This window comes from Lycium barbarum, chromosome 7 (genome assembly GCF_019175385.1).
Source record: "Lycium barbarum isolate Lr01 chromosome 7, ASM1917538v2, whole genome shotgun sequence".
In the NCBI taxonomy this organism is placed as follows: domain Eukaryota; kingdom Viridiplantae; phylum Streptophyta; class Magnoliopsida; order Solanales; family Solanaceae; genus Lycium; species Lycium barbarum.
Window position 1 is genome coordinate 116,628,346 of NC_083343.1, and position 72,089 is coordinate 116,700,434.

Genomic DNA, 72,089 nt, shown 5'->3' on the forward strand with positions numbered 1-72,089 from the left:
CCTCCAAACCAGAAGATGATAAGGACGGTGAATTCGTAGTCCGAACAATGGATGAAGAGATGCCTTAGTTTGGATTTCATAATGGACTTATGTTAAAACTATGTAGAACTAGTTAATGGTACTCTTAGTGGAATTATTTGAATATTTTGAACTTTGATGGTCTTTTTAGATCGTATTTGATGTGTTTAGATAGTGTTTGATTGTTACTTATGGTGATTTTATGTGTTGTAGCTCTTTTATAATTGATTTGGAAGGATTTTAGTGTTGGATTTGAGCTGGTTTTGTGCTGGTGTGGCTGCAGAAAATGCAGCAATTTACTGTTGGTTTTTTTCCAGAAAATTGACGGACAAATCGACACAGTCCGTCGAGTTTCTGGAAATTATTTCTGTATAATTTCCAGAAAACCGAAGGACTGCGTCGTTTTTCTAAATATATATATATATATATAAATTAAATATATAACCGACGCAATCCGTCGATTTTTAATAAAATTTATATTATTTCTTTTTACATATAAAATATTGAAGGAAAATAAATAAATAAAATAGGAAATTGACGTTGTCCGTCGGTTTTTGAAAAGCGACGTAATGTAAACCGACAGACCGTGCTGCGTCGATTTTAAAACTAACGGGGGCCGTTGGTTTTTGACTATTTTTTAGTTGTGTCAATTATACCTTAGAACGCTATATTACTTATTGTTACTTTGACTCATCCCAAGTTTCAGTTGAGGGTCGGTATAATAATTTCGAAAGGAAACAATCGAGTAAATATTTAGTTGAAAAATTAATATTGGTAATTCAAATTTATATAAAACATAATTTTGCATTGTATAAGAATTATAATATAGAATAGTCAAAGTGATCTTATACTAATCTTCGATACAAGTCTTTGCTCAAGTCTTTATAATTAAGAGCACTTCTCCCGAACTTTAAATGGAAGGTAAAACTACCTCATTTCGAATAGTTCAAGGGTAAAATTGGCTCATTTGCCCTTGGTTTAAGTATCCGTTAGTAAGAAGGGTATTTTTGAGCTATTTTATTAGTTGAAGGGCATTTTTGAGCCAAAACAGTAACTGCGAGGGCATTTTTTGAGCTCAAAACGTAATGGAGAACAAAATTGACTTATTTCAAATAGATCAGAGGTATTTTTTACCCTTTTCCATTTTTATGACATTATTGTCTTTTTTCTAATTTTATATGTTAGCGTCTTTGATCATCAGTACCAAATTTATTACAGGGCTCGGAATCATGGCATGAAATAAACGCGTAAAGACAAATATATATATATCTTTCGCTACAAAATAGTACACAGATCGCAATCACCTCTATCACAAAAAAAAAAAAAAAAAAAAAAAAAAAAAAAAAAAAAAAACTTCCTAGCTGATATGACAATATTTACCACTACAACCATAAAAATGTATCAAAGTAAAATGGCACGCCTAATTTGAAATGATATGAGTATTTCTTACACGATAAACGAAGAGAACATATAGTAAATGAAAATGAATATTAATTTACCACTTGAACAAAAAACATCTCTTGGTCTCAATGAACCATCAGATTAAGAATCCACTGGCATCCAAAAAAAGGGAGTGAGTAACATATTTGGTGGTAGCACGGATACAAGTTTTTTCATAGGGATGTGGATGGCGCCTAAATGGCACGTTTTTGGGCCAAAAATATCAGAAGGGATTGTGGGATCTGTAATAGACCAAAAGAGATTAACCGTGCAGCCCTACATGATTTACCGCTAAATCATTAACGTCCACAAATTCCAAATAATAGGGTGTCTATGATTGCACAAGTATCCAAATAACAGGGTGTCTATGATTGCAACTCTATTCAATTGCACAATTTTTCGAAGATGTTAAAGAAAATTAGGAAGAACAGATGTTACGGGTCAGAAAATGACATCAAAAGCTTCCACTCGGTCATCAATAGCGGTGGGGTTCACGGTGGAAAGATGCCTCTAGAAACCATTTAACATTATTCAAATATTTCGAGATAATTTTTCACATTTTGTATTTCAATGTTAATTTCAGCAAGTTGCTGGAAAATATCGAGAATTTGAGCAGGGAGGGCCATGGCTTCTCAACATACACTGGTAGAAAACTTTTTTCAATTTCGTTTTTCTTGAGGAGCATGAAGACTTATCGACCTCTTTTATAGATTGTACCAATTCTGCCAATCCAATACGAGTTGTAAAAAAAATAAAAAAAAAATAATAGTTCCTGTGCAAAATTGGAGTAGACTCCAATTTGTTGAGTCAAGTCAGTACAAAAACACTCATAAGATTTTCACAAATATGATCATTTGAAACTACTGTTTATAGTTTGTCCCATTTAAGAAAGTTTTGCAAAAATAATTCTTGGTGCTACATAATTGGAAGAATAAAGACCTGGAGGAAAATTGGACAGCGCATTTGCGCACAAGGCACCGCGATTGCTGTTATCAGACCTACAAAGACTTATAATCAATGGTTATCAGACTTAAACACCTACTAATTACACTAATCGAGTATTTTCCTCTGAGAAGTGATTGTGATTATTAACGGCGATAAAAATGTAAAATTGAATAACTTATACTAACAAATGGTCAAGAACTAGAGTGCAAAGCTTATGATTTAACATATAGAGATGAATATTTCAAGGTTGTGGTTGGTTCACCAATCCTATTGAGTTATCAAACCATTTATATTTATATTAGTAAAAAAAGAGGATAGTTTGCCACAGGATTGTGACAAGTGGCTTAAGTAGATCTTGACACATGTATAATTTTAGGAAAAAAACCAACTCTACTATCTAATTTTTAAAAAATCCAAGTGGCATCTCAAATAGAAGGCAAGTGTGATATATTTGGACAAAGCTAACTTCCTTTGTAATTAATATAACTTTTGAATTTTAAAATTTTGTATTTGATTTAAATTTCACTGGAATAATTTTAAATTGAATTGTGGTAACTGGTAACCGTGCATAATCCAAGGCACGTTGTACTTTCTTTTTTGGAGGTTTTCAGGTGAATAACCATTCATTCACATTTCAATAATAACAACTATATTTTATTCTTTAAATAGAAGGGAGTGTGGCCTAGGATTATGCTAATTTATTTATTTATTCATTTGAATTGACATATAAAAAACTATAAAAACTTACGTTTGGGTCATCACAATTCACAGCTTTACATAAATTTAAGATGAAATTTTGCTGAAAGGATTGCACATCTGTTATTTTAAAAAACAAAACCAAAAAAAAAAAAAAAAGGATAACGAAGAAAAAGACCAAAAGAAATTAACCCAAACCAACAACCTCACCCATGTGTACCTAACTTCTCATTTCCCTAACTTCCCAATCACCTTTATCGCTTATAGTTTCACTGTTTCTGTTTTCATGTACTAAAATAAGAAATAGGGTCGAGATACATAATATGTAGACCATGTTAAAAGTTACGCATAAATAATTTTGGAAGGTATATATTGTGTTATTACTTTAATTTTTCTTTATATCTTTTTCTGTTTCATTCAATTGAATTTTTAGTTCTGAAATTCTCTTTTGCATAGATCAAATTCTACAGCATGAAGATCAGTGTATGTTGCCATTTTCATTGATAAGGCAGACTTATCTTTTAACAGGTAAGTCTAAATTTATTCACTTAAGTTGCCACCATATATAATTTGAGTTTTATGTATGTGTTGTTTTGTTGCAGGTATCATGGAAGCAATTACCTTAAACAAAAAAATAGAAAATTACATCAGAAGCTAGATAAAAGTTCACGATGTATCTATACTGAAAGTTCTTTGCATATAAATTATTTGCATATCTAGATAATACTAGTTTTTTTTATAGATTTAAGTTGAACTATAAAATATATTGAATTGAAAGAAAAAAAAGTTGATGTTGTTAGTTTGATTTGAAATAAAAATGTCGCTATGCTCTAATCAATCTTATCTTTGGGATAAAACATACTTTCAACTGAAAAATTAAATTTTTGAACTTGAATGATATAGAAATGCTATATAATAGGAAGAAACTAGAACCTCAGCTCTCTTCCCAATTTAATAAAATATAAATATAGATATAAACCCAAATCTTCTATAAACTAAAATACTTTGTTAATACTAGACTCTTGCTACTTCTATAAACTAAAATACTTTGTTAATACTAGACTCTTGCTACTTAGATTTGGTTCTAATTGGTTATGTTTATGTTGGTTTCATTTAACTTCTTTTCTTTTCGATTTTAAAAAGTTTTTTATTTGTAGGAATAATTTGAGCACGTATATTAATGATCTATATATTATTAAAAAGTGGATAGTTTACCATAGGATTGTGACAAGTGGCTTAAGTAGATCTTAACACGTGTATAATTTTAGGACAAAAAACCAATTCTAATAACTAATATTAAAAAAAATCCAAGTGGCATCTCAAATACAAGGCAAGTGTTATATATTTGCACAGAGCTAACAACTCTTGTAATTAATATAACTTTTCAATTTTAAAATTTTGAATTTGATTTAAATTTCATTGGAATTATTTTAAATTGAATTGTGGTAACTGGTAACCGTGCATTATCCAAGGCACGTTGGACTCTCTTTTTTGGAGGTTTTCAGGTGAATAACCATTCACATTTCAATAAGAACAACTATATTTTATTCTTTAAATAGAAGGGAGTGTGGCCTAGGATTATTACAAGTTGTTATGTTAATTTATTTATTTATTCATTTGAATTGACATATAAAAAATAAAAAAAAGTACTTTTGGGTCATCAGAATTCACATCTTTACATACTTTTAGGGTGAAAATATGTTTAAAGGACAGCACATCTGCTATTTTAAAAAATCAAACAAAAAAACAAAAGGATAAGGAAGAAAAGACCAAAAGAAATTAACCCAAACCAACCCCCTCACCCACGTATCCCTAACTTCCCATTTCCCTGACTTCCCAATCACCTTTATTGCTTATAGTTCTACTGTTTCTGTTTTCATGTACTAAAATAAGGAACATTGTTTTAAAAGGCAGTGTCAGGACTCGTCCCAGGGCTCGCCTCAGGGCAGGGCAGTGGCAAAACGCCCTGGGGCTAACGTGCGGGGCTTAGTTCCTATGAGGCTTACGCCCTAAGCGCCCAACCGTACGCCCTAATCACGCCTAACGCCCAACGCCCAGGGCTCGCCTAACAGTTCTGACACAAATTATATTTTAAACTTCTTAATTAAAATCATTCACCCTCATAATTGTTTAACAAAATAATGATACTTAATAGTTTTTCATCTATAGAAATAGAAGATTGGGTGTAACTCATATAACAAGTCGTAGTATTGGATATTTACTATTTGAGAACGTCGTGAGGGTGAATATCACTTAATTTTTTTTTAAAAAAAAAACATAACGGAATTGTACATTTTCACTTGTCATTGGTCATAAGTCCTATGTATCAGAATTATCATATAATTTTATTTTTTGTTCATCAAGAAGTTATGTTTTAATTGTAATATTGATAAATTTTATTGATTATTTGCTTATAGGGAGATAAAATGAATAGTATGATAGTAATAGTGTTTTAAGAAACTATGTTTTTTTCCGTGTTTGAAAGTTAAAATGTTAGAATTGATTTGCATTTCATAATAGCTTTTATTCCATTGTATTGTTTATACTTGTAAAATTATGTTATATATAATTACAAGTTAAAAGCGGTGTATAATGGATTGCTTTGATCATTTTTTTGTGAGGATCAAGCGCGCGCGCGCGCGCACACACACACACACACACACACACACACATATATATATATATATATATATATATATATATATATATCATTTATTTACAGTTTTCTTTTATTTTTTTTATGTGATTTTACCTATTTAAAAATATTTATTGTAATTATATTATTTTAAGAAATATCAAAAATTAAATACCCATGGAGCTTACGCCTCGTCGAGGCGTATGTAAAACGCCCCGCCTTACGCTCCCGCCTTTTAAAACACTGATAAGGAATAGAGTCGAGATACAAGATATGTAAATCATGTTAAAAGTTACACAGAAATAATTTTGGAAGGTATGTATTGTGTTATTACTTCAATTTTTCTTTATATCTTTTTCGGTTTCATTCAATTATGAAATTCTCTTTTACGTAGATCAAATTTTACAGCATGAAAATCACTATATGTTGCCATTTTCATTGATGAGGCAGACTTATCTTTTAACAGGGAAGTCTAGATTTATTCACTTAAGTTTCCACCATATATAATTTGAGTTTTATGTATGTGTTGTTTTGTTGCAGGTATCATGGAAGCAAATACCTTAAACCAAAAACAGAAAATTACATCAGAAGCTTGATAAAAGTTCACGATGTACCTATACTGAAAGTTCTTTGAATATAAATTATTTACATATCTAGATAATACTATTTTTGTTGATAGATTTAAGTTGAACTATAAAATATATTGAATTGAAAGAAAAAAAAAATGTTGGTGTTGTTAGTTTTATTTGAAATAAAAGTGTTGTTATACTCTAATCAATCTTATCTTTGTGATAAAACATACTTTGAGCTGACAAATTAAATTTTGGAACGTGAATGATATAGAAATGCTATATAATAAGAAGAAACTAGAACCGCAACTCTCCTCCCAATTTAAAAAAATATAAACATAGATATAAACCTAAATCTTCTATAAACTCAAATACTTTGTTAATACTACTCTTGCTACTTCTATAAACTATTTTTTTTTGTTTGTTAATACTAGACTCTTGCCACTTAGATTTGGTTCTAATTGGTTATGTTTATGTTGGTTTCATGTAACTTCTTTTCTTTTCGATTTTAAAAAAAGTTTTTTGTTTGTAGGAATAATCTGAGCACGTTTATTAATGATCTATATATATTATTAAAAAGAGGATAGTTTGCCATAGGATTGTGACAAGTGACTTAATTAGATCTTGACACACGTATAATTTTAGGACAGAAAACCAATTCTATTAACTAATTTAAAAAAAACCCAAGTGGCATCTCAAATAGAAGGCAATTGTTATATATTTGGACAAAGCTAACTATCTTTGTAATTAATATAACTTTTGAATTTTAAAATTTAGAATTTGATTTAAATTTCACTGGAAATTTTTTAAATTGAATTGTGGTAACTGGTAACTCTGCATAATCCAAGGCACGTTGGACTCTTTTTTTTTTTTTTTTGGAGGTTTTAAGGTGAATAACCATTCACATTTCAATAAGAACAACTATATTTTACTCTTTAAATAAAAGGGAGTGTGGCCTAGGATTATTACAACTGGTTGTGTTAATTTATTTATTTATTCATTTGAATTGACATATAAAAAAAAAAAACTTATGTTTAGGTCATCACAATTCACAGCTTTACATACATTTATGGTGAAAATTTGTTGAAAAGATAGCATATCTGTTATTTTAAAAGAGAAAAAAAAAGGGGGATAAGGAAGAAAAAGACCCAAACAAATTTACCTAAACCAACCCCCCTCACCCACGTATCTCTTACTTCCCATTTCCCTAACATCCCAATCACCTTTATAGCTTATAGTTCCACTGTTTCTGTTTTCATGTACTAAAATAAGCAATAGAGTCGAGATACAAGATATGTAAACCATGTTAAAAGTTACGCAGAAATAATTTTGGAAGGTATGCATTGTGTTATTACTTTAACTTTTCTTTAAAATCCCTTAAATTAAGTATTTCTCTTAATCTCAAATCTGTGAGTATTTAAATCGAAAAACTTGGGTCTCAATGGGAATTTTGGATTGAGATCAAAATTTATTTATTTTTTTGAATAATTTCTTTTGTTTATTACTCCCTCCGTCCATGTTTACTTGTCTATATTTGACCTGAGACACTCTTAATAAGCAATAAATAAAATGATAAATGAATTAGAGTACTTAATAATAAGTATAAAATGGTAAATTATGTCTTGATTTTCCCAACTATATAACTTACAAGTAAAAGTGGATATATATTTTTAGTATAATAGACAAATAAAAATGGACGGAGGGAGTATTATAAAAATTTATGTTATTCTATAATTGTTAAATTCAATTTAAATCACTTTACTACTTAAATTGTGATGGAAATTTCGTAGGTACTGCTTACAAAAAACATGAAATTTATGATTTATTTTTGAGAACTTTGTACTTTATCTAATTCTACATTTACTTATGGGGAGTATTTACCTATTGAAGAGTTTTTCTATTATTTTTCTTATTTTGATTGGTGTAATTCCCTTATTGAAGATGTTATTTTACTTGTGCAAAGTCATATTTTAATATACATAAGAGATGCAAGGTCCTTGATGAAAAAGTTGATTTTACTTCTGTTGTTAATGGGTATTAATGAGTGTGATTCCTTATTTAAGATGTTAATTATGTTCGTTTCTTGATTTTTAAAATGTAATTTTCATATTTGCAAATTAAAAAAAAAAAACCTATTAAGTTGACCCAAATAAACTAAAAAGAGATGGACCGACCCAAATATACGTTCCTAACAAGATGTATATTGAAGAAAATTGTGGCACCCGCCACCTTCAAATCCTAGATCCGTCTCTATTCAGACTCGACATATTTTTACATATGATTGTTTAACACAAATACAAGGTTTGAGCCAAAGTTACTAGGTTTTGCTGAACACATAACCGCCACTGTGGTTCTGCCCCTTGATTCAACCTTATAGAAAATCCAGTTCTTGGACTACAAAAAATCATCCTATTTTTTTATTTTATTTTTAATCTTGCAGGATATCGAGCGAGCTGTTTTTGAAAGCCCTTTTTGAAGGCAGGGCATTCAGAGTCATGTGGCAGTTCTTGAAATGGTTTACTCGGTACAAGATGTCACCTTGCTGTTGAACAACAACGGGAACTGTGGTCCTTTTACCTTGAATAACCTTTGGTTTTCAGATCTATTAATAATATGATCTGTAGTTCTTAATTTTTAAGTCTACCTGGTTTGCAGTTTACATAATCATTTATTAGTTAATTCACCGGCAACTTAGCTTAAATCCTCTTTTTACTTCAACTAAAGAAATTATAGGTGAGAACATATAAAAATATTGCTGGTATTCAAAGACAAATTAAAGCAAGGAACTCTCTTTTAATGACATAAGATAGAAGGTCCTGAGCCTTTTTAGAAGTCAAAGTAGGTACTTGTCTTTACTAGAAAAACTCAGATTACATGGGGATTTTCTTTTTGATTTTGAAGAAAAATTCGCAGGTAAATAAGTTTCTTGCGAATTTTTCGGCCACACAAAATCCGTTGGAAAAAAGCTCTTGGGTAATTATTACCTGAGGATTTAAAAGTCCCCAGCTAATTTACTTGGGGATTTTGATTTTGCAGTAATTTACTTGCGGAATTTCTTGCCAAAAATACTAATTGTTCGGAAAAAAAATTGGTAAAAGATCATGAAAAAAGGAATTTTCTTGCGAATTGTTTCACAAGTAAATCCGCATGAAAAAATCCTAGGTAATCCACAAGGAATTTCTTGGAAAAATTGTGGAAGAGAGGATTAATTATTTTAATTTGATTTATCCATGTCTAATTTGTCGTAGACATTATTTAATTCTTAATTTATTAACCCATCTTTAAATTTGTCATTTTAATTCATAATTTAATTTGTCCATATTTGCTTCACAAGTAAATCCGCATGAAAAAATCCTAGGTGATTCCACAAGGAATTTCTTGGCAAAATTGTGGAAGAGAGGATTAATTATTTTAATTTGATTTATCCATGTCTAATTTGTCGTAGACATTATTTAATTCTTAATTTATTAACCCATCTTTAAATTTGTCATTTTAATTCATAATTTAATTTGTCCATATTTGCTTGACTACAATGTACAGTTGACTACAATACACCCAACTGTATATAGTAAACACCATTACCCAACCTTGGTAGCAAGTTTTAACTCTTAGAAGATGTGTCATGCCAGTTATCTTCTTAGATATATCGGTAGTTGTTCCTAATAAACCGCAAGTTCTTGTTGTTTTTGCCAGATGTGGTACAAGGAAGTACCACATTATTCTCTCTCGTCTATTAAATCAAAGAGCTAAAAATATTCATTTCTTTCTATAATTTTTTGTGTTAATGACACTAAACGTTTTTATAATATGATTTAATTTTGAATACACCTTATGCATTTAATTTTTTTTTATATATATATTATGAAAATCATATGCTTACATCTCATGAGAGGTATATCCATAATTAAGTATATTAAAATAGATAAATTAGAATTATAACGTATTTACTTTTTATGGAATTAAAAAGGATAATTATTTTAGTTGAAAAAATTTATTTGATCAAAAAATAGTTTTTTTAGAATACATATCTTTTGAAACTCTTAAACTTTACTTTACTATATATTAGAAATGACACTTTGGGTGGACGAACATGGACGAACACAACTTACAAAAGTTGTACTTTGGGCTTGGAATGGCATAGAACCAACAAGGGCATTTTGGGAATTTCGGATGACTTCCAACAATACAACTAATTGAGTTAACAATCCCTTCTGCTTCAAATGAAACACACGTGTTATATGTACTTTTTGAATTGATAATCCTTGAGATATGCTTTAATGTTCTATTTGAGCAAATGATATCTTCAAACAAAAGGACCACTTGAAAATCCAAACAAAAGGACAACTTGAAAATCCAAACGGACCACTAGAAAATCCAAATAGAAGGACCACTTGAAAATCCAAAATCGTATCCGCAAGGTAAATTATTTAATTTGTATTGAATCATTAATTTTTGTAACTTCTAAAAATATATAATTTCTTAAATTTCTAATGAATAATTTTCAACTAAATTCACAGCAATAAAATCTCCAAGTAATTCTATGGTAATAAATCTCCAAGAAATTTACCTGGGAGTTTATTCACAACAATAAAATCCCTAAGTAATTTCTATGGTAATAAAACTTCAGTGCCTTATGGTTGATCAATAGAAGATGACGGGATATGCAAGAAGCATAAGGAAAGTGATAAATTCTGATCGCTTAATGCAAGACGTAACACGGAATGGCTGAAATGGTTTTCAAAAGGGGGCATGTGTAGCCGCCCCCCTTTAATTACTATTTTGTTCATTCTAACATAAAAGTGGATAAGCTTATGTACTTTTTGAATTGGTAATCCTTGATATATACTTTAATATTCGATTCGAGCAAATGATATCTTCAAACAAAAGGATCACTTGAAAATCCAAACAAAAGGACCTCTTGAAAATCCAAAAGGACGACTTGAAAATTCAAACAAAAGGACCTCTTGAAAATCCAAAAGGACGACTTGAAAATCCAAACAAAAGGACCACTTGAAAATGTCACGACCCATTTTTGCCTAGGTCATGTGAGCACCTACCTTTTTCAAGTCGGTCAGGCGAACCCTTAACTCAACGTTCACAAATAAGAGAAAATAGCGTAAGTCTCACAATCATAATATAAAAAAAAAATACAGAAGTAAATGAAATCCACCCCAGTATCTGGTCTGGTCATACAAGAGCATCTAACTAAATACTACAAGTCTGAATCAAAATAATACACAGTAGCCTCAAAGATCATGTCTCAGAATGAAAATAAAGACATAATGATAAAAAGAGTCTTCGGGCAGCGAACGTCCTCATGCTCACCCTGAAGGGCTCGAATCAACAATCCTCGAATATTAGCCACGAAGAGTAGAAGTCGATCTCAGCTGGTACTCTTCATTCATAAAAGAATGTAGCAAGTGCAGGTCAGTACAAACAACAAGTACTGGTAGGTATCATAGGCCGACTAAGACTAGCTAACGTATATAAAGACAAGCAGCAAGATAAACACATAAACCAACAAGTACAAGTCAACATGAATCCATATCCACAGAACAAGTCATCTTTTATGTTATAGCATCTAAACCCAATTATGCCAAGTCTCAGTATAATCAATCCGAATCAGTACATCACAGTAGTATCACAACAATCAACAGGAACCAAGTTACAATGCAATGCAATAATGTATGTAGGATGAATGCAATGCATATGCAGCTTTGTACAACATGTCCCGGACGGAGTAACTCCACGTCTCGGCGATCATGACCCATGGGGGACCCGCGAAGTCCATGTACCACTCGCTCCGGAATATAACCTCGGATCACGAGCATGTTGACACCTAATTTTGGCTCGACGTGCTTAAAATTAACGTTTTGGGGGGCCCTAAATCGTTAAAGAGCACGAAATACATTTTTCACACATTTTTTACATGTTTTGATGATTGTCCTTATTTTGGGAATTTTATTAATTTATTATCATTTTTTCAAGAGTCATTATTGTGCATAGGTATAGCGTAATATTACCATTTTCGTGAAAATTAATAATTGTTTCTTAACTTTATAGCAATATATTTTTTTATCCTATACATTACTATTTATATTTTATACTTACATTATTATTTATATATGTATTAATCAACTATATTTTAGTACAGCTCGACAGTGCAGAGAAAATCGAAGTAATTAATTTTTAAACGCAGAGTAAAATTTGGTCAGGTCAAGATCTCATCACTTCTTTTTTTTTTTTTTAAAAAGAGAGTTAATTGAGATGATGGGTTGGGGACAAAGGGGTATGGCTTCATTATTTTTGGGCATAAAAAGGGGTGTTTGTTTATATTATAAGAAAAGGGGGGGGGGGGGGGGGGGGTTAATTTAATAATGGGATCCAATGCATATTGGCACAACACACACTTACACTTGTCAGATTTTTTCTTTCTTTCTTTCCCCTCATTATTCTCCATACCTAAAACATATCAGATTTTTCTCTCTCTCTCTCTAAAAAAACCTAAACATTCCCCCCCCCCCCCCCCATTTCTCTCCTAGCCGCCGCCGACCATCACCCTCACTGCCGCCGACCACCACTCCGGCGAACACCACCTTCAGCGTGCACACCAACCTACCCAACCACAGCGCCAGCCACGACTCCTAACCAAACGACACCAAAACAGTCCCCACTTCATCTTCTTCGCTACTCCGTCGAGGAGCTTCAAGCTCCGGTGAACCGGAGCAGCCAGCGAGCAACCACACCTCCTTCTTCGTCTCCCAATCACACCAAATAGCCACGAAACCAGCCATGCGACCACCAACGCTTCCCTTCCCCCTCTTCTCCCCACTGTTATCCCATCACGAAAACACTAAAAAAAAAAGATCCGGTCACCATGAGCTCGTTACCATCGAAGCAACGCGGTTTGAACGGAAAAGAAACTCCGGCGTACTACGCCGGAAAATAAATGGTTGACAATCTACGGTATGCCCATGAATTCGTTTTGCTCTAATCAACAACCCCTTTTAGCTGAAAAATGAACAAGGGACTATATAGGCTCTTTAATTTATCTGCTTCTGCATACTACTAAATTTGATATTTGCAAATAGTACTTTCATGTCCCTTTATATTACAAGGTGGAAATGACACAATAAGATTGCTGCTTTTTAAGAGTTCTGAACCTTAGTGTTTTATTGATGTTGATTGATCTGAAAAAATGGGCTGCGCTTGCTGTATATATATTTACCAATATGTCCTTGTTTGGCCATAACACTTGGGAAGGTTGGGATTGCTTGTTTCTTGTTGCTTTTATTCAGCAAAGCCCGTGGAAGTTGGGATTTGTTGGCTCTCTCCAGTGTATAAGAAATCAGAATGACCTTATTAAGCACTGAGTGTGGTTACTATTTCAAATTGTTATTTAAGTATGCCTTTTGTTTACCACTTTATGCCTTGGATTTTCATGGTGCTTAATATTATTTCTAGTTAATTAATTAAAGTCTTTGTATGACTAGAGTTAGTGTTAAGTTCGGTTCAACAGTATGCGTTAAATTGGCCGATGAAGAAATTTCCGTCGATTTCCAAGGCCTTCCATGTACAAAGACGGATTTTTATTTTAAGTTTATTCATTATTTTTAATTCATCCGATAATTATTTATTCTCTTACTGACATTTTTTATTAAGTCTCATGCAGGTATTGAAGTTATTTTTTTTTAAGATGACACTCAAAAGAAGTTCAAATAGCTTCTTAAATTCTTTGTTTATATATTTTTTTTTACATTCTTAAATTATGCAAGCATAAAATATAGTGAAACTTTACATTTTAGGGTGTAGGTTAGTGGTATTTATTTATGATCTGCTTAGGTGATTTAAATTTCATGTGCTTTAGACAAATTAATATTAGACAGTTATTATTTTCGTAGCTAATATTCTTATAGTTATCACGTTTTGCTAGAGTTTTAATTCAATAGCTTAGCATACTTAAGTGAATAAATAGGGTGATTTGCCTCAATATTTAGGCTTTAGAATATACTCTCATAATTAATTGATTAGGCGTACATACTTAGCTAGTTAAATTAGTTAACTCACTTCGAGTGCAAAATAATTTCATGCCCATTTTTTACACCTTTGTCACATACTCAAGCTTCTAAGTTGCACATAACTTTTTTTTTAATTATTATAACACATATGTATAAAATACGTATTGCATGATTATTTATGTGAATATTCATATTATTCTTTAGTCTAAATTCTATTAATTTTTGTAAATAATAAAGCCTTTTACACATCCCTCGTATAGTTAAATTGGTCCAGCCGGAAACCACATTTGTGGATTCTGAAGGATGCCTAACACCTTCCCTTCGGAATAATTTGAACCCTTACCTAGAATCTCACTTATTTTCGTAGACCATGTTAAGCCGCATATATTAATAATTTATAGGTACCCTAGTATACCTTAAATGCTAGGTGGCGACTCTGTACATAATTAACTATTTCAGAGCTCCATAAGTTGTGCTTTGTTTAGCCTTTGGTAAAAATGGGGTGCAACAGAGCACACTCTCACGATCCCAACAAAGACCTCGGGAATCGGACACTCCATCGTTCCCGGCAAGAAAGCTCGGGCAACAAACACTCATCTCTCTTTTACGCTCTCCGGCAAGGACCTCAGAGGCTACACTCTCTCACATATCATCATTAGTGCCATAACCATGCATATATCAATGTATCATGGAAGTGCATATGAGTATGATGAAATGTAATGTTAACAACCAATTCAATCCGAAACGGTACCACACATGGCATACAAGTAATATCAGTAATAAGGCTAGACAATAAGCCATAATGGAATCACCATTCTCATCTCAATATCAATTAAGTAAAGTACCGCAATATGATGGCCATGAACTATCACTAGTCACAATTACCAATATCTCAACGTGTCAACGAGCCAACAAATAAATAGATCAAGATGAGTTAGCAACACAACGAGGTGGCTAGCCCCCAAATCATACAACAAGGCTCAACCTAAGACAATATCCATCCCAACTTCGCACCCGAAGGCTTACATGCATTCTCCAACAATATCATCTAAACATATGCTTCGCTAATCGAAGTCTCACTATGAGGTAAACCGTAACCTACCTCAAAGTCGAGCCAACGAACTCACAAAGTCGTCTTTCCTTTCCTGAGCGTCTCTGAATGTTCCCGATCTTCTCGTAGTTCTGAAATTTCACATTAGCAGACTTTTACTCTACTTTCTCGTTCCATTCCATAAACAAACCAACCTTCTGCCTCTCTTTATCCACAATCGGGCAAGCAAAATTACTAAGCAAAGAAACCAATTATCAATCCATTTGCTCTCTTAATGCTGCTAACAAAGCACAAACAATTTGTTTCAACAGCGGTTCTTACTAAACCAACAGACATAATTATCCTAATGCTTAAATAACCTGATGCGTATAACCCCTTCAGTTTTCCTAGACTTGCTATAGAAAACGTCAACACAAAAAAACAAAACCAGCATCCATTCTGTTTCCGTAGATCCTTTTTAACATTAAGTCATACCCATTTAGAGGAAACGTGAGGAGTACTGTGGATTTGGTCACTAAATTAGTCCAAAAGAAATGAAATTTATAAACTGGGCATATATACGTTCAATGCCCAGTGATTTCTCTACATCAAATATTATGGCAGCCAAACTTTTTCATTTAAATACATCCATTCTAATCATTTGGTCATCATTAAACCATAATAGATATCTACAAATTTATTTCCCAACTTAAAGGAACCAAGCACCAGCAATTTGTTTCCGATTAATATTAGGTATTAACTTCATTCTAGTAGCAAATATAATAATAATAATAATAATAATAATAATAATAATAATAATAATAATCAGTGGCAATAGAGATATTTCATAGCAATAAATTCAAGTCAAACTAATGCTTTTACCCAGATTCTAACCTGAGGCACTCAATTTCTCCTCTTCGTCGTAGGTTTTGAATAGATGTCTCAAGGTTTTTGTGCTAATACTAAAAAAATGTCCAAACCTATTAACTTAAATCATTCTTGTATATGGGCCGTGTAACCTATGGTGTTAAAAGAGTTGTGGACCTGGCCCATTAATTACTAACTAAACAATTGTCCAAAATAACCTTTTTAATAAGCCACTATGTATAAGTTAGCAATTGACCCACTTAGTCAATTACATTATTCATCAACTTATACTTTAAAATATAGTCATTCCATCAAATACTCTATTTACTAACTTGTACCTTATATGGGTGAAACTCATACTCCTATGAATAAACTATTCACACACATTAAATAAATATATTTCAAAATTTTCCCGCCAATTAAATCATCGTGCAACCGATTTTTGCAAGTCAAGAATACCTTTTAAAAGTACAGAAAGGTTATATTAGGGAAAAGAAGTCAAAAGCTCAAAACGGCCAAACGGGTCGTTACAGAAAATTCAAAATCGTATCCGCAGGTAAATTATTTAATTTGTATATTATCACTAATTTTCGTAATTTCTAAAAATATATATTTTCTTAAATCTCTAAATGGGGGCATGGGTAGCTGCCCCCCTTACATCAGTTCATTTCTTATAAAAATTAGAAAGACTTTAATAATTACTATTTTGTTCATTCTAACATAAAAGTGGATAAGCTTATGCACTTTTAGAATTGGTAATCCTTGATATATACTTTAATGTTCTATTTGAATGATATCTTCAAACAAAAGAACCACTTGAAAATCCAAAAGGACCACTTGAAAATCCAAACAAAAGGACCACTGGAAAATCCACTTAAACTCCCAAGAAATTTACTTGGAAGTTTATTCACAGCAATAAAATATCCAAGAAATTTATTCACAGCAATAAAATTCCGAAGTAATCTCTATGGTAATAAAACTTCAGTGCCTTATGGTTGATCAACAGAAGATGAAGGGATCTGCAAGAAGCATAAGGAAAGTCATAAATTCTGATCTCTTAATGGAAGATGTAACACGGAATGACTGAAATGATTTTCAAAAGGGGCATGCGTAGTCGCTCCCCTTTAATTACTATTTTGTTCATTCTAACATAAAAGTGGATAAGCTTATGTATTTTTTTAATTGGTAATCCTTGATATATACTTTAATGTTCTATTTGAATGATATCTTCAAACAAAAGGGCCACTTGAAAATCCAAACAAAAATACCACTTGAAAATCCAAAAGGACCACTAGAAAATCCAAACAAAGGATCACTTGAAAATCCAAACAAAAGGACCAATTGAAAATCCAAAATCGTATCCGCAAGGTAAATTATTTAATTTGTATACAATTACTAATTTTTATAACTTCTAAAAATATATAATTTCTTAAATTTTTAATGAATAATTTCCAACTAAATTCACAGCAGTAAAATCCCCAAGTAATTTCTATGGTAATAAAACTCCCAGGTAAATCTCCAAGAAATTTACCTGGGAGTTATTAACAACAATAAAATTGCCAAGTAATTTCTATGGTGATAAAACCTCAGTGCCTTAGGGTTGATCAATAGAAGATGACGGGATCTGTAGGAAGCATAAGGAAAGTCATAAATTCTAATTTCTTAATGGAAAATGTAACACGGAATGGCTGAAATAGTTTTCAAAAGGGGGCATGCGTATCCGCCCCCTTTAATTTTGTTCATTCTAACATAAAAGTGGATAAGCTTATATACTTTTTGAATTGGTAATCCTTGATATATACTTTAATGTTCTATTTGAGCAAATGATATCTTCAAACAAAATGACCACTGGAAAATCCAAACAAAAGGACCACATGAAAATCCACTTGAAAATTCAAAATCGTATCCGCAGGTAAATTATTTAATTTGTATACAATCACGAATTTTTGTAACTTCTAAAAATATATGATTTCTTAAATCTCTAAAAGGAGGCATGCGTTAATTACTATTTTGTTCATTCTAACAGAAAAGTGGATAAGCTTATGTACTTTTTGAATTGGTAATCCTTGATATATATTTTTAATGTTCTATTTGAGCAAATGATATCTTCAAATAAAAGTACCACTTGAAAATCCAAATAAAAGGACCACTTGAAAATCCAAACAAGAGGTCCACTTGAAAATCCAAAATCCACTTCAAACAAAAGGACCACTTGAAAATTCACTTAAAATCCCAAGAAATTAATTACGTGAGAGTTTATTCACAACAATAAAATCCTCAAGAAATTTATTTACAGCAATCAAATCCCCAAGTAATCTCTATGGTAATAAAACTTCAGTGTCTTATGGTTGATCAATAGAAGATGACAGAATCTGCAGGAAGCATAAGGAAAGTCATAAATTCTGATCTCTTAATGGAAGATGTAACACGGAATGGCTGAAATGGTTTTCGAAAGGGGGCATGCATAGCCGCTCTCCTTTAATTACTATTTTGTTCATTCTAACATAAAAGTGAATAAGCTTATGTATTTTTTGAATTGGTAATCCTTGATATATACTTTAATGTTCTATTTGAGCAAATGATATCTTCAAACAAAAGGACCACTTGAAAATCCACTTGGAAATCCAAAATCGTATCCGCGGGTAAATTATTTAATTTGTATACAATCACTAATTTTTGTAACGTCTAAAAATACATAATTTCTTAAATCTCTAATGAATAATTTCCAGCTAAATTCACAGCAATAAATCCCCAAGTAATTTCTATGGTAATAAAACTCCCAGGTAAATCTCCAAGAAATAATCCCCAGCTAATTCACATTAATGAAATTCCCAAGTAATTTCTTAGGTAATAAAATCCCCAGGCACATCTCCAAGTTATAATTCTCATCTAAATTCGCAGCAATAAAATTCCTAAGCAATAAAATTCCTTGGTAAATCCCCTAGAAACAATCACAAGCTAAATTCGCAGCAATAAAATTCCTAAGTAATTCCCTAGGTAATAAAACTCCTTGGTAAATCCCCTAGAAACAATCACAAGCTAAATTCGCAGGAACATAATCCTCAAGTAATTCCCTATATGATAAAATCCCCAGGTAAATTCCCAAAAAAAAAAAAAAAAAATCCCCATGTAAATCTACAAGTACCAATACCTGGGGATTTTCCTACGAGTTCACAAAGAAAATATTTTTTTTATTATTTTTGGTTGTTTACCTATGGAATTACCGACAAAAATGATACTTGGGGATTATTTTTCCATAAAAATCCCCTGGTAATAATTTGGCGCTAAATTTACCCGTAGATTTACCTGGGGAAATCGTATCCGCAGGTAAATATTCTAGAAATTAGGAATTTTTAGATTTTCGCATGAAAATCCGCAGGAATTACATGCGGAAAAGATTCCCAGGTAAAATTCCCATGTAATTCAATTTTTTCTAGTAGTGTGTGAAAGTGTAAGTTACAACACTAATCAATCACCAACATGAACCAATAATAAGTAGTTAATACCCCAATTATCTGAGTTAAATATCAAAGCCACCGACAAACAAAAAAGCAATGCTACAAACTCACACAAACATCTAACTTGTAGTAATGAAAATTCTTTAATTATACTTACACAAACTGGGGACACATACATCAATTACAAATTGAAGTTTGAGAATTGAATCGAAAAGTAATTAGATCTAACTCTACGAAACACAAAGCAGCATGCGACCCAATTATAACTAAAAGTTGACAGAGCTATTTAGCTACTTGTAGGGGTATCTCTCATGATCATCCTTTTGTAGAACAAGTGGAATTTCCTTGAAGTTCAACAACAAGTTGATCGAGTTAAGTTAGCCGAGGATAAATCATTCTATTCACTAATGAGCCAAATAAGAAGACTGGATGATTTATATTGCATGAGTTACTTCATATTTGAAATAATAAATTATGTTTTTTTTCATTATTATTTATTAAGGATGTGGTAAACCTCAACAATGGTACCAGAGAAGAATTAATGTTGAAGCTGGTGCTGCATTAGAGTTAATAAGCAAATGAAGGAAGCGAATAAAATCACAAGTAGATCATATATAAGTATAATTATATTACCAAAGCCGAAACTGGTTTCTTATTAAAGCTACGAAACAGCTTGAACTATACATAGAAGATGACAGAGATCAAATCCGTAAGCTAAACTCTAAGGCAGAAGTTTGAAAAGGAACAAAATCTCACTAGAACGACTTTACTTTAGACCAGGTGGAAGAAAGTAATGGATGGATTATACTGTAAAATATTAGAAGTGGAGCAGGACATAACATTTCAAAACTTTTTATAGCTGAATTTTCAACATTAGTGGGCTGTAACTTTCACCTAATAGACACAAAGCTTTTCTTTTTCAGTAAACTTTTTCCAGCATAAGTAAACTATACAAACATCTAAAGCATGATTTTGACTTTTTAAACTAGTGCATTATGAGTACAATCAAAAGTAACAATATCAAGAGATGAATAAACAATCGAACAGAAAAATGAGCTAGGTTTCACAAGGATAAATCATTCCATTCACTAGATTATTTACTTCACATTAGTTGACTTTGTATTGTATAACTATAGTAGAGTTTTCTTCTTTTCACTATTATTTGTTAAGATGGATGTGATAAACCTCAACCATGGTACGCGAGAGGAACTAAAGTTAGTTGGTGCTGCATTTAAGTTCATAGATAGATAAAGGTAACGGATAAATTCACAATATAAGAGATTATATCTCATATTATAATTAAATTACCAGAGCTGAAGCTGGTTTAATATTAAAGCTAAGCAATAGTTTGACAGACCCGACTTAGCTAGCAGGCCTATCATACTTAAATTTTAAAACCTAGTGTTGATAACACTAGAATATTACAGGAAGTAACATCAGATAGAAATACTATTGGGAATTCCCTTGGCAGTAAGTCCTGGTTCACTAGTAGGATAAAGCAATGTGTATGGCATCTTCACAGGCCCAGTCCTGTTCTTCAGCTCCATATCATTGTTCATCATTGAAATGTTTTCCTCAATTTGAGTCAGATTCTTTCCAAACTTTTCAAATGCTTTCAGTGCTTCTTTGTCTTTGGTCCAATCAGCGGCGTCTCTCTGGCCAAGATAAATTTCATCTGAAGTATGTGTTGACAAAACCTCGAGAGCAGATATTCCAATCAGAGTCTGGAACTGGGGTGTAATTGTCTTCAGATATCCTTTTATGGGGTTCATCTTTAGCTCTTCAAACTCAATTGTTCCAGGGTCAGGAATTAGTCTTCGGCTCATACCAGGACGATTTGGGGCAAAGCCTCCATAAGGGTACTGACCGAAGTTAACAGCTGCATGAAGAGCAGATGCCATCCAGATAATGATAGTCAACGAGTCAATCAGTTCTTGACGTGTTTGCATCTTAGGCCACCAAGGCTCATCTTTCTTGTCACCATGTCCTACTTCACGAAGTTCCTTCCACCAGGCTTGGAGTTCAGTGTCTTTCAAAACCACGTCATCTGATCCGTAATACAGACTTGTATACTCCTGAACCCAACTTTTGATTGCTGACCAGATTTCAAGTCCATCCACAGCATAAGGATAATCCTCAATCAGAAGGCTTACACCATGTTTGGATGCAGGATCCTTAACTGCCACTCCTCTGAACGAACACAACAAATAAATAAAAAAACATACTATTTCTTTTGGAAATCATTACATAGCAGACAGACCTAACCTACTAACAAGTTCGGCAGGTAGGGCTTGATCAGGGAAAACCCAATCCCTATAAGCAATTGAAGTCAACTCCATTGACAATGGTCCAGGGAAAACAGTTTTCTCAACAATACCTCCAGCATTAAGTACAGCCTGTCGAGCCAAGGCATTGATATGCATTGTATCACGGAAGTGGGGATGCAAAAGCTTATAGATAGGATGTAGCACACTAAGCTGCCTATGAGTCGCTATCACAAAAGGCTCAACTGATGCATGAGTATGTAACCTGAGTAGCAAAATTAGACATGTTACAAAGAAATAAAACGGACAAGAATTAAAGAATACCAGCTAAGTTGAGGTACCAGTGGCTGAGGAGCTGGTGTACTCCCGAGTCATTGATTGCAACAAATGCTTTTGCAATTTGCCATAAGGCATACTCGACACCTGTCTCAGCCGGAGTGAACACTTTGCTGATGGCACCAAATTGATCTCCATCAGGATGAGGCAAGCTTAGTTCAATGGCCAGTGGCTTCAAAGTACCGTCCTCTTGCAGAAAGAGCACGGTCCTTGAGGCATAAATCTTTGAAGGTGACATGTTAAGTTTCCTCGCATAAGGCATCACAATGTCATGGTAATTCAGAATGAAAAGTCGGTTCGCCTCTATGGCCTAAAAATTATTCAGCACAGATCAGGGGAACCTACATTGCACGCAAAACTTGGAAAAAATAAGTAGTGAACAGCCACTTACCTTCTCAATGGTCAGTCCACCTAGCTGATTCTGCATTTGGTCTCTAGTAATTTTGCTTGTTTGATCTCCATAAATTTTTGGATCCAGCTTGCTTGTTGCAGGGAACTCCTGTAACAAACATGCAAAGAACGTAAATTACTTACCAAGAGAAGACTTGAAAAAAAACAAAGAGATTTTTACTTTTAGGCCACTTATGCACACGGGGTTCAATCCAGCAAGCATTTCTCTTCCAAATTCTTCATCAGACATCCAAGCAGAGTTCTCCTCTGTTTCGAAAGTGTGACATTTCAGCAAAAAAGTGCATGGAGAGAGGGATGAAGCAAAAAAGACACTATATACCTCTAATGACATGTGGCGTTGGATACTTGAGAAATCCAGGAGCACCTGCTTCATAAACTTTCATTATATCCTCGAAGTTGTTAAATTCATTAAGAGTAAGGTTCCCTAAAGCAGCAAGCTGAGAAGCAAAGAGCTGTGCAATGGCTTTCTGTGCGTTACTAAGGACATCTGTCATCTTTAAGGGAGAAAATCTTTCATCCCTTGGGACATAAATTGCAAAGCTTGCAATCTGGGGCAGCCGGCTTTCACTCTTTGGATCTGTCCAAGCAGTTACAAAAAGGATTAAAAATCAGTAACTACGTCAGAAAAAGAGAGCTAGTACTTCTTGGAAAAACTAATCACCAGTCTTTGATGGTGACCTTCCGGTTCTTCCTCTTCGTGGATAAGGATACTCAGCCGAGCCACCAAGGACTGGTCGGGCAAGAAGAGGATCATTGTCGGGATCACCAAGATCATTGTAACAATCATAGTCATAAACCCTGTCCCATTCCTCAAGCTTTCTAGTTCCATTTCCTCTCAAATGAAGCAACTCGTCTTCCCTGTACCACCGCAATGCTGCTGGAGTTTCACTCGGAAGCCAAGCCTATTGCAAATCATTAAAAAATAACTCTCATCCAAAAAAGAAGATAGAGCATGCGAACTATAAGGCTAAAGTTAATATCATTTTACGTGTACCTGATTCACAAAGAAAATGCGGTCGGACTCGTACTTCTCAGCAGGATAAACCCAAGAATTGCAAACAAAGTGCAAACTTCCCTGATTTGGATCAGCAACTTCAAGAGTTAGTGATTTGAGAAAAAATTCACTTGGGTTCGAGTTCTTGATGATGAATGCTCCTGGAACTCCAAGCCGTTCATGATCCCACTCAAATGTCACACTGTACTTTGAGTCGCTGCCTGATTTGTTCTCATCTTCTAAATGTGAAGGGTTCCCAAGTTTCCCTTTCAATTTTTTCCCTTCAAGAATACAAAATGATACACATTCAAGAAAATGCATACACGCACATTTAACTAGACCATCAAACACTACAGACTGACCTCTCTATAACAGTCATCTTTTATAACAACATCTCACTATAATAACCATGTTTTCCATGATTCAAATCTTTCAAGTTATATTAATATATGTTCTCTACAACAACATTTTACTATAACAACCAGGTCTTCCATAGAACAAAAATATTCATGTTATATTATTGTATGTTATGTATAACAACATTTCGCTATAGCAACAAAAAAATATCGAAACAAACGATGTTGTTTTAGAGGTTTGACTGTACTTAACAATTATGGAAAACTAAAAAGTTGATACCTTGATCTCCATGGACAGAACTAATTAACTGCAGGATGACCTTCTGCCCAATAATTTCATAACCTTGATGTGCAGCAGCTAATTCGGATGAACCAAGGTCCAACGGTGTCTTTTTCATAAGCAGAACAGTGCCATTAACCATTTTGTTTAAACATTTACCAGTAGATGCCATTATATCTCTTTGTTAATTAAGTATTAGCCAAGTATTTGTGATGAGAAACAAAAGCAAATACTCTGATTTTATAGCTGAAAATTGGTTAGTCTTCTTCCACTTTCATAACTGTCAAAATTTTAGGAGTTTGTGTTTTCTCTATTTCAAAAAGACTACTTAATTCGTATGTCACAACTACTTTGTACTTAATTACCAAGACTAATTGGTATGTGTGTGTTTACCAATTTGCATTAACATGTGCGTTGAATACATATTCCCTAAAGTAAATTTATGCATCTTTTTTATGGCAGAGACCCTTAGTAATTTGTACTCAGAAATGAAAAGGTTTTTTCCATTTATTATCTTGATAAATTTAGTGCCGAACTTGGACTAGGAATGTTCTCCCTTTTCCTCTGCCTTGCTTTAACAGACATGAAATTTTACCATTGGAGTAAATACCAATTGTTGTATTTTTATCCATATAACATGAAATTCTTAAAAGCTTAATTCTTTAAGAAAATATTCCCTCCGTCTCAAATTATTTATCGTGATTATTAAAAATAGTCGTTTCAAATTATTTGTTGTTTTCGAAGTTCAAGACACAATTAATTATTTTTTCTCAGTTTTACCTTTAGTAAAATTTTGTCATTAATGGAGATGACACATGAATAGAAGAAACATTTAATGAAGAGAAATTATAACTTGACATAAATAAAGGTAAAGTTAGTCAAGTACCCCTCCTAATTAATATTTCTTAAAGGAGCGTGTAAACCAAAAAATGACAAATAATTTGAGATGGACAGAGTATAGAATCCTACCAGATTTAAGTATTACTTATACTCCCTCCGTTCACTTTTACTTGTCCAGTATCCTAAAAATATATTTTCGCTTTTACTTGTCACTTTTAGCATATTAAGATAAGACAATTTATTTTTTCCTGTTTTACCCATAATATTAATTACTCACTTCAAATCATTTTTCAAATCCAATAAACATATGCATCAATTAATATGGGTACATTGGAAAATTATGTATTCCATTTATTATTTCTTTAAACAGCGTAAAAAGTCCAAAGTGAACAGAGGGAGTAGATGTTAAAAAAACTATAAAAACATTGCTTGAACAATGGTATCTCATCTTATTCAGGGGTGTCTTTAATTTTTGTAGCAAAATTAAGGCTCTTTGAGGAAAAGTTAGGCCTTAAGGCAGACATCTAAGGCCTAACTTTTGTCGGAATAAGCCTAATTTTGGGAAAATGTTAGTCCTTAAGGCAGCAGAGGTTTCACGAAAGTCTTGCCTTGCGATTTTTTTTTTTTTTGTCTGAGGGGTTGTTCGAACCTAGAACCTTGTATTTTCGGCCACTTTTTTAAGCGAAGGACAAAAATTAAAAACTAGCAATTTGAGGAGCAAAAATTAAAGACCAACACCTTTAAGGGGCAATCCACGCAAAAAAATGCAATTATACCAAGTAAGGATAAAAATTATAGGCCAATTATTATTAGAGTTTTAGGCGGGCTGACTCTCAATGTAAAAATCCCAAAGAAAAAATATTGTAATTAATATATTGAAATGTGAATGATCCAGATATTCAGACTTCTTTAAATTGAAAATATATATGACGTTACTCAACCTCAAAAGTAGATAACATCTCATTTTCTCATTCGAAATGTGACACTCTAACCCAAACTAAAAAATTTAATAATACTTTATTTGATTTTTCCCCTTATATATATGTGACACTCTAACCCAAACTAAAATTTTTAATAATATTTTATTTGATTTTTCCCATACAAGATGAGCATATCAACCCCATATATAAATCTAAAAGTTTAGTTCATCAACGTTACATCAAATCACTTAGGTACTCTCCCAATTAAAAGGGAATTTGGCATGGTGTGCTACCTTTTAGAACTAATTGGCATAGATTAGCTAAATTTTAATAAGTTGGCATAAAATAGCCCCCACATACATTTGTTTCCTATTTTCTCTCCCACAATTTTCCCCTGTCTCTCATTTCTTCCCCTAAAATTTCTCCAATATTTCTCTCTTATTTGTTCCATCTATACATTATTGTGTATCTCTCCTTCACTTTTTCACTCTCTTTCCTTTTTCTTAAATTTCTCCAATCAAAATCGAAATCTACCATGATATATTGAAAAGTATCATGTATACATTCTGGGAATTCGATAGAGAAGAAGAGTATCATGTATACATTCTGATAAATATATTGAAGTACCGGTATACATTCTGATATATATTGTGAAGTATCATGTATGCATTCTGATATACATTGTGAAGTACCATGTATACATTATTATGTATACATTCTAGGAATTCGATAGAGAAGAAGAGCACCATGTATACATTCTGGTATATATTATTAACTACTATGTATACATTCTGATATATATTGTGAAATACCATGTATACATTATGTTATATATTGTGAAGTACCATGTATACATTCTTATATATAATGTGAAGTATCATGTATACATTTTAATTATTATACTATTAAACGATGTATATTTCTGTGGAAAAAAAGGATGAAAATAGCAAACTATAAACTATAACCTTCAAGTATACATTCCGAAATTTGATGTGAAAGAAGAATATTTTGTGAATTAATGTTTTCAAATTATTTTTATTTGAGCACCCCTTAATAACAAGCTCTCAACTTTTTAAGTATATAACTAGTATACATACCCGCGCGATGCGCGGATTGTTCAAAAGAAAAAATAGAGAGGAGAGAGATAAGAAATAGATGTATATGAACCATATGTGACATATTGCGGATATAATATTCTCAGATCAGTCTTATCACATTCTAAAATGCGCCAATTGTTCAAAAGAAAAAATAGAGAGGAGAGATAAGAAATAGATGTATATGAACCATATGTGAGATATCACAGATATAATATTCTCAGATCAGTCTTATCACATACTAACATTTTCCCATGGTATATATAGTTGCTTCAACTTCATTATTAACCATTTGTTTTGAGTTAAAAACTGTGCAGCAAGAGAAGACGAAAAATTAGCACAAAAAAGACCAATGTTTTCATCAGGTGAAAAGCGAACCAACTCATTTAGCTTTGCTAATATCTCCAGCGGCTTGCCACTTCCATGCGGAAAAGAGTAGTCCAACATATCTGACAACAAAAAATTAAATAAAGAGGCCAAAAAAATAGTTCTACAACTACATAAGGATCGAATGTATGATTTTTCATAAGTTGATCAAATAAATCGACCAACCTACTGTAACGACACAAGTCATTGGTAGCATTTGGAGCCTATCAAATATTAAAGAGTAGTAGTGATTATAATTCAAACGTTTGAATAAACTAATGTTGGATATATTAAGTGTTTAATAACTATTCATCTTTGACTCAAATAGCACTCAATAGTCCACCAGTTCATCTATCTAACACTCAAACTTTTATGCCTATAACCAAACAGTGTTCTCCTTTAGTTCTTATTATTTCCCTAGACGTGCTGAAGCCAATCAAATAAAAAATGAATTCAAGCAAATGGCTTTGTGTACCTTGTAATCGTTGTGTTTCTTGAAGAACATTTTACATAGGAATAAACTGAATGGAGTAATTCTAGTTCCAATGGCAAGCTGAGAGACAAATTGAAATTATAAAAAATGCATATCCAAATTGAAAGGCAGCAAAAGTGTGTTAGATGACCATAATGTAGCTAAAATAAAATTTACCATTTTAATGGTAGCATTTGAATTTTTTGTCATGAGCGTTTTTTTATCAACAACTCTAGTAATCTTGACCTCTGCTCCAGGCTTTAAGTCACCTGAAATATGAAACATTTGTAGCTACATTAGTAAGCAAGAGCAAGAATATTTTTGTACTATGCATTAGGAAGAGTGGTTTTAACTTAATCTGTACCGGAAAACTAAAATAAGCACAGACTAATCTTACATCATTTAGAGAATTAGGGAGTCGTTCATTATGCATAAGAAGTTTGAGCAAAGTCCTTTAACTTCTTCCCCTTTGTCATTGGTGTACACAAGCCTTTTGACGCACGGAGAAATGTTTATGAAATCTCAAATTTAGACATCTAACTTGTGATCCCTTAAACAACTATGACTATGCTTGAAGTATATATAATGTATCACCTATAGTTGTTGGTAGAATTGATAAGTGTCAATATTAATCACAATCTTGTCATATGATTATCAATCTATTAAGAGTGATCTGTAATAGGTGAAATTTTTCTTCGAATAATTAGGAATCAAAACCTTACGGTTTTGGAGTTAACGAAGTCACCAAGGGCACTGTTAGCATGGTATGGAGCCGAATAACTTAAGTTAAAGCTGAATAACTTAAGAGCCGATTAAAGGCTTTACAATATTTTTCTTTTGGAATTTGAGTAAACAAAAATATTTTTAATTGCCAATCACTGGTTCATATAACTTAAAATTGATATGTAAAAGCTTAAATCTCTTTAAACATTTGTAAGATCATGCAGTTGACTATTTTGTAAACATGCTTTCAGTCCTATTCTACTATATATAAGTGAGCTAATGATAATTTTTTACACGTTGGTGGTCTTATTTTGTATAGAGAGTTTGTAGTATACCTCAGATACAACATTTTTTAAATCATTTGCTGACTTTCCGATCATTTTTACTGCATCCCTATCCCACATCATCAAAATAATTGTACCGGTGTCATCTATCACTCCTAATTTTAGCTTGAACCTGGAAAGAGTCATTATAGAAAAAAATTTAAGTTTGTTTATGAAAAAAGTTAAGGAAGTATGTATTATGGTCATACCTATGACTGGCAGATGGAACTTGCCCGCATTTTTTACAATAGAACTTATTCCCCTCTGGCTCAACCTTCTTTGCGCACATTTTGCATGCTAAATAAGACCATCCATGCTCTAGGTCTATGTATACAATGGTTGCTACAATCCAGAAGTTTCCCGGCTGCTCATAAAAATTGGATTTACAACTGTTATGTACAGAAAGATAAGGTAAAAGTTTTCCTGTTGTGCTGATTATTAATAATTAGGTACTCACACGCTTAGAGTCAATCAAAGCCTCAATAGTTTTAACTCCAACACTTCCAGATGCTAATTCATCTTCAATAGAATGAGTCTTTTGAGATGAAATTTGAGTAGTTCTTTGTGAGCTTTCTCCACACACTGAGACGATTCTGTTTCATATTGTAACTTGAGATACGTTAATAAAGAGTAAGAATAAAATTTAATTTGAAATGACCATAAATTTAGCATAACTTATAGAAACCTGGAGCTAAAGTCAAGAATTTGAGGAAGATCTGAATTGATCCAAAGCTTGGAAACGTGCCAAGTGTTCCTCACTGAATATTGTTCTGCACGCTTAATTATATTAATAAAAGTTTGCTAATTGTACAAAGACATAGAATTGAAAAATAAGTAGAAAACTTAATAACCTTGAAATCGATGTGCTCTAACTAACTGCATGACGACGACAACAGGCTTATCATTCGATTCAATCAAATGTGGCTTGATCTGTTCCACAAAGTCGCCCCAAAATGTTGCAGATATGTTGTTGCTCCTACAATTGTTATAAGGTTAAGCACATGATTCAAAATTACAAACTAATTAAACATTTATTAGTTGTGGAAAGCTTACTTATAATCCTGCAGCTCAACGTTCATGAACATATGGACGTTACCATCTTGGTTGACAGACTGTACGTCCAATTAACTCACAATTTCGCCGATAACATCTACAAAAATATGGACCAAAGAAATCAGTGCAGAATTTGTCATAGTTGAGGTATGTTTAAAGCAATAATTTAAAAGAATTAATATGTATGTATGTTGAAGAACTGAAAAGTGCAGATTATTTCATGAAAGTGACATGGACATCCGTATGAATTCCCTTCAGCAAAATCTTTGTTTGGTGCAAATGTAAATAATTTTATTTAACACATAATATGTAATGTTGGTAGATTCATTTCCTGTTCTGCGAAATAATATTGGGTTTTAACGTGTAAAAGCATGAGATCCACCAGATGCTCAAAGAGTTTAGATTTATTGAAATTACTACTTTGGCTCATGGGCTGTTATTTAAAGTTTAACAGTATAATGTAGATAATAGTTATAGATAGTAGTTTAGTTTGTAGGTATTAGAAATCAGTTCAACCCATGGACAACAGAAAGCAAATAATGGAAAGTAAAAGAAAAAGTGATGTGATTCTTCGAGTTAACAAAGAACCAATTGACCAGGATCTTGTTCTTGAAGCGGTTTGATGGGCAGATTCAAGAAACGGATGTATCTCAAGTTGTAGGCGTAGGATTAAAGTGATTCAAAAATTATGTGAAAGATGAATGTTTGAACTATAAAAATAACTATTGAATGGTTTAAATCAAGTAAGTATTGAGGGCAAAATGATGGAAACAAAATTAAGGTTCTGGGTATGAACTAGAATGAATTTTAATCAAGAAACGCGTTCTTGAATGATCAAGAACAAATAAAGTTCCTAAGTCACCACTTGAAATCAATTAACGTGATAAAGAAACACCACACGCAACTGAAAACAAGGTAAAGACTATCACCACCTTGCTTGGAACCAAAAACAAGGATAAAGAACAAGAAATAGAGAGAATAATTCTATTGCAAAATTTAGGTTTATGCTAAAAACGTGAATAGTGTTTAACAAAGAATAAGAACCCTTTATATAGGCCTAGGGTCTCTTCTTTGATGACTACAACTCCCTATTTTACTCTAGAAAGGAAATAGCTAAAAACAAGGAAAGTAAAATCCCTATTCTACAAGGAAAGGGGAAAGTAAAACCTACTAGAACAAGGAAAACAACTAATCCTAATTTAAGAAGGAAATAACTTTAACTTGGCTTCTTGGGCTTGAAATCATCCTTGGGCTTCTTGAATTTGAAGACAAGTCCACATACCAATTCTTGGGTTCACAAAAGCTTGTTGTTGACGCCCTAAATAACAAAAGCCCAATATAGCTTCTTGATTTTCATCATTCTTCCCTGGTTGAGAAAGACTCGTCCTCGAGTCTGAAGGCTCAATAAATGGTGCAAGATCAACTACATTAAATATCGGGGATACCCCATACTCTTCTAGTAGCTCCACTCTATAAGCATTATTACCCAACTTTTGAACAACACGAAAGGGACCATCAGCTCTTGCTTGCAACTTTGGATACTTTTATTTAGGAAACCTTTCCTTCCTCAAGTATACCCACACTAAGTCTCCCACTTTAAAGAGTTGTTTCTTTCTCTTCTTATCAGCTTGTTTTTTGTTTGTTTTTGTTTGCCTCTCAATCTTTTGTAAAACTTTCTCATGAATTTTCTTCAACTCTTTAACTCTCTCATCAGCATCTCCACTAAAAGAATGATTTTGAATGAGAGGAGATAATTCTAAGGGACCAAAAGGATTCTTACCATATACCACTTCAAAAGGACTCTTTCCGGTTGTTCGATTCACGGACTTGTTGAAAGCAAATTCAGCCTGCGGCAGCAATGACTCCCACTCTCTTATGTTATTCTTAACCAGACTTCTTAATAGGGAACCCAAACTCCGATTGACTACCTCTGTTTGTCCATCCGTCTGAGGGTGATAAGACGAACTAAACTTCAACTCTGTACCGAGCTTAGCCCATAAAGTACGCCAAAAGTGACTTAGAAACTTAGTGTCACGATCTGAAACAATGCTTCTAGGAATACTGTGCAACTTGACAATATGGTTAAAGAACAAAACAACCACAGGTGTTGCATCACTTGTCTTTTTGCATGAGATAAAGTGGGCCATCTTAGAGAACCTATCTACCACGACAAAGATAGAATCCTTACCTTCTTGAGTTCTTGGTAATCCAAGCACGAAATCCATGCTGATATGTTCCCAAGGTGTTGTGGGAATTGGCAAAGGTTCGCATAACCCCTTATTGCTACCATGCATCTTTGCCCTTTTACAAGTTTCACAACGTTCAATCAACCTCAAAACATCTCGATTCAACTTGGGCCAATAGAAGTTTTCTTGAATCATCTTTGATGTCTTAGAATGGCCAAAGTGACCAGCTAATCCACCCTCATGTGCTTCTCTAACAATGGACTCTCTTAAAGAGCCTTGTAGTATGCAAAGTTTCTTGCCATAGTAAAGAAAACCATCTCTTATCAAGAACATTCTTTGTGCACCTTCCAAGCATCTCGTCCAAATGACTCCAAAGTCTGAAGTTTCAAATGTGTTGTGAAATTTGATATCTTCTTGTATGTTGACTCTTATTGGTGATTTCCCTAGTTTATTGCTTACTTATTCTTTGGAGTTCAAACTGTTCTTTTGATATTGTTTTATTGCTTTTACTACCTTACTTTGGTTTTATTAACTATTTCCCCTTAGACATTCCCTGAGTATCCAGTACTTCGGCATTGGGTACTCAGGCATACCATTATTGTTTTTTATGGTGTGTTAGGTAACACAGAAGAACAGGTTCGCGAGACACGTGCGACTTATGAGAACTTGCTGCTTTTGAGACTATTCGGTGGGCCCACATGATTGTTCGTGGGGCACCATTGTATCTTTATCTTACGTATTTTAGTTTCCGGGTTGCATCACGATGAGTTAGACATTTATTTCATTATCTTAGAAGCTTCATAGATAGACGTTATTATGGTGGATAGTCGTTGAAGTCATTGTTGACTCATTGAGTATTGCTATGTTTCTTGATGATGAATTTATATTACAATTCTGCTGATGTCATTTATAATGGGGATTATGAGTTAACTTGCTATAGATAACTTGTTGAAGTAATTGACGAAGGATTATTAAAAAGGAACATGATGCATTTTGATTCATAAGGTACTTCCGGTGTTATCCACAGCATCGGATGCCTGTTATATTCAGGGTCGGGTTTGGGGCGTGACATCTTGAGAATCCACCGACGCTGAAAAGATTAAAATCACGCTTCGGTGTGTACAATTATTGACTACTATAGTGCCTTTATCATAATTATTTGAAATCATAGTTGGTTAATTTCTTTCATTAGTGCTTTCGTTTTTTGATATATTTCGATTTTCACATTCATGGTAAATATTTAATTAAAGATACATAAAACATTAAACACCTTAACCAAGTATAGGCTTGCAAGTCCATGTTATCTTCAAATAATTTCTCTTCGTGGAATCACAACCCCGCTTCACATTATGCTTTATGTTTGCATTAACACTTGCCTTATCATAGAATGTAGATGTCGTTACCCAGGGTCGGCCAAAGCATAAAGCCGCTAAAGCTTTAGCTTTAGGCCCCAAAATTTTATATTTATCTATTTATATTATTAGAAGGTTTTAAATTTTAAGTTTTTTTTTTTTTTTTTTTGCATTTGGTTTAAATTTTTTGAGTAAGTGAGAAAATTAAAATAATTTTTTATATTTTATTAATTAGTGCATTTACTTCTCTCTTTTTTTTCACTCCTACACATACATCAATTCATTTATCCTGTTTAAAATGAGTTCAATTTCTAGTTTCAATTTTTTTTTAACAATTTTTTTTTCTTTGTTACATTTGATTTATTCATAAGTCAGAGAGTAAGTCCTTTGAGATTATAGAATCAAAGTATTTGTTTGTATAATATCAGCGAATTGTTGATCTACACAATTTGTTTATAGTACAATTTTGTATATTGTTAACTTAATAGAAACCAATATTTTAAATTAAAATTCATAACGTCTTACCTAATATCAAAAACTTCTCAAATAAAGATATATTAAGTGTACTGAATATACTGTCATTGATTTTAATTAATTATTTGATTAAAATAATTAATGACTTTCTATCTAAAAAATTAGAAGACTAAATTCAAATAAAAGTATATATGAATTTTGTTAAAAATTAAGTTTAAGGTCTCTAATTAAGATTTGTCTTTAGGTCACAAATTTTATTGAGCCGCCCCTGTCGTTACCACATTATTCTATGGTTTCGTCTTTCTGGTTCCTATGAAGAGCACTTGGAAAAGTATTTGTCACTTGTCACGCCATAAACAGTCGTAGCCAAAGATCATTTCTATTTAGCTATGAATTTTTTTCATCGCAAATAGTGGAATTTATTCAACAACAAATTAGAAGTCATCACTATTTAAAACATTGCATATTTTGTGACAAAACTTTTTGTCACTAAGTCGCATGTTGATTAGAGACAATAAATTATTTGTCACTCATTGTTTATATTATAGTGACAAAAACTAAAGTCACAATTAAATATAAAACTTTGTGGCTAAAACTTACAACATTTAACTACAGATTCTAATTTGTCGCTATTGTAAGAACATACTTTTAATTGGAATGGTTAAGTTTGAATATTTTAACAGGTTAGATATGAAGTAATAGATGAAAAATTGGGAGAGAGGGGATAGGATAGACGCAAATACAGAAGAGTACGACTAGAAGAGAAAGAGGATTACGGAAGGAGTACGGTTTAAAAAATAAAAAACAAGAAAATAATAGAAAAACTGAAAATTAGAATGGTAAAAATTGGTAACTGGTTATTGCCGATCAAATTACCTAGTGTAAAAAAATTATTACGCCCGTAGGTGGATATTAGTTAAACTCAAAACGATTTGATACGGTTTGGTTCAATTGACTTTTAAAGAACTATTGATAGCCCAACTTCAAGACATCTCGATCGAAATAGTGTGTTGGTGGGTTGGTTTGAAATGGGTTAAAGTTGGAGAACTAAGTTGGAATAATAGGCCTTACAAAGCTTGATGTGTGCGTCTAAGTCGAGGAGGCAACTACATGCACCATTGTTACGACTCCTGATCTCGGAAAGCCTGAAAATTTCGTTAAGATCAGGTGCGACCGCAGTACATATATTGAAGTTAAAGTTATATAAATGTTTTTCCTTTTTATTTTGTAGGGTTTATGGAGATCGAAGCGTAAAAAATAAACAGCAAAGATATAATAATAAAATTAATAGTGCAATATTAGTATTCCAGGGAATTAATAAGCATACATAGGGCACGTACTTATTAGGCCTGAGTTGCATTATTTATTCTTACATCCCGAAAAACACGACATGCAGGGGACTCGGGCCTTGCATTACATATTTTGCACTATTTAGTTTTTATAGAAAGCATATGCGAAGTGGTTATTCGTCGGAAAGGGCCTTTCCATATTTACTGGCCTCCTTTATGAACACAAAGGGCCAGGCATCCTCTGTAAGAGCCAAACGCCTATATCCACGTTGATCGACGAGGCCAACATCCTTGCAATTCTCCTCGTCATGGGGACAGAAGACTAGCTTGTAGGCCGAGCCACCAAGAGACTTAATCTGAAACCAGCTGTTCTCGTCAAGGGGATTTCCCAACTTTGCACCTGTGCTTATGGTGTACTTATCCGCGGGTTCAGGGTAGCTGTCGACCTTCAACACAGTCCAGTCAGCACATGAAGAATCAAAAGGATTGAACTTGATGTTTACCGGGGAGGATTCCTGAATCTTGTCTTGTTTGGGATCTTTAGGCTTGACGTAGGCATCAAGACCATTGTAGGTGTCAGTAAAGGATTGCACCACCGATGCGGGACAACGGTCTTGTGTTTGATGTCCAAGATCAGCAAGCAGTAGACCTCCGCCGGCTTCTCCCCAACAAGCTGAATGAATGTAGTACCTAGTATTGCTCTTGAGGGGACGACCATCTGTATCGCGTACAACACTCGATAGCTGGTTTGGAGCATCATTTGTGGAAGTTGTGAAGCTAAAAAGGAATGCTAGGGAAAACAAGAGCAACATGATCTTCATCGTTGTTTTTTTGGTTTCTAATTGGGTTTGAAATACGAACTTCAAATTGTTTTGGATGCTTTATTCTTTCTTACTAACCTTGAATTTATAGAGAAGATTGCCAATGATTTCTCTTCCTACGTGTACAACGCGTTTTGATGACATTATTTTCTTTTTCCTAATTTTATGTGTTAGCGTCTTTGATTATCGGTTCTAAATTTATTAAATCGAAATAGTGGCACGAAATAAATGCGTAGAGACAAATGACCCCCAATTTTGCTTTAAAAATCAAATTCCCCCCTCAATTTTGAATAATAGTCATTCTTCTCCCTTTATCCTAATTGACTTTCTTAAATTCCTAGTCTACCCTTACATTATCAACTTGTCTTTCTTTTTCTTTTTTAAAATCATGATTTTTTTTATCTCTTTAGTCTATGTAACAAATTTTCTTTTAAGAAATCAAATATTATTTTCGAGATAGAAAAAAAAAGTGAGAAATACTAGTTAACTCTATAATTTAATGTCATTCTATAATGAAATAAATGAGAAGAATAATAAAAAAAAATTATTAATCATAATCAAAATTCGGATATCTATTTATACAAGTATAAATAACATGTAATGACAACTTTATAAATATATTTCAATGCAGGTAATACAAATAATTAATAAAAATAGAGGTATGTTCTATACCAATTCCTAAAAGATTATCTATTTATATTATAAATGAATTTTAAATTATAAATTTAAATATTCCAGTAATGACAACGAAAACTCATTTGCATATTGACAACAGAGAATAACAGAGAAGTGAAACTTAAGTATATATATATATATATATATATATATATATATATATATATATATATATATATATATATATATATATCTGTGTGTGCGCGCGCGCGTGCGGGCTCATGCATGTACATACATAATATGTACTTAATCCATATAATATTAAAACATCAAGCATAAAAAATAACATTAGATTTTGTGATAATTCATAAAAGGATTATTCTACTTGTAATATGAATTTCAATTAAAAAAAAAAAACTATACATACGTAGTTTGAAATATTAAATTTTAGTAGGGATCTAGTAGCTCAATTGGTTAGCTACCTGAACTTTCACCTTTTTGGTGAGAGTTCGAATCCCTACATTGTAATCCCCTCCCCCATTTCCCCTTCCCCTACTTCCTATGTCATAAAATAATTTTTTTAAGAAAAAAAATAATATATATATATATATATATATATATATATATATATATATAAACGAAGGAGTAAAAATGTCAAGGGTAAAATAGGCATTGCATAAGAGAAAGGGGGAAGAATGACTATTGTTTAGAAGGAGTTTGATTACGTAATTTTCACTTGAACATAAATCATCTCTTGGTCTCAATGAACCATCAGATTAACATCGAATCCGCTGGCATCCAATAAAGGTAGTGAGTAACATATTTGGACCATCAGGTTTTCACATAAAACAGTAAACCTATATAAATCCAATAATATAAAATTCCGCGCAAGTATGAGTACTTCTTCACTTGGACCGTAAAATGATGATAAATGACGCGGATCTGAAAATTATTAAGACTCCTCTCTACTATTACTAAGATTCCTTTTAAATTGTATGGTACAATCAAACCTCTCTATAATTGTTATTCATTATAATAGCATTTCAGTATAACGGCTTGATTTTCTTCGGAACTGATTTTTCATGTTATATTTAACTTCTTTATAACAACATTATACCTATAACAACAGTGACATTCATTATAGTGGTATACTCTTTAATTACATCTCTATAACAGTCATACTCAAATATTGTGCAATAATTTTTGTAAGAAATATATTATGTATAAAAATAAAATATGAAAATATTTACGATAATCATCAAGGGAAAAACTATTGAATTCCTTTTTGCTGAAAGTTTGAACAAAAATCTACTTCAAGTGTTATATTACCACTAAGAGACTAGAATTTACTTAACAACCTATAATTGTAGAATTCTTACGTCAAACTTGAAATATTTAAATTTTTAATTAATTTTAAATGCATATGTTCCTTAGATTTTAATTCTTTATCGGTACGGTACAACTAGTTATAAAACTTACAGAAAATAAGTTTTTGCGTTCTTTTATTTATAACAGCTAAATGAGATCCAAACATCAAATGGAAGTATACATACATAACAGCACCTCACTATAGTAGCTACGACATTTTCGAACAAACACTGCCATTATAGAGAGGTTTGACTGAAATGCTTTTCTACATCTCAGAATTGTTCACTTACATGTTTATATATAGTTAAACTAGTCAGAAAGTAAATAGCTAATAAATTGGAAATAAAGTCTTGTTAAGTACTCTATAATTGTACAACCATCCCATTCAGTTTAATCATAGTCTATTAATTGCACAATTGTTTAAAGATAACAAGAAAAATTAGGAAGAACGGATGTTACGGGTTAAAAAACGACATCCAAACCCTCCATTCGGGCTTCAATAGCAGGCAGGTTCATGGAGTGAAGATGCGTCAGGAAACCATTTAACATTATTTGAGTATTGAAGATAATTTTAAATATTTTGTATTCTAATGTTAATTTCAGCAAGTCGCTGGGTAATGTCGAGAATTAGAGCAGGACGATCGTGGCTTCTCGATATTCACTGGTAGAAAATGTTTTCTAGTAAAATCGGGTTTGACCAAAAAATCAGTTAGAGATTTGTTTTCTAAGGGTTAGATGACAAGTGGGTCGTATCCGATCCCGAGAACTCTTATCTGTGAGTCCATTTCGGAGTAATGACAAGTATAAACACAACGAATAAGGAATAAGAATAACATAAAATGACCTAAAGAATGCCCCCGGACTATCTTCCATGAATCTCTCCATTAATAATCTAGTGACAGTATTACAAAGTGGTGGGGGAAGTCCCAAGTCTTGCCTGCCCCTCTTTTATCCTCAGCCTTTTGTTTATAAAGACCTGCACTAGGCTATCCTACCCTACAAGTCATGATGACAAGACTATGCGGATGTCACCATGCCCACGTGCATTATGGCGCTCTGACTGGAGTGGGTGGATGAGACGGGATTTCAAAAAAAAAAAATGGGAGACAGCTATAATATGTCCTCGAGCCGTTGTGGTCTCTGGATATGCCAACTCACCTAGTGTCATCTTTTACCCAATACAGATAGTCCCCCACTTTTTGGGCCCTTCATTTCATAAGCCTGGGAAGTGGAACAGTTCGCTCTTTCCCCAAAATTTTCATGGGAATCGAGGCACTACATCTTTTCCCTTGATCAGACGTTTCGTCAGGTTGGCATTTAATGCATCCAGTCACTCATTCGATGGCACTCTTTCAGAGATGCCGATTGATGCTTGACTGACTGGGAACGCCGCTTCGTTCCCCGAGGCTAATGATTACTTTCGTTGGCTATTTAAGCTGGTGATCACGCCCACATTTCCCATCCTTACTCTCACTCATCACCTTTGTGCAAGCCCAGCATTGTTACCTTCTAAACCTCCTATTTCGCAATGTCTTCATCGTCCACATCTTCATTTTCATCTTTTGACCTTATCTTGCAAGCATGTAAGAGCAGATAGGGGTCAGTTCGGTAGTTTTCGAGGCCTCATTACTAGTGCCGAGGCACGACCGGGCATGGTGCAAATGGTTTGTGATGATATGTACCGACTGCCTTCACGATCCCATTCGCAGCCCTCTATCAGAGCAATGGAACAACGCTCGTGAGTATCCGCTCAAAACCGAAAGGCCAATCGACAGAGAGCCTCCCTGCTTCTGAATCATGCCGTCCTCTAGACCCGGCACAATGTTTTACAAGGCATCGAGGAGGGAAGGATTGATGTTTCTTCGGCTCTAATAGATGCGGAGGTGGATTTAGGCGTAGCTTTCTTCCCCTCTGATAGATATAAAGGTGGATTTGGGCGCAGCTATGGCGGATATGAACAATTTTCATGATGGAGTGCCTTAGCTTTGTAAGTCTTGAGCCACTAGACGTTGGTTCGGAGGCTTTATCTGGCATCCCTTTGGAAGATAACTACATGTCGTTGTTGCGGTTTTTCAGGTTATTTCTTAGTGGATACTTCACGTTGTTTCTTAGTGGATACTTTAGGGCCTGTGTCCCTTTTTTAATTTTTGGTTTTGAACTCTCGTGCTTCATTATTTTGGAATTTTTTAGGCCTGCGTGCCCTTAAGAATTTTTGTATATAAGCTCTTTTTGCTCCCCGTTTAATGACGATCACAAGTTTGTTCTTTTCAGTCTTAACTTCTATGCTTTTATATGAGCTTTGTTTTTGCAACAATTGTGATCGTAAAATGACCTGTTGGATTTTTATTTTGCACTTAACCGTTGAGGCGTGACCGCTACGCTCGTCTATCGAAACTATAGTAATACTCGAGTGTGTGATGTTTAAGTTGAGGCATGATGACTGGTGTATGCCTATATTTTTGCGTTTTGTGTTTGAGGTCATCATTCCTAACCCAATTCGGGGATGTCACTTCCGGAAACACTTTCGTGATATTAGGGATCTCATCATCCAATTCACAATGAAGGAGGGCCTTCAATTTTCAGTACTGATGGGGAGGATATCTCAACCCCATTTAATGGCACAAAGGTTCATGGAACTTTCACACTCAGAGGCTCTATGGCCGTGTTGTATAGTAGAAGAAATTTGCAGAGCCATATGGCTTCCGAGTCTGATTTTGCCCCGAACCTTTTCATAAATTTAAGCAAGGAAGGCCTTGTTAATAATAATCGAAAATAAGTGGAGATTTTTATTTCTTTTGTGCGATTATGAGGGATGAATCGTCCTATTGGTACATAATTCCTTCCTAAGGTCTTCAAACAAATGACAGCAAAACGGGGACTAGGCAAGTGCAGCGATTGCTAGCAGTCCCAGTCTATTTGGAATCGTCCTCTGGGAGACCTCATTGAACACTTGCCCCCTCCCCCCCCCCCCCCACCACGGTATTAGGGTGCGAACTCTCGAGGATGCAAGTGCCGGGGTACGAGCCAGTAAGATCTTAAATTGTGGCCTTGTAAACCACCTTGCCATGAAAGGTCGCAGCTTATATGTTTATCCGTCCCTTCGGGTGACGATGCGATCTCGACCTCAAGACTAGTCTCTGTATAGGAGAGAAAGCAAGATAACCAACGATAAGGAGTATCGAAGCTCAGGAACATACCTCGGGTTGGAACACACTTTCAAAGATAGAATATTTCCAGGCGAGTGGCGTTCCAGTCGTTCTTCAATTCCCTTTCAAATTCATTGCCGAACTGGCGAGTTACTCTTCAGCGGTTTCTATGACCTGGCACAAACCTTCCAGCTAGTTTCGAGCTTGCCCCCGCAAGGGTCCTGGGTTCGTGCTGGGTGACCTATGAAGGGAACGTCACCACCACACAGATCAGGTCATCACCGGGAGTATGGTCTTAGTCTTTAAGCCGTTAGAGCTAGGGCCACCATCTTGATTGTGTCATTATTGAGTAATTAATTCTATCTTTTTTTATTTATTTTTTTGTAGAAAAAGGCGACTGGACAAATGCCAACTCAGGATGAGCTATTCCTAAGGACCCACATAGAAAAGAAGAAGTCAAAATCGGATCTGATCAAATGGGCCGAGAACAGGGCTGAGAATTCTTATGTAAGTGATAATTTTACTATTTAAGTAATTATATATGTCTAAATATGATATATTCGTTATATACTAACTTTCATTTTTAAATATACATAATCAATTTAGGCAACAAGTGGAGCAGTACAGCCAAACTTAGCCTGAAGGCTATCCGAGCCGTCCTCCACCGGTATTAGAGATAGGATTTTGGTGTAGAGTAGTTGGGGGAGTACAAAAGGGTAGAGTGTATGGTCAAGGCCTAAGGAACAACTTAAGTCTCATTAAGTCACGATAGCGAAGTGAAGGGTCTTATCGACAGGCTGAGGGAGTTGATGGTGTTCATGTCGCAACTATGGCACAACAAATCGAACAACTTAATTAGAAATTAGCTCAGACCGAGGCAGAAAGAGTTGCGGAAAGTAGGGCAATGAAAGTGAACCTCGAATCGCTCCAGGCACAAGTTAAAAGCCAAATTGCATGTGGACGATTTGGTGTACCCCCCTTCTCCCCCGACCTCCAAACCAGAAGATGATAAGGACGGTGAATTCGTAGTCCGAACAATGGATGAAGAGATGCCTTAGTTTGGATTTCATAATGGACTTATGTTAAAACTATGTAGAACTAGTTAATGGTACTCTTGGTGGAATCATTTGAATATTTTGAACTTTGATGGTCTTTTTAGATCGTATTTGATGTGTTTAGATAGTGTTTGATTGTTACTTATGGTGATTTTATGTGTTGTAGCTCTTTTATAATTGATTTGGAAGGATTTTAGTGTTGGATTTGAGCTGGTTTTGTGCTGGTGTGGCTGCAGAAAATGCAGCAATTTACTGTTGGTTTTTTTCCAGAAAATCGACGGACAAACCAACACAGTCCGTCGAGTTTCTGGAAATTATTTCTGTATAATTTCCAGAAAACCGAAGGACTGCGTCGTTTTTCTAAATATATATATATATATATATATATAAATTAAATATATAACCGACGCAATCCGTCGATTTTTAATAAAATTTATATTATTTCTTTTTACATATAAAATATTGAAGGAAAATAAATAAATAAAATAGGAAATTGACGTTGTCCGTCGGTTTTTGAAAAGCGACGTAATGTTAACCGACAGACCGTGTTGCGTCGATTTTAAAACTAACGGGGGCCGTTAGTTTTGGCCGTTGGTTTTTGACTATTTTTTAGTTGTGTCAATTATACCTTAGAACGCTATATTACTTATTGTTACTTTAACTCATCCCAAGTTTCAGTTGAGGGTCGGTATAATAATTTTGAAAGGAAACAATCGAGTAAATATTTAGTTGAAAAATTAATATTGGTAATTCAAATTTATATAAATCATAATTTTGCATTGTATAAGAATTATAATATAGAATAGTCAAAGTGATCTTATACTAATCTTCGATACAAGTCTTTGCTCAAGTCTTTATAATTAAGAGCACTTCTCCCGAACTTTAAATGGAAGGTAAAACTACCTCATTTCGAATAGTTCAAGGGCAAAATTGGCTCATTTGCCCTTGGTTTGAGTATCCGTTAGTAAGAAGGGTATTTTTGAGCTATTTTATTAGTTGAAGGGCATTTTGAGCCAAAACAGTAACTGCGAGGGCATTTTTGGAGCTCAAAACGTAATGGAGAACAAAATTGACTTATTTCAAATAGATCAGAGGTATTTTTGACCCTTTTCCATTTTTATGACATTATTGTCTTTTTCCTAATTTTATATGTTAGCGTCTTTGATCATCAGTTCCAAATTTATTGCAGGGCTCGGAATCATGGCATGAAATAAACGCGTAAAGACAAATATATATATCTTTCGCTACAAAATAGTACACAGATTGTAATCACCTCTATCACAAAAAAAAAAAAAAAAAAAAAAAAAACTTCCTAGCTGATATGACAATATTTACCACTACAACCATAAAAATGTATCAAAGTAAAATGGCACGCCTAATTTGAAATGATATGAGTATTTCTTACACGATAAACGAAGAGAACATATAGTAAATGAAAATGAATATTAATTTACCACTTGAACAAAAAACATCTCTTGGTCTCAATGAACCATGAATCCACTGGCATCCAAACAAAGGGAGTGAGTAACATATTTGGTGGTAGCACGGATACAAGTTTTTTCATAGGGATGTGGATGGCGCCTAAATGGCACGTTTTTGGGCCAAAAATATCAGAAGGGATTGTGGGATCTGTAATAGACCAAAAGAGATTAACCGTGCAGCCCTACATGATTTACCGCTAATTCATTAACGTCCACAAGTTCCAAATAATAGGGTGTCTATGATTGCACAAGTATCCAAATAACAGGGTGTCTATGATTGCAACTCTATTCAATTGCACAATTTTTCGAAGATGTTAAAGAAAATTAGGAAGAACAGATGTTACGGGTCAGAAAATGACATCAAAAGCTTCCACTCGGTCATCAATAGCGGTGGGGTTCACGGTGGAAAGATGCCTCTAGAAACCATTTAACATTATTCAAATATTTCGAGATAATTTTTCACATTTTGTATTTCAATGTTAATTTCAGCAAGTTGCTGGAAAATATCGAGAATTTGAGCAGGGAGGGCCATGGCTTCTCAACATACACTGGTAGAAAACTTTTTTCAATTTCGCTTTTCTTGAGGAGCATGAAGACTTATCGACCTCTTTTATAGATTGTACCAATTCTGCCAATCCAATACGAGTTGTAAAAAAAATAAAAAAAAAATTAATAGTTCCTGTGCAAAATTGGAGTAGACTCCAATTTGTTGAGTCAAGTCAGTACAAAAACACTCATAATTGAAGGAGATTTTCACAAATATGATCATTTGAAACTACTGTTTATAGTTTGTCCCATTTAAGAAAGTTTTGCAAAAATAATTCTTGGTGCTACATAATTGGAAGAATAAAGACCTGGAGGAAAATTGGACAGCGCATTTGCGCACAAGGCACCGCGATTGCTGTTATCAGACCTACAAAGACTTATAATCAATGGTTATCAGACTTAAACACCTACTAATTACACTAATCGAGTATTTTCCTCTGAGAAGTGATTGTGATTATTAACGGCGATAAAAATGTAAAATTGAATAACTTATACTAACAAATGGTCAAGAACTAGAGTGCAAAGCTTATGATTTAACATATAGAGATGAATATTTCAAGGTTGTGGTTGGTTCACCAATCCTATTGAGTTATCAAACCATTTATATTTATATTAGTAAAAAGAGGATAGTTTGCCACAGGATTGTGACAAGTGGCTTAAGTAGATCTTGACACATGTATAATTTTAGGAAAAAAACCAACTCTAATATCTAATTTTTAAAAAATCCAAGTGGCATCTCAAATAGAAGGCAAGTGTGATATATTTGGACAAAGCTAACTACCTTTGTAATTAATATAACTTTTGAATTTTAAAATTTTGTATTTGATTTAAATTTCACTGGAATAATTTTAAATTGAATTGTGGTAACTGGTAACCGTGCATAATCCAAGGCACGTTGTACTTTCTTTTTTGGAGGTTTTCAGGTGAATAACCATTCATTCACATTTCAATAATAACAACTATATTTTATTCTTTAAATAGAAGGGAGTGTGGCCTAGGATTATGCTAATTTATTTATTTATTCATTTGATTTGACATATAAAAAACTATAAAAACTTACGTTTGGGTCATCACAATTCACAGCTTTACATAAATTTAAGATGAAATTTTGCTGAAAGGATTGCACATCTGTTATTTTAAAAAACAAAACCAAAAAAAAAAAGGGATAACGAAGAAAAAGACCAAAAGAAATTAACCCAAACCAACAACCTCACGCATGTGTACCTAAGTTCTCATTTTCCTAACTTCCCAATCACCTTTATCGCTTATAGTTTCACTGTTTCTGTTTTCATGTACTAAAATAAGGAATAGGGTCGAGATACATAATATGTAGACCATGTTAAAAGTTACGCATAAATAATTTTGGAAGGTATATATTGTGTTATTACTTTAATTTTTCTTTATATCTTTTTCTGTTTCATTCAATTGAATTTTTAGTTCTGAAATTCTCTTTTGCATAGATCAAATTCTACAGCATGAAGATCAGTGTATGTTGCCATTTTCATTGATAAGGCAGACTTATCTTTTAACAGGTAAGTCTAGATTTATTCACTTAAGTTGCCACCATATATAATTTGAGTTTTATGTATGTGTTGTTTTGTTGCAGGTATCATGGAAGCAATTACCTTAAACAAAAAAATAGAAAATTACATCAGAAGCTAGATAAAAGTTCACGATGTATCTATACTGAAAGTTCTTTGCATATAAATTATTTGCATATCTAGATAATACTAGTTTTTTTTTATAGATTTAAGTTGAACTATAAAATATATTGAATTGAAAGAAAAAAAAGTTGATGTTGTTAGTTTGATTTGAAATAAAAATGTTGTTATGCTCTAATCAATCTTATCTTTGGGATAAAACATACTTTCAACTGAAAAATTAAATTTTTGAACTTGAATGATATAGAAATGCTATATAATAGGAAGAAACTAGAACCTCAGCTCTCCTCCCAATTTAATAAAATATAAATATAGATATAAACCCAAATCTTCTATAAACTAAAATACTTTGTTAATACTAGACTCTTGCTACTTCTATAAACTAAAATACTTTGTTAATACTAGACTCTTGCTACTTAGATTTGGTTCTAATTGGTTATGTTTATGTTGGTTTCATTTAACTTCTTTTCTTTTCGATTTTAAAAAGTTTTTTGTTTGTAGGAATAATCTGAGCACGTATATTAATGATCTAAATATTATTAAAAAGTGGATAGTTTACCATAGGATTGTGACAAGTGGCTTAAGTAGATCTTAACACGTGTATAATTTTAGGACAAAAAACCAATTCTAATAACTAATATTAAAAAAAATCCAAGTGGCATCTCAAATACAAGGCAACTGTTATATATTTGCACAGAGCTAACAACCCTTGTAATTAATATAACTTTTCAATTTTAAAATTTTGAATTTGATTTAAATTTCATTGGAATTATTTTAAATTGAATTGTGGTAACTGGTAACCGTGCATTATCCAAGGCACGTTGGACTCTCTTTTTTGGAGGTTTTCAGGTGAATAACCATTCACATTTCAATAAGAACAACTATATTTTATTCCTTAAATAGAAGGGAGTGTGGCCTAGGATTATTACAAGTTGTTATGTTAATTTATTTATTTATTCATTTGAATTGACATATAAAAAATAAAAAAAAGTACTTTTGGGTCATCACAATTCACATCTTTACATACTTTTAGGGTGAAAATATGTTGAAAGGACAGCACATCTGCTATTTTAAAAAATCAAACAAAAAAACAAAAGGATAAGGAAGAAAACACCAAAAGAAATTAACCCAAACCAACCCCCTCACCCATGTATCCCTAACTTGCCATTTCCCTGACTTCCCAATCACCTTTATTGCTTATAGTTCTACTGTTTCTGTTTTCATGTACTAAAATAAGGAATAGAGTCTGAGATACAAGATATGTAAACCGTGTTAAAAGTTACACAGAAATAATTTTGGAAGGTATGTATTGTGTAATTACTTCAATTTTTCTTTATATCTTTTTCGGTTTCATTCAATTGAATTTTCAATTATGAAATTCTCTTTTACGTAGATCAAATTCTACAGCATGAAAATCAGTATATGTTGCCATTTTCATTGATGAGGCAGACTTATCTTTTAACAGGGAAGTCTAGATTTATTCACTTAAGTTTCCACCATATATAATTTGAGTTTTATGTATGTGTTGTTTTGTTGCAGGTATCATGGAAGCAAATACCTTAAACCAAAAACAGAAAATTACATCAGAAGCTTGATAAAAGTTCACGATGTACCTATACTGAAAGTTCTTTGAATATAAATTATTTACATATCTAGATAATACTATTTTTGTTGATAGATTTAAGTTGAACTATAAAATATATTGAATTGAAAGAAAAAAAAAATGTTGATGTTGTTAGTTTTATTTGAAATAAAAGTGTTGTTATACTCTAATCAATCTTATCTTTGTGATAAAACATACTTTGAGCTGACAAATTAAATTTTGGAACGTGAATGATATAGAAATGCTATATAATAGGAAGAAACTAGAACCGCAACTCTCCTCCCAATTTAAAAAAATATAAACATAGATATAAACCTAAATCTTCTATAAACTCAAATACTTTGTTAATACTACTCTTGCTACTTCTATAAACTTTTTTTTTTTTTGTTTGTTAATACTAGACTCTTGCCACTTAGATTTGGTTCTAATTGGTTATGTTTATGTTGGTTTCATGTAACTTCTTTTCTTTTCTATTCTAAAAAGTTTTTTGTTTGTAGGAATAATATAAGCACGTATATTAATGATCTATATTTATTAAAAAGAGGATAGTTTGTCATAGGATTGTGACAAGTGGCTTAAGTAGATCTTGACACATGTATAATTTTAGGACAGAAAACCAATTCTATTAACTAATTTTAAAAAGTCCAAGTGGCATCTCAAATAGAAGGCAATTGGTATATATTTGGACAAAGCTAACTATCTTTGTAATTAATATAACTTTAGAATTTTAAAATTTAGAATTTGATTTAAATTTCAGGAATTTTTTTAAATTGAATTGTAGTAACCGGTAACTCTGCATAATCCAAGGCACGTTGGACTCTCTTTTTTGGAGGTTTTAAGGTGAATAACTATTCACATTTCAATAAGAACAACTATATTTCATTCTTTAAATAAAAGGGAGTGTAGCCTAGGATTATTACAAGTGGTTATGTTAATTTATTTATTTATTCATTTGAATTGACATATAAAAAAATATAAAACTTATGTTTAGGTCATCACAATTCACAGCTTTACATACATTTATGGTGAAATTTTGTTGAAAAGATAGCAAATCTGTTATTTTAAAAAATAAAAAAATAAAAAAAGGATAATGAAGAAAAAGACCGAAAGAAATTTACCTAAACCAACCCCCTCACCCACGTATCCCTTACGCAGAAATAATTTTGGAAGTTATGCATTGTGTTATTACTTTAATTTTTCTTTATATCTTTTTCTGTTTCATTCAATTGAATTTTCAATTTTGAAATTCTCTTTTGCATAGATCAAATTCTACAGCATGAAGATCAGTGTATGTTGTCATTTTCATTGATAAGGTGGACTTATCTTTTAACAGGGAAGTCTAGATTTATTCACTTAAGTTGCCACCATATATAATTTGAGTTTTATGTATGTGTTGTTTTGTTGCAGGTAGCATGGAAGCATTTACCTTAAATCAAAAATAGAAAATTACATTAGAATTTAGATAAAAGTTCACGATGTACCTATACTGAACGTTCTTTGCATATAAATTATTTACAGTTCTAGATAATACTATTTTTGTTGATAGATTTAAGTTGAACTATAAAGTATATTGAATTGAAAGAAAAAAAAAGTTGATGTTGTTAGTTTGATTTGAAATAAAAGTGTTGTTATGCTCTAATCAATCTTATCTTTGTGATAAAACATACTTTGAGCTGACAAATTAAAATTTTGAACTTGAATGATATAGAAATGCTATATAATTGGAAGGACTTGAATGATATGCTTTATTGCTTATAGTTCCATTGTTTTTGTTTTCATGTACTAAATTAAGGAATAGGGTCGAGATACAAGATATGTAAACCATGTTAAAAGTAACGCAGAAATAATTTTGGAAGATATGTATTATGTTATTACTTTAATTTTTCTTTATATCTTTTTTTTGTTTCATTTAATTGAATTTTTAGTTCTGAAATTCTCTTTTGCATAGATCAAATTCTATAGCATGAAGATCAGTATATGTTGTCATTTTCATTGATAAGGCAGACTTATCTTTTAAAAGGGAAGTCTAGATTTATTCACTTAAGCTGCCACAATATATAATTTGAGTTTTATGTATGTGTTGTTTTGTTGCAGGTATCATGGAAGCAATTACCTTAAACAAAAAATAGAAAATTACATCAGAAGCTAGATAAATGTCCATGATGTATCTATAATGAACCTTCTTTGCATATAAATTATTTACATATCTAGATAATACTATTTTGTTGATAGATTTAAGTTGAACTATAAAATATATTGAATTGAAAGAAAAAAAAAATGATGGTGTTAGTTTGATTTGAAATAAAAGTGTTGTTATGCTCTAATCAATCTTATATTTGTGATAAAACATACTTTGAGCTGACAAATTAAATTTTTGAACTTGAATGATAGAGAAATGCTATATAATAGGAAGAAACTAGAACAGTAGCTCTCCTACCAATTTAGAAAATATAAACATAGATATAAATCCAAATCTTCTATAGACTAAAATACTTTGTTAATACTACACTACTTCTATAAACTAATTTTTTTTTTTTTAATACTAGACTCTTGCTACTTAGCTTTGGTTCTAATTTTATGTTTATGTTGGTTTCATGTCTTTTTTTTTCCAATTTTATAGGAATAATCTCAGCACATATATTAATGATCTATATGTTATTAAAAAGAGAATAGTTTGCCATAGGATTGTGACAAGTGGCTTAAGTAGATCTTGACACGTGTATAATTTTAGGACAAAAAACCAATTCTAATAACTAATATTAAAAAAAATCCAAGTGGCATCTCAAATAGAAGGCAAGTGTTATATATTTGGACAGAGCTAACTACCCTCGTAATTAATATAACTTTTCAATTTTACAATTTTGAATTTGATTTAAATTTCACTGGAATAATTTTAAATTGAATTGTGGTAACTGGTAATCGTGCATAATCCAAGGCACGTTGGACTCTCTTTTTTGGAGGTTTTCAGCTGAATAGCCATTCACATTTCAATAAAAACAACTATATTTTATTCTTTAAATAGAAGGGAGTGTGGCCTAGGATTATTACAAGTTGTTATGTTAATTTATTTATTTATTCCTTTGAATTGACATATAAAAAAATATAAAAAGTACCTTCGGGTCATCACAATTCACATCTTTACATATTTTTAGGGTGAAAATATGTTGAAAGGACAGCACATCTGCTATTTTAAAAAATCAAACAAAAAAACAAAAGGATAAGGAAGAAAACACCAAAAGAAATTAACCCAAACCAACCCCCTCACCCACGTATCCCTAACTTCCCATTTCCCAAACTTCCCAATCACCTTTATTGCTTATAGTTCCACTGTTTTTGTTTTCATGTACTAAATAAAATAAGGAATAGAGTCGAGATACAAGATATGTAAATATGCTAAAAGTTACGCAGAAATAATTTTGGAAGGTATGTATTGTGTTATTACTTCAATTTTTCTTTATATATTTTTTTGTTTCATTCAATTGAATTTTCAATTCTGAAATTCTCTTTTGCATAGATCAAATTCTACAACATGAAGATCAGTATATGTTGTCATTTTCATTGATAAGGCAGACTTATCTTTTAACAGGGAAGTCTAGATTTATTCACTTAAGTTTCCACCATATATAATTTGAGTTTTATGTATGTGTTGTTTTGTTGCAGGTATCATGGAAGCAAATACCTTAAACCAAAAACAGAAAATTACATCAGAAGCTTGATAAAAGTTCACTATGTACCTATACTGAAAGTTCTTTGAATATAAATTATTTACATATCTAGATAATACTATTTTTGTTGATAGATTTAAGTTGAACTATAAAATATATTGAATTGAAAGAAAAAAAAATGTTGATGTTGTTAGTTTTATTTGAAATAAAAGTGTTGTTATACTCTAATCAATCTTATCTTTGTGATAAAACATACTTTGAGCTGACAAATTAAATTTTGGAACGTGAATGATATAGAAATGCTATATAATAGGAAGAAACTAGAACTGCAACTCTCCTCCCAATTTAAAAAAATATAAACATAGATACAAACCTAAATCTTCTATAAACTCAAATACTTTGTTAATACTACTCTTGCTACTTCTATAAACTATTTTTTGTTTGTTTGTTAATACTAGACTCTTGCCACTTAGATTTGGTTCTAATTGGTTATGTTTATGTTAGTTTCAGGTAACTTCTTTTCTTTTCGATTTTAAAAAAAGTTTTTTGTTTGTAGGAATAATCTAAGCACCTTTATTAATGATCTATATATATTATTAAAAAGAGGATAGTTTGCCATAGGATTGTGACAAGTGGCTTAATTAGATCTTGACACACGTATAATTTTAGGACAGAAAACCAATTCTATTAACTAATTTTACAAAAACCCAAGTGGCATCTCAAATAGAAGACAATTGTTATATATTTGGACAAAGCTAACTATCTTTGTAATTAATATTACTTTTGAATTTTAAAATTTAGAATTTGATTTAAATTTCACTGGAATTTTTTTAAATTGAATTATGGTAACTGGTAACTCTGCATAATCCAAGGCACGTTGGACTCTTTTTTTTTTTTTTTTGGAGGTTTTAAGGTGAATAACCATTCACATTTCAATAAGAACAACTATATTTTATTCTTTAAATAAAAGGGAGTGTGGCCTAGGATTATTACAACTGGTTGTGTTAATTTATTTATTTATTCATTTGAATTGACATATAAAAAAAAAAACTTATGTTTAGGTCATCACAATTCACAGCTTTACATACATTTATGGTGAAAATTTGTTGAAAAGATAGCATATCTGTTATTTTAAAAGAGAAAAAAAAAAAGGGATAAGGAAGGAAAAGACCCAAACAAATTTACCTAAACCAACCCCCCTCACCCACGTATCTCTTACTTCCCATTTCCCTAAAATCCCAATCACCTTTATCGCTTATAGTTCCACTGTTTCTGTTTTCATGTACTAAAATAAGCAATAGAGTCGAGATACAAGATATGTAAACCATGTTAAAAGTTACGATGAAATAATTTTGGAAGGTATGCATTGTGTTATTACTTTAACTTTTCTATATATCTTTTTCTGTTTCATTCAATTGAATTTTCAATTCTGAAATTCTCTTTTGCATAGATCAAATTCTACTGCATGAAGATCAGTATATGTTGCCATTTTCATTGATAAGGCAGACTTATCTTTTAACAGGGAAGTCTAGATTTATTCACTTGCCACCATATATAATTTGAGTTTTATGTATGTGTTGTTTTGTTGCAGGTATCATGGAAGCATTTACCTTAAATCAAAAATAGAAAATTACATTAGAAGCTAGATAAAAGTTCATGGTGTACCTATACTGAACGTTCTTTGCATATAAATTATTTACAGTTCTAGATAATACTATTTTTGTTGATAGATTTAAGTTGAACTATAAAATATATTGAATTGAAAGAAAAAAAAAATTGATGTTGTTAGTTTGATTTGAAATAAAAGTGTTGTTATACTCTAATCAATCTTATCTTTGTTATAAAACATACGTTGAGCTTGAACGATATAGAACTGCTATATAATTGGAAGAAACTAGAACCGCAGCTCTCCTCCCAATTTAATAAATATAAACATCGATATAAACCCAAATCTTCTATAAACTATAATACTTTATTAATACTAGACTCTTGCTACTTCTATAAACTTTTTTTTTTTTTGGTTAATACTAGTCTCTTGCTACTTAGATTTTGTTGTAATTGCTCATGTTTATGTTGGTTTCATGTCTCCCCCTCTCTCTCTCTCTCTTTTTTGCGATTTTAAAAGTTTTTTGTTTGCCGGAACAATCTCAGCACGTATATTAATGAGGAGGATGAAAGAGATGCAAATCTTGCTTTTGATGAGATACTGAGTGAAAATGATTGAAGGTAGGTCAAACTATAACAACATGTTTTTAGTTTCTGTTGACTGAAGTTAATAAAATCAATTTTCAACAATTACTGAGCTATAGTTTTTTTTTTGACGCGGTTGATTTAAAAATATACTAGAGAAATGCAAATGAAAGATATGAACTTTTTGTTAGGTCAACTAGCGATTTAGGCCATTTAGGCCCATTGCCTGACTTCCAGATTGGTATTTCGAAGCTGATGTAATGAAATCCATAATGAAATTGATTGTTTCTTGATGTAAAAATGTGAGGAAACTGCATCCTAGAAATTGATAATTGATGTAAGCAGTTGACGATGCATGCTGCACGTAACATATGATTTTAAAACAATAATGTGAGGATGAAATATCAGCATTGTAAATGTTTTTATATCAGAGACACATTTCCATGGTTTCCTGGTTGTACTAGAATTTGGATTCCATTTCACGTAAAATTACACCTAAGACCATGAAAATTTGTACTATCACTATAAACTCGTAGCAGTGCAATCTGCCAGCTAAACCAACATTTACAGATAATATTGGAGAGCAAGCTTTGGAGATTCGACATGCAGGAGCATCACAGATGAATACTTTGATCCAGACTACTTCCTTTCAACTATGGACTTGTTTTCAGACTCAGGGGCAGATCCACCCTTTACGATGGGGGTGGCATGGCACCACCTCAATTAATAAATTTTTTATATACTTATATTGTAATTTGCTTAAATTAGGTTAAATATTTGATCTTGCCACCCCCGTTGTGAATTAGACAGAGGTGCCACGGCTGATAGACACAAGTTTGAATCTATTTTGAACATTTTCCGACTTCTGTTTTTCTTTGGGCTTTTTACTTCCTTTGTACCAGTAATTCCCTTTTCGACCCTCCCAATTTTGTATTTATATTTTTATTATTTATATTGATTTTCCTCTTTTCTATTATTTTATCTGTGATCTCTAGCGAGAACACACAAATAGAAACTTTAAAATCCCTTAAATTAAGTATTTCTCTTAATCTCAAATCTGTGAGTATTTAAATCGAAAAAATTGGGTCTCAATGGGAATTTTGGATTGAGATCAAAATTCATTTTTTTTTTGAATAATTTCTTTTGTTTATTACTCCCTCCGTCCATGTTTACTTGTCTATATTTGACCTGAGACACTCTTAATAAGCAATAAATAAAATGATAAATGAATTGAAGTACTTAATAATAAGTATAAAATGGTAAATTATGTCTTGATTTTCCCAACTATATAACTTACAAGTAAAAGTGGATATATATTTTTAGTATAATAGACAAATAAAAATGGACGGAGGGAGTATTATAAAAATTTATGTTATTCTATAATTGTTAAATTCAATTTAAATCACTTTACTACTTAAATTGTGATGGAAATTTCGTATGTACTGCTTACAAAAAACATGAAATTTATGATTTATTTTTGAGAACTTTGTAGTTTATCTAATTCTACATTTACTTATGGGGAGTATTTACCTATTGAAGAGTTTTTCTATTATTTTTCTTATTTTGATTGGTGTAATTCCCTTATTGAAGATGTTATTTTACTTGTGCAAAGTCATTTTTTAATATACATAAGAGATGCAAGGTCCTTGATGAAAAAAGTTGATTTTACTTCTGTTGTTAATGGGTATTAATGAGTGTGATTCCTTATTTAAGATGTTAATAATGTTCGTTTCTTGATTTTTAAAATGTAATTTTCATATTTGCAAATTAAAAAAAAAAAACCTATTAAGTTGACCCAAATAAACTAAAAAGAGATGGACCGACCCAAATATACGTTCCTAACAAGATGTATATTGAAGAAAATTGTGGCACCCGCCACCTTCAAATCCTAGATCCGTCTCTGTTCAGACTCGACATATTTTTACATATGATTGTTTAACACAAATACAAGGTTTGAGCCAAAGTTACTAGGTTTTGCTGAACACATAACCGCCACTGTGGTTCTGCCCCTTGATTCAACCTTATAGAAAATCCAGTTCTTGGACTACAAAAAATCATCCTATTTTTTTATTTTTATTTTAATCTTGCAGGATATCGAGCGAGCTGTTTTTGAAAGCCCTTTTTGAAGGCAGGGCATTCAGAGTCATGTGGCAGTTCTTGAAATGGTTTACTCAGTACAAGATGTCACCTTGCTGTTGAACAACAACGGGAACTGTGGTCCTTTTACCTTGAATAACCTTTGGTTTTCAGATCTATTAATAATATGATCTGTAGTTCTTAATTTTTAAGTCTATCTGGTTTGCAGTTTACATAATCATTTATTAGTTAATTCACCGGCAACTTAGCTTAAATCCTCTTTTTACTTCAACTAAAGAAATTATAGGTGAGAACATATAAAAAATTTGCTGGTATTCAAAGACAAATTAAAGCAAGGAACTCTCTTTTAATGACATAAGATAGAAGGTCCTGAGCCTTTTTAGAAGTCAAAGTAGGTACTTGTCTTTACTAGAAAAACTCAGATTACATGGGGATTTTCTTTTTGATTTTGAAGAAAAATTCGCAGGTAAATAAGTTTCTTGCGAATTTTTCGGCTACACAAAATCCGTTGGAAAAAAGCTCTTGGGTAATTATTACCTGAGGATTTAAAAGTCCCCAGCTAATTTACTTGGGGATTTTGATTTTGCAGTAAGTTACTTGCGGAATTTCTTGCCAAAAATACTAACTGTTCGGAAACAAAATTGGTAAAAGATCATGAAAAAAGGAATTTTCTTGCGAATTTTTTCACAAGTAAATCCGCATGAAAAAATCGTAGGTAATCCACAAGGAATTTCTTGGAAAAATTGTGGAAGAGAGGATTAATTATTTTAATTTGATTTATCCATGTCTAATTTGTCGTAGACATTATTTAATTCTTAGTTTATTAACCCATCTTTAAATTTGTCATTTTAATTCATAATTTAATTTGTCCATATTTGCTTCACAAGTAAATCCGCATGAAAAAATCCTAGGTAATCCACAAGGAATTTCTTGGCAAAATTGTGGAAGAGAGGATTAATTATTTTAATTTGATTTATCCATGTCTAATTTGTCGTAGACATTATTTAATTCTTAATTTATTAACCCAGCTTTAAATTTGTCATTTTAATTCATAATTTAATTTGTCCATATTTGCTTGACTACAATGTACAGTTGACTACAATACACCCAACTGTATATAGTAAACACCATTACCCAACCTTGGTAGCAAGTTTTAACTCTTAGAAGATGTGTACGTGCCAGTTATCTTCTTAGATATATCGGTAGTTGTTCCTAATAAACCGCAAGTTCTTGTTGTTTTTGCCAGATGTGGTACAAGAAGTACCACATTATTCTCTCTCGTCTATTAAATCAAAGAGGTAAAAATATTCATTTCTTTCTATAATTTTTTGTGTTAATGACACTAAACGTTTTTATAATATGATTTAATTTTGAATACACCTTATGCATTTAATTTTTTTTTATATATATTATGAAAATCATATGCTTACATCTCATGTGAGGTATATCCATAATTAAGTATATTAAAATAGATAAATTAGAATTATAACGTATTTACTTTTTATGGAATTAAAAAGGATAATTATTTTAGTTGAAAAAATTTATTTGATCAAAAAATAGTTTTTTTAGAATATATATCTTTTGAAACTCTTAAACTTTACTTTACTATATATTAGAAATGACACTTTGGGTGGACGAACATGGACGAACACAGCTTACAAAAGTTGTACTTTGGGCTTGGAATGGCGTAGAACCAACAAGGGCATTTTGGGAATTTCGGATGACTTCCAACAATACAACTAATTGAGTTAACAATCCCTTCTGCTTCAAATGAAACACACGTGTTATATGTACTTTTTGAATTGATAATCCTTGAGATATGCTTTAATGTTCTATTTGAGCAAATGATATCTTCAAACAAAAGGACCACTTGAAAATCCAAACAAAAGGACAACTTGAAAATCCAAACTGACCACTAGAAAATCCAAATAGAAGGACCACTTGAAAATCCAAAATCGTATCCGCAAGGTAAATTATTTAATTTGTATTGAATCATTAATTTTTGTAACTTCTAAAAATATATAATTTCTTAAATTTCTAATGAATAATTTTCAACTAAATTCACAGTAATAAAATCTCCAAGTAATTCTATGGTAATAAATCTCCAAGAAATTTACCTGGGAGTTTATTCACAACAATAAAATCCCTAAGTAATTTCTATGGTAATAAAACTTCAGTGCCTTATGGTTGATCAATAGAAGATGACGGGATATGCAGGAAGCATAAGGAAAGTGATAAATTCTGATCGCTTAATGCAAGACGTAACACGGAATGGCTGAAATGGTTTTCAAAAGGGGGCATGTGTAGCCGCCCCCCTTTAATTACTATTTTGTTCATTCTAACATAAAAATGGATAAGCTTATGTACTTTTTGAATTGGTAATCCTTGATATATACTTTAATATTCGATTCGAGCAAATGATATCTTCAAACAAAAGGATCACTCTTGAAAATGTCACGACCCATTTTTGCCTAGGTCATGTGAGCACCTACCTTTTTCAAGTCGGTCAGGCGAACCCTTAACTCAACATTCACAACTAAGAGAAAATAGCGTAAGTCTCACAATCATAATATAAAAAAAAAATGCAGAAGTAAATGAAATCCACCCCAGTATCTGGTCTGGTCATACAAGAGCATCTAACTAAATACTACAAGTCTGAATCAAAATAATACATAGTAGCCTCAAAGATCATGTCTCAGAATGGAAATAAAGACATAATGATAAAAAGAGTCTTCAGGCAGCGAACGTCCTCATGCTCACCCTGAAGGGCTCGAATCAGCAATCCTCGAATATTAGCCACGAAGAGTAGAAGTCGATCTCAGCTGGTACTCTTCATTCATAAAAGAATGCAGCAAGTGCAGGTCAGTACAAACAACAAGTACTGGTAGGTATCATAGGCCGACTAAGACTAGTTAACGTATATAAAGACAACAAGCAAGATAAACACATAAACCAACAAGTACAAGTCAACATGAATCCATATCCACAGAACAAGTCATCTTTTATGTTATAGCATCTAAACCCAATTGTGCCAAGTCTCAGTATAATCAATCTGAATCAGTACATCACAGTAGTATCACAACAATCAACAGGAACCAAGATACAATGCAATGCAATAATGTATGTAGGATGAATGCAATGCATATGCAGCTTTGTACAACATGTCCCGGACGGAGTAACTCCACGTCTCGGCGATCATGACCCATGGGGGACCCGCGAAGTCCATGTACCACTCGCTCCGGAATATAACCTCGGATCACGAGCACACTCTCACGATCCCAACAAAGACCTCGGGCATCGGACACTCCATCGTTCCCGGCAAGAAAGCTCGGGCAACAAACACTCATCTCTCTTTTACGCTCTCCGGCAAGAACCTCGGAGGCTACACTCTCTCACATATCATCATTAGTGCCATAACCATGCATATATCAATGTATCATGGAAGTGCATATGAGTATGATGAAATGTAATGTTAACAACCAATTCAATCCGAAACGGTACCACACATGGCATACAAGTAATATCAGTAATAAGGCTAGACAATAAGCCATAATGGAATCACCATTCTCATCTCAATATCAATTAAGTAAAGTACCGCAATATCATGGCCATGAACTATCACTAGTCACAATTACCAATATCTCAACGTGTCAACGAGCCAACAAATAAATAGATCAAGATGAGTTAGCAACACAACGAGGTGGCTAGCCCCCAAATCATACAACAAGGCTCAACCTAAGACAATATCCATCCCAACTTCGCACCCGAAGGCTTACATGCATTCTCCAACAATATCATCTAAACATATGCTTCGCTAATCGAAGTCTCACTATGAGGTAAACCGTAACCTACCTCAAAGTCGAGCCAACGAACTCACAAAGTCGTCTTTCCTTTCCTGAGCGTCTCTGAATGTTCTCGATCTTCTCGTAGTTCTAAAATTTCACATTAGCAGACTTTTACTCTACTTTCTCGTTCCATTCCATAAACAAACCAACCTTCTGCCTCTCTTTATCCACAATCGGGCAAGCAAAATTACTAAGCAAAGAAACCAATTATCAATCCATTTGCTCTCTTAATGCCGCTAACAAAGCACAAACAATTTGTTTCAACAGCGGTTCTTACTAAACCAACAGACATAATTATCCTAATGCTTAAATGACCTGATGCGTATAACCCCTTCAGTTTTCCTAGACTTGCTATAGAAAACGTCAACACAAAAAAAAAAAACCAGCATCCATTCTGTTTCCGTAGATCCTTTTTAACATTAAGTCATACCCATTTAGAGGAAACGTGAGGAGTACTGTGGATTTGGTCACTAAATTAGTCCAAAAGAAATGAAATTTATAAACTGGGCATATATACGTTCAATGCCCAGTGATTTCTCTACATCAAATATTATGGCAGCCAAACTTTTTCATTTAAATACATCCATTCTAATCATTTGGTCATCATTAAACCATAATAGATATCTACAAATTTATTTCCCAACTTAAAGGAACCAAGCACCAGCAATTTGTTTCCGATTAATATTAGGTATTAACTTCATTCTAGTAGCAAATATAATAATAATAATAATAATAATAATAATAATAATAATAATAATAATAATCAGTGGCAATAGAGATATTTCATAGCAATAAATTCAAGTCAAACTAATGCTTTTACCCAGATTCTAACCTGAGGCACTCAATTTCTCCTCTTCGTCGTAGGTTTTGAATAGATGTCTCAAGGTTTTTGTGCTAATACTAAAAAAATGTCCAAACCTATTAACTTAAATCATTCTTGTATATGGGCCGTGTAACCTATGGTGTTAAAAGAGTTGTGGACCTGGCCCATTAATTACTAACTAAACAATTGTCCAAAATAACCTTTTTAATAAGCCACTATGTATAAGTTAGCAATTGACCCACTTAGTTAATTACATTATTCATCAACTTATACTTTAAAATATAGTCATTCCATCAAATACTTTATTTACTAACTTGTACCTTATATGGGTGAAACTCATACTCCTATGAATAAACTATTCACACACATTAAATAAATATATTTCAAAATTTTCCCGCCAATTAAATCATCGTGCAACCGATTTTTGCAAGTCAAGAATACCTTTTAAAACTACAGAAAGGTTATATTAGGGAAAAGAAGTCAAAAGCTCAAAACGGCCAAACGGGTCGTTACAGAAAATTCAAAATCGTATCCGCAGGTAAATTATTTAATTTGTATATTATCACTAATTTTCGTAATTTCTAAAAATATATATTTTCTTAAATCTCTAAATGGGGGCATGGGTAGCTGCCCCCCTTACATCAGTTCATTTCTTATAAAAATTAGAAAGACTTTAATAATTACGATTTTGTTCATTCTAACATAAAAGTGGATAAGCTTATGCACTTTTAGAATTGGTAATCCTTGATATATACTTTAATGTTCTATTTGAATGATATCTTCAAACAAAAGAACCATTTGAAAATCCAAAAGGACCACTTGAAAATCCAAACAAAAGGACCACTGGAAAATCCACTTAAACTCCCAAGAAATTTACTTGGAAGTTTATTCACAGCAATAAAATATCCAAGAAATTTATTCACAGCAATAAAATTCCGAAGTAATCTCTATGGTAATAAAACTTCAGTGCCTTATGGTTGATCAACAGAAGATGAAGGGATCTGCAAGAAGCATAAGGAAAGTCATAAATTCTGATCTCTTAATGGAAGATGTAACACGGAATGACTGAAATGGTTTTCAAAAGGGGCATGCGTAGTCGCTCCCCTTTAATTACTATTTTGTTCATTCTAACATAAAAGTGGATAAGCTTATGTATTTTTTGAATTGGTAATCCTTGATATATACTTTAATGTTCTATTTGAATGATATCTTCAAACAAAAGGGCCACTTGAAAATCCAAACAAAAATACCACTTGAAAATCCAAAAGGACCACTAGAAAATCCAAACAAAAGGATCACTTGAAAATCCAAACAAAAGGACCAATTGAAAATCCAAAATCGTATCCGCAAGGTAAATTATTTAATTTGTATACAATTACTAATTTTTATAACTTCTAAAAATATATAATTTCTTAAATTTTTAATGAATAATTTCGAACTAAATTCACAGCAGTAAAATCCCCAAGTAATTTCTATGGTAATAAAACTCCCAGGTAAATCTCCAAGAAATTTACCTGGGAGTTATTAACAGCAATAAAATTGCCAAGTAATTTCTATGGTGATAAAACCTCAGTGCCTTAGGGTTGATCAATAGAAGATGACGGGATCTGTAGGAAGCATAAGGAAAGTCATAAATTCTAATTTCTTAATGGAAAATGTAACACGGAATGGCTGAAATAGTTTTCAAAAGGGGGCATGCGTATCCGCCCCCCTTTAATTTTGTTCATTCTAACATAAAAGTGGATAAGCTTATATACTTTTTGAATTGGTAATCCTTGATATATACTTTAATGTTCTATTTGAGCAAATGATATCTTCAAACAAAATGACCACTGGAAAATCCAAACAAAAGGACCACATGAAAATCCACTTGAAAATTCAAAATCGTATCCGCAAGTAAATTATTTAATTTGTATACAATCACGAATTTTTGTAACTTCTAAAAATATATGATTTCTTAAATCTCTAAACGGGGGCATGCGTTAATTACTATTTTGTTCATTCTAACATAAAAGTGGATAAGCTTATGTACTTTTTGAATTGGTAATCCTTGATATATATTTTTAATGTTCTATTTGAGCAAATGATATCTTCAAATAAAAGTACCACTTGAAAATCCAAATAAAAGGACCACTTGAAAATCCAAAGAAGAGGTCCACTTGAAAATCCAAAATCCACTTCAAACAAAAGGACCACTTGAAAATCCACTTAAAATCCCAAGAAATTAATTACGTGAGAGTTTATTCACAACAATAAAATCCTCAAGAAATTTATTTACAGCAATCAAATCCCCAAGTAATCTCTATGGTAATAAAACTTCAGTGCCTTATGGTTGATCAATAGAAGATGACAGAATCTGCAGGAAGCATAAGGAAAGTCATAAATTCTGATCTCTTAATGGAAGATGTAACACGGAATGACTGAAATGGTTTTCGAAAGGGGGCATGCATAGCCGCTCTCCTATAATTACTATTTTGTTCATTCTAACATAAAAGTGAATAAGCGTATGTATTTTTTGAATTGGTAATCCTTGATATATACTTTAATGTTCTATTTGAGCAAATGATATCTTCAAACAAAAGGACCACTTGAAAATCCACTTGGAAATCCAAAATCGTATCCGCGGGTAAATTATTTAATTTGTATACAATCACTAATTTTTGTAACGTCTAAAAATACATAATTTCTTAAATCTCTAATGAATAATTTCCAGCTAAATTCACAGCAATAAATCCCCAAGTAATTTCTATGGTAATAAAACTCCCAGGTAAATCTCCAAGAAATAATCCCCAGCTAATTCACATTAATGAAATTCCCAAGTAATTTCTTAGGTAATAAAATCCCCAGGCACATCTCCAAGTTATAATTCTCATCTAAATTCGCAGCAATAAAATTCCTAAGCAATAAAATTCCTTGGTAAATCCCCTAGAAACAATCACAAGATAAATTCGCAGCAATAAAATTCCTAAGTAATTCCCTAGGTAATAAAACTCCTTGGTAAATCCCCTAGAAACAATCACAAGCTAAATTCGCAGGAACATAATCCTCAAGTAATTCCCTATATGATAAAATCCCCAGGTAAATTCCAAAAAAAAAAAAAAATCCCCATGTAAATCTACAAGTACCAATACCTGGGGATTTTCCTACGAGTTCACAAAGAAAATATTTTTTTTTTGATTTTTGGTTGTTTACCTATGGAATTACCGACAAAAATGATACTTGGGGATTATTTTTCCATAAAAATCCCCTGGTAATAATTTGGCGCTAAATTTACTCGTAGATTTACCTGGGGAAATCGTATCCGCAGGTAAATATTCTAGAAATTAGGAATTTTTAGATTTTCGCATGAAAATCTGCAGGAATTACATGCGGAAAAGATTCCAAGGTAAAATTCCCATGTAATTCAATTTTTTCTAGTAGTGTGTGAAAGTGTAAGTTACAACACCAATCAATCACCAACATGAACCAATAATAAGTAGTTAATACCCCAATTATCTGAGTTAAATATCAAAGCCACCGACAAACAAAAAAGCAATGCTACAAACTCACACAAACATCTAACTTGTAGTAATGAAAATTCTTTAATTATACTTACACAAACTGGGGACACATACATCAATTACAAATTGAAGTTTGAGAATTGAATCGAAAAGTAATTAGATCTAACTCTACGAAACACAAAGCAGCATGCGACCCAATTATAACTAAAAGTTGACAGAGCTATTTAGCTACTTGTAGGGGTATCTCTCATGATCATCCTTTTGTAGAACAAGTGGAATTTCCTTGAAGTTCAACAACAAGTTGATCGAGTTAAGTTAGCCGAGGATAAATCATTCTATTCACTAATGAGCCAAATAAGAAGACTGGATGATTTATATTGCATGATTTACTTCATATTTGAAATAATAAATTATGTTTTTTTTCATTATTATTTGTTAAGGATGTGGTAAACCTCAACAATGGTACCAGAGAAGAATTAATGTTGAAGCTGGTGCTGCATTAGAGTTAATAAGCAAATGAAGGAAGCGAATAAAATCACAAGTAGATCATATATAAGTATAATTATATTACCAAAGCCGAAACTGGTTTCTTATTAAAGCTACGAAACAGCTTGAACTATACATAGAAGATGACAGAGATCAAATCCGTAAGCTAAACTCTAAGGCAGAAGTTTGAAAAGGAACAAAATCTCACTAGAACGACTTTACTTTAGACCAGGTGGAAGAAAGTAATGGATGGATTATACTGTAAAATATTAGAAGTGGAGCAGGACATAACATTTCAAAACTTTTTATAGCTGAATTTTCAACATTAGTGGGCTGTAACTTTCACCTAATAGACACAAAGCTTTTCTTTTTCAGTAAACTTTTTCCAGCATAAGTAAACTATACAAACATCTAAAGCATGATTTTGACTTTTTAAACTAGTGCATTATGAGTACAATCAAAAGTAACAATATCAAGAGATGAATAAACAATCGAACAGAAAAATGAGCTAGGTTTCACAAGGATAAATCATTCCATTCACTAGATTATTTACTTCACATTAGTTGACTTTGTCTTGTATAACTATAGTAGAGTTTTTTTCTTTTCACTATTATTTGTTAAGATGGATGTGATAAACCTCAACCATGGTACGCGAGAGGAACTAAAGTTAGTTGGTGCTGCATTTAAGTTCATAGATAGATAAAGGTAACGGATAAATTCACAATATAAGAGATTATATCTCATATTATAATTAAATTACCAGAGCTGAAGCTGGTTTAATATTAAAGCTAAGCAATAGTTTGACAGACCCGACTTAGCTAGCAGGCCTATCATACTTAAATTTTAAAACCTAGTGTTGATAACACTAGAATATTATAGGAAGTAACATCAGATAGAAATACTATTGGGAATTCCCTTGGCAGTAAGTCCTGGTTCACTAGTAGGATAAAGCAATGTGTATGGCATCTTCACAGGCCCAGTCCTGTTCTTCAGCTCCATATCATTGTTCATCATTGAAATGTTTTCCTCAATTTGAGTCAGATTCTTTCCAAACTTTTCAAAAGCTTTCAGTGCTTCTTTGTCTTTGGTCCAATCAGCGGCGTCTCTCTGGCCAAGATAAATTTCATCTGAAGTATGTGTTGACAAAACCTCGAGAGCAGATATTCCAATCAGAGTCTGGAACTGGGGTGTAATTGTCTTCAGATATCCTTTTATGGGGTTCATCTTTAGCTCTTCAAACTCAATTGTTCCAGGGTCAGGAATTAGTCTTCGGTTCATACCAGGACGATTTGGGGCAAAGCCTCCATAAGGGTACTGACCGAAGTTAACAGCTGCATGAAGAGCAGATGCCATCCAGATAATGATAGTCAACGAGTCAATCAGTTCTTGACGTGTTTGCATCTTAGGCCACCAAGGCTCATCTTTCTTGTCACCATGTCCTACTTCACGAAGTTCCTTCCACCAGGCTTGGAGTTCAGTGTCTTTCAAAACCACGTCATCTGATCCGTAATACAGACTTGTATACTCCTGAACCCAACTTTTGATTGCTGACCAGATTTCAAGTCCATCCACAGCATAAGGATAATCCTCAATCAGAAGGCTTACACCATGTTTGGATGCAGGATCCTTAACTGCCACTCCTCTGAACGAACACAACAAATAAATAAAAAAACATACTATTTCTTTTGGAAATCATTACATAGCAGACAGACCTAACCTACTAACAAGTTCGGCAGGTAGGGCTTGATCAGGGAAAACCCAATCCCTATAAGCAATTGAAGTCAACTCCATTGACAATGGTCCAGGGAAAACAGTTTTCTCAACAATACCTCCAGCATTAAGTACAGCCTGTCGAGCCAAGGCATTGATATGCATTGTATCACGGAAGTGGGGATGCAAAAGCTTATAGATAGGATGTAGCACACTAAGCTGCCTATGAGTCGCTATCACAAAAGGCTCAACTGATGCATGAGTATGTAACCTGAGTAGCAAAATTAGACATGTTACAAAGAAATAAAACGGACAAGAATTAAAGAATACCAGCTAAGTTGAGGTACCAGTGGCTGAGGAGCTGGTGTACTCCCGAGTCATTGATTGCAACAAATGCTTTTGCAATTTGCCATAAGGCATACTCGACACCTGTCTCAGCCGGAGTGAACACTTTGCTGATGGCACCAAATTGATCTCCATCAGGATGAGGCAAGCTTAGTTCAATGGCCAGTGGCTTCAAAGTACCGTCCTCTTGCAGAAAGAGCACGGTCCTTGAGGCATAAATCTTTGAAGGTGACATGTTAAGTTTCCTCGCATAAGGCATCACAATGTCATGGTAATTCAGAATGAAAAGTCGGTTCGCCTCTATGGCCTAAAAATTATTCAGCACAGATCAGGGGAACCTACATTGCACGCAAAACTTGGAAAAAATAAGTAGTGAACAGCCACTTACCTTCTCAATGGTCAGTCCACCTAGCTGATTCTGCATTTGGTCTCTAGTAATTTTGCTTGTTTGATCTCCATAAATTTTTGGATCCAGCTTGCTTGTTGCAGGGAACTCCTGTAACAAACATGCAAAGAACGTAAATTACTTACCAAGAGAAGACTTGAAAAAAAACAAAGAGATTTTTACTTTTAGGCCACTTATGCACACGGGGTTCAATCCAGCAAGCATTTCTCTTCCAAATTCTTCATCAGACATCCAAGCAGAGTTCTCCTCTGTTTCGAAAGTGTGACATTTCAGCAAAAAAGTGCATGGAGAGAGGGATGAAGCAAAAAAGACACTATATACCTCTAATGACATGTGGCGTTGGATACTTGAGAAATCCAGGAGCACCTGCTTCATAAACTTTCATTATATCCTCGAAGTTGTTAAATTCATTAAGAGTAAGGTTCCCTAAAGCAGCAAGCTGAGAAGCAAAGAGCTGTGCAATGGCTTTCTGTGCGTTACTAAGGACATCTGTCATCTTTAAGGGAGAAAATCTTTCATCCCTTGGGACATAAATTGCAAAGCTTGCAATCTGGGGCAGCCGGCTTTCACTCTTTGGATCTGTCCAAGCAGTTACAAAAAGGATTAAAAATCAGTAACTACGTCAGAAAAAGAGAGCTAGTACTTCTTGGAAAAACTAATCACCAGTCTTTGATGGTGACCTTCCGGTTCTTCCTCTTCGTGGATAAGGATACTCAGCCGAGCCACCAAGGACTGGTCGGGCAAGAAGAGGATCATTGTCGGGATCACCAAGATCATTGTAACAATCATAGTCATAAACCCTGTCCCATTCCTCAAGCTTTCTAGTTCCATTTCCTCTCAAATGAAGCAACTCGTCTTCCCTGTACCACCGCAATGCTGCTGGAGTTTCACTCGGAAGCCAAGCCTATTGCAAATCATTAAAAAATAACTCTCATCCAAAAAAGAAGATAGAGCATGCGAACTATAAGGCTAAAGTTAATATCATTTTACGTGTACCTGATTCACAAAGAAAATGCGGTCGGACTCGTACTTCTCAGCAGGATAAACCCAAGAATTGCAAACAAAGTGCAAACTTCCCTGATTTGGATCAGCAACTTCAAGAGTTAGTGATTTGAGAAAAAATTCACTTGGGTTCGAGTTCTTGATGATGAATGCTCCTGGAACTCCAAGCCGTTCATGATCCCACTCAAATGTCACACTGTACTTTGAGTCGCTGCCTGATTTGTTCTCATCTTCTAAATGTGAAGGGTTCCCAAGTTTCCCTTTCAATTTTTTCCCTTCAAGAATACAAAATGATACACATTCAAGAAAATGCATACACGCACATTTAACTAGACCATCAAACACTACAGACTGACCTCTCTATAACAGTCATCTTTTATAACAACATCTCACTATAATAACCATGTTTTCCATGATTCAAATCTTTCAAGTTATATTAATATATGTTCTCTACAACAACATTTTACTATAACAACCAGGTCTTCCATAGAACAAAAATATTCATGTTATATTATTGTATGTTATGTATAACAACATTTCGCTATAGCAACAAAAAAATATCGAAACAAACGATGTTGTTTTAGAGGTTTGACTGTACTTAACAATTATGGAAAACTAAAAAGTTGATACCTTGATCTCCATGGACAGAACTAATTAACTGCAGGATGACCTTCTGCCCAATAATTTCATAACCTTGATGTGCAGCAGCTAATTCGGATGAACCAAGGTCCAACGGTGTCTTTTTCATAAGCAGAACAGTGCCATTAACCATTTTGTTTAAACATTTACCAGTAGATGCCATTATATCTCTTTGTTAATTAAGTATTAGCCAAGTATTTGTGATGAGAAACAAAAGCAAATACTCTGATTTTATAGCTGAAAATTGGTTAGTCTTCTTCCACTTTCATAACTGTCAAAATTTTAGGAGTTTGTGTTTTCTCTATTTCAAAAAGACTACTTAATTCGTATGTCACAACTACTTTGTACTTAATTACCAAGACTAATTGGTATGTGTGTGTTTACCAATTTGCATTAACATGTGCGTTGAATACATATTCCCTAAAGTAAATTTATGCATCTTTTTTATGGCAGAGACCCTTAGTAATTTGTACTCAGAAATGAAAAGGTTTTTTCCATTTATTATCTTGATAAATTTAGTGCCGAACTTGGACTAGGAATGTTCTCCCTTTTCCTCTGCCTTGCTTTAACAGACATGAAATTTTACCATTGGAGTAAATACCAATTGTTGTATTTTTATCCATATAACATGAAATTCTTAAAAGCTTAATTCTTTAAGAAAATATTCCCTCCGTCTCAAATTATTTATCGTGATTATTAAAAATAGTCGTTTCAAATTATTTGTTGTTTTCGAAGTTCAAGACACAATTAATTATTTTTTCTCAGTTTTACCTTTAGTAAAATTTTGTCATTAATGGAGATGACACATGAATAGAAGAAACATTTAATGAAGAGAAATTATAACTTGACATAAATAAAGGTAAAGTTAGTCAAGTACCCCTCCTAATTAATATTTCTTAAAGGAGCGTGTAAACCAAAAAATGACAAATAATTTGAGATGGACAGAGTATAGAATCCTACCAGATTTAAGTATTACTTATACTCCCTCCGTTCACTTTTACTTGTCCAGTATCCTAAAAATATATTTTCGCTTTTACTTGTCACTTTTAGCATATTAAGATAAGACAATTTATTTTTTCCTGTTTTACCCATAATATTAATTACTCACTTCAAATCATTTTTCAAATCCAATAAACATATGCATCAATTAATATGGGTGTTGACACCCAATTTTGTCCCTCTTTTATTTAATTTACTCGGGGTTTCCAAATTTACTAACGATCTAAATTCTTTATTTTTACAATATTTTAATATCACTACTTTTATTTTTCAACATTACAAGTATTACTTTACCACAAATTTGAAATGATTCGTCATCATTTCATATTTTCGGGTTTGGACTCGTTAAATTAATTATAAGACGACACTTTGTCAAATCCTTTATTTTCTACATGTTAACCGTTAATTATCATAGTATATATATTGTACTAGTTACTAAATTAGAAGTCCAAAAATAATTAAATAGCGGAGGAAGGATTAACAATTCTCAGCCAAATTAATGGCCCAAAATACAAATACAATATTACTTCCCTATCCAAATAAACAACCCACATTTCTATTCCCTTACTCAACAGACCAGCCCATTGGATTAAACTTAAATCAAATCACATTTTACCCGGTCCAGCCCAAACGAAATGGACCCGGCCCAGCCCAAACGAAATGGACCCGGCCCAGCCCAAATCTTAAATCCCTAATCCCTCTTTCTTTTCCCTCATTTTCTCCGCCTCTCTGACCCCTTGTCCCTCTTCTTCTTTTCCTTTTCTTTTCTCCGCCGCTCATCTCCATCGTCATCTCCACGCTCCCTCCCACTCACCACTGTCCCATACCTTCTCCCTGCCATCTCCACCTTTCCTTGTTCCCCACGCCCTGTCCCCCACTCGCTACACCCCGCTCCTTTTCCATTTAAAAAACCCCAATCGCAATCCTATAAAAAAAAAAAGGGAGACCGAGAAGGAAGTGGGGGGATCAACAAGAAAACAGACCCGAAAAAAGGGAGGAAAACAGATCGAAAAAAAGGGGATAGAACATTGTTTTAGAGGGGATTTCTCAGGTTTTCGGAGGATACAGAAGTTTCCCATCCTCAAGTCTTAAGCTTCGTTTCTACTCTAATCTTGATTTTCTCTAAAATCGGAAAAACCTTTCTGTTGAAATATAAGACTTGGGACTGAAATCCTCATCGAAAAGATAGCCTCGTTCTGAAAAATAGTCACATATCACTCTATTTTATTTTGGTCTGAAGCCTTAATTACTTTAATCGGTTTCGAGCTCGTCGTGTTCGAGTAGATTCGAGACCGTCGACACCCGTTCACTGCACCTACAAAAGGTCAGTAAACCCTCTTCATTTTCTTTATTTTTAGTATTCTGGTTTGTTTAGTTTAATTTATGTTCATGTGTTAGTTAACAGCTATGTTGGTGTTCGTTTAGTTCAGTCGAATTTAGTCTTAGTTAATATAGCGTAGTATCAGTTTAAGCTTAATGTAATTAATTATGTTTACCAAGTTAATTTTACCTAGTTCGAACAGAGTAATTAGTTAAGTGGTAATTTTGTTTAGTCGATGATGTTGTTAAATTATTTGCTGGCTATATTAGTTAAGTAATGTTTATGTGGATGTTCGGACTCGTGGTAATCAAAGATTATGTTCATAGGGTCTGAATTACTGCTGTTATACTACCAGCTTTAAATCTCTTGTGTATGACTTGATCTCGGTTGTTTATCTCATATGACTTTGTATGTTGACGCCATGAGTAATATATAAACTGATGTGTATCCCTTGAAGCATTGTCTGTGTTTGTCTAATGCATAATTTTGGTAATCTGTCTAGGTATCTTGATCCCTGTGGGTCTGGTTCTGTATTTCTCAAAATATAAATGTGGTCTGATACATGCTCGTACTTAGAACAATTGGTGATCACTTTTCTCTATGTTTGTCCATGTCTACTTAGTTGTTAGTTAAGCCTGCTGTTTGATTGCCTGTGGGTGTATTATGAATGTTCTGTCGACGCATTAATCACAGTTTACTACACGAGTATATTAGATTAGTGTTAAGATCATATATGTTTTAAAGGGTTGTAAGACGAAAGTAGCTTAGACCAATATGATATCATATGACTATTAGATTGATAAAGTTCAACCAATTGCATGAATGTGGAGAGTAAACGTAAACTTTCATATAGGGATCAAATTTTGAATATTTGCCTATTTGTCCTTTTAAACAAATGAATGACAGAACTTGACTTGGTGGCATATCTCTTACTTGTGTGGTATTATGAACTATACTCAGACTGCTATTCTGTTTGCCTTTCTGTGGTGATTCCTTAATTTGGCAAAAGTTGTTAAGTCTTGCATAGGCATGAGAATAGGTTGTGTTCCTCTAAGGTTTAGATGGCATGACATGGAGTCTTTAAATTTCCCCAATAAGTAGTAGCACATGGTAACCCTGTTGTGTTGTTTGACCCAGCCCCTTTGACAATTGATTGTTGGTTCAGTCTATGTATGCTTGTCATTTGCAAACATCTTCAAAAACTAAAATTTTGCGCTCATTTGTTGATCTACTTAAGATCCAATTTGCTGCAGAGTCATCATAGTACCATAGGTTATTTCTTTTGGTGTTGTCTCCCTAAATCTTACTATGACCTATCATTCATTCATCTGATCAGATGGCAGAAGATCCCACTGA

The 72,089-nt window shown here is 32.9% G+C and overlaps 3 protein-coding genes and 2 long non-coding RNA genes across 6 annotated transcripts; 1 reads left to right on the forward strand and 4 right to left on the reverse strand.

Annotated features, from left to right (window-relative positions):
* Nucleotides 1-11,478: 11,478 nt before the first annotated feature.
* Nucleotides 11,479-16,388, reverse strand: LOC132603937 (uncharacterized). The gene is made up of 3 exons (XR_009568587.1): nucleotides 16,246-16,388; nucleotides 15,424-15,503; nucleotides 11,479-11,698 (listed from the first exon to the last, which is right to left on the reverse strand). It is a non-coding gene; the product is annotated as an uncharacterized LOC132603937 (long non-coding RNA).
* Nucleotides 16,389-16,468: 80 nt separating this feature from the next.
* LOC132603936 (probable linoleate 9S-lipoxygenase 5) lies at nucleotides 16,469-24,645 on the reverse strand. Its single transcript, XM_060317239.1, has 9 exons — nucleotides 24,318-24,645; nucleotides 23,682-23,962; nucleotides 23,349-23,589; nucleotides 23,007-23,264; nucleotides 22,848-22,933; nucleotides 22,668-22,775; nucleotides 22,282-22,586; nucleotides 21,942-22,205; nucleotides 16,469-21,866 (listed from the first exon to the last, which is right to left on the reverse strand). Exons 1-9 carry the CDS (start codon nucleotides 24,487-24,489, stop codon nucleotides 21,113-21,115), a joined length of 2,469 nt encoding a protein of 822 aa, XP_060173222.1. The 5' UTR covers nucleotides 24,490-24,645; the 3' UTR covers nucleotides 16,469-21,112.
* Nucleotides 24,646-35,582: 10,937 nt separating this feature from the next.
* On the reverse strand, nucleotides 35,583-36,230 carry LOC132601807 (21 kDa seed protein-like). The gene has a single exon (XM_060314870.1). It carries the CDS (start codon nucleotides 36,228-36,230, stop codon nucleotides 35,583-35,585), a length of 648 nt encoding a protein of 215 aa, XP_060170853.1.
* Nucleotides 36,231-52,011: 15,781 nt separating this feature from the next.
* LOC132602475 (uncharacterized) lies at nucleotides 52,012-54,422 on the forward strand. 2 transcript variants are annotated; one of them, XR_009567798.1, is made up of 2 exons: nucleotides 52,012-52,729; nucleotides 52,821-54,422. It is a non-coding gene; the product is annotated as an uncharacterized LOC132602475 (long non-coding RNA). The 2 variants fall into 2 exon arrangements; XR_009567797.1 differs by having other exon boundaries at nucleotides 52,962-54,422.
* Nucleotides 54,423-64,988: 10,566 nt separating this feature from the next.
* LOC132603939 (probable linoleate 9S-lipoxygenase 5) lies at nucleotides 64,989-68,740 on the reverse strand. Its single transcript, XM_060317240.1, has 9 exons — nucleotides 68,405-68,740; nucleotides 67,769-68,049; nucleotides 67,436-67,676; nucleotides 67,094-67,351; nucleotides 66,935-67,020; nucleotides 66,755-66,862; nucleotides 66,369-66,673; nucleotides 66,029-66,292; nucleotides 64,989-65,953 (listed from the first exon to the last, which is right to left on the reverse strand). The coding sequence occupies exons 1-9, from the start codon at nucleotides 68,574-68,576 to the stop codon at nucleotides 65,200-65,202; spliced, it is 2,469 nt and encodes an 822-aa protein (XP_060173223.1). The 5' UTR covers nucleotides 68,577-68,740; the 3' UTR covers nucleotides 64,989-65,199.
* Between the last annotated feature and the right edge of the window lie 3,349 nt (nucleotides 68,741-72,089).

What these genes read in the sequence shown, in the direction of transcription:
- LOC132603936 (XM_060317239.1), bottom strand. Translation starts at nt 24,489, where the DNA reads ATGGCATCTACTGGTAAATGTTTAAACAAAATGGTTAATGGCACTGTT. An exon ending in AAGGTCACCATCAAAGACTG is followed by an intron (nt 23,265 to 23,348) that starts GTGATTAGTTTT and finishes CTGCTTGGACAG; the next exon opens with ATCCAAAGAGTGAAAGCCGG. An exon ending in GTGGACTGACCATTGAGAAG is followed by an intron (nt 22,587 to 22,667) that starts GTAAGTGGCTGT and finishes AATAATTTTTAG; the next exon opens with GCCATAGAGGCGAACCGACT.
- LOC132601807 (XM_060314870.1), bottom strand. Translation starts at nt 36,230, where the DNA reads ATGAAGATCATGTTGCTCTTGTTTTCCCTAGCATTCCTTTTTAGCTTC.
- LOC132603939 (XM_060317240.1), bottom strand. Translation starts at nt 68,576, where the DNA reads ATGGCATCTACTGGTAAATGTTTAAACAAAATGGTTAATGGCACTGTT. An exon ending in TTCTGTCCATGGAGATCAAG is followed by an intron (nt 68,050 to 68,404) that starts GTATCAACTTTT and finishes GTATTCTTGAAG; the next exon opens with GGAAAAAATTGAAAGGGAAA. An exon ending in AAGGTCACCATCAAAGACTG is followed by an intron (nt 67,352 to 67,435) that starts GTGATTAGTTTT and finishes CTGCTTGGACAG; the next exon opens with ATCCAAAGAGTGAAAGCCGG.